The 71487-nt window shown below is 35.2% G+C and overlaps 7 protein-coding genes and 1 pseudogene across 11 annotated transcripts; 6 read left to right on the top strand and 2 right to left on the bottom strand.

Moving 5' to 3' along the window:
• The first annotated feature begins 1641 nt into the window (after positions 1–1641).
• Positions 1642–6061, top strand: LOC107612650 (auxin response factor 4). The gene is made up of 12 exons (XM_016314347.3): positions 1642–2457; positions 2559–2615; positions 2705–2884; positions 3032–3116; positions 3216–3306; positions 3670–3834; positions 3937–4056; positions 4153–4231; positions 4316–4478; positions 4562–5322; positions 5424–5614; positions 5721–6061. Exons 1-12 carry the CDS (start codon positions 2113–2115, stop codon positions 5902–5904), a joined length of 2421 nt encoding a protein of 806 aa, XP_016169833.1. The 5' UTR covers positions 1642–2112; the 3' UTR covers positions 5905–6061.
• A 478-nt stretch (positions 6062–6539) lies between these two features.
• On the bottom strand, positions 6540–15060 carry LOC107612649 (E3 SUMO-protein ligase SIZ1). Of its 5 annotated transcripts, none has more exons than XM_088496161.1 (20): positions 14927–15051; positions 14635–14738; positions 14134–14214; positions 14010–14052; positions 13419–13491; positions 13064–13229; positions 12750–12880; positions 12384–12452; positions 10704–10791; positions 10543–10618; positions 10268–10341; positions 9987–10094; positions 9448–9609; positions 9242–9346; positions 9064–9144; positions 7746–8970; positions 7592–7658; positions 7161–7255; positions 6918–7044; positions 6540–6842 (listed from the first exon to the last, which is right to left on the bottom strand). In XM_088496161.1, exons 2-18 carry the CDS (start codon positions 14656–14658, stop codon positions 7231–7233), a joined length of 2598 nt encoding a protein of 865 aa, XP_088352287.1. In that variant the 5' UTR covers positions 14659–14738; positions 14927–15051; the 3' UTR covers positions 6540–6842; positions 6918–7044; positions 7161–7230. The 5 variants fall into 5 exon arrangements, with proteins under 5 accessions (XP_088352287.1, XP_088352288.1, XP_088352289.1 ...); XM_088496162.1 differs by lacking the exon at positions 7592–7658 and having other exon boundaries at positions 7746–8051; positions 8130–8970; XM_088496163.1 differs by lacking the exon at positions 7592–7658 and having other exon boundaries at positions 6540–6831; positions 7746–8051; positions 8130–8970.
• An 843-nt stretch (positions 15061–15903) lies between these two features.
• Positions 15904–17367, top strand: LOC148547033 (uncharacterized). The gene is made up of 3 exons (XM_088495260.1): positions 15904–16201; positions 16276–16470; positions 16823–17367. The coding sequence occupies exons 1-3, from the start codon at positions 15904–15906 to the stop codon at positions 17365–17367; spliced, it is 1038 nt and encodes a 345-aa protein (XP_088351386.1).
• A 12764-nt stretch (positions 17368–30131) lies between these two features.
• Positions 30132–32209, top strand: LOC148547032 (uncharacterized). The gene is made up of 3 exons (XM_088495259.1): positions 30132–30492; positions 30650–31632; positions 31769–32209. Exons 1-3 carry the CDS (start codon positions 30132–30134, stop codon positions 32207–32209), a joined length of 1785 nt encoding a protein of 594 aa, XP_088351385.1.
• Positions 32210–41939: 9730 nt separating this feature from the next.
• LOC148547031 (uncharacterized) lies at positions 41940–43472 on the top strand. The gene is made up of 3 exons (XM_088496429.1): positions 41940–41985; positions 42091–42329; positions 42420–43472. The coding sequence occupies exon 3, from the start codon at positions 42878–42880 to the stop codon at positions 43232–43234; it is 357 nt and encodes a 118-aa protein (XP_088352555.1). The 5' UTR covers positions 41940–41985; positions 42091–42329; positions 42420–42877; the 3' UTR covers positions 43235–43472.
• Positions 43473–44387: 915 nt separating this feature from the next.
• On the top strand, positions 44388–45000 carry LOC107614291 (5-OH-xanthotoxin synthase pseudogene; annotated as a pseudogene).
• A 1389-nt stretch (positions 45001–46389) lies between these two features.
• LOC107613125 (elongation factor 1-alpha) lies at positions 46390–48764 on the top strand. Its single transcript, XM_088496428.1, has 3 exons — positions 46390–46542; positions 47023–47511; positions 47603–48764. Exons 2-3 carry the CDS (start codon positions 47050–47052, stop codon positions 48485–48487), a joined length of 1347 nt encoding a protein of 448 aa, XP_088352554.1. The 5' UTR covers positions 46390–46542; positions 47023–47049; the 3' UTR covers positions 48488–48764.
• Positions 48765–54212: 5448 nt separating this feature from the next.
• Positions 54213–56550, bottom strand: LOC148547030 (vicilin-like seed storage protein At2g28490). Its single transcript, XM_088495246.1, has 5 exons — positions 56235–56550; positions 55715–55896; positions 55450–55530; positions 54929–55363; positions 54213–54788 (listed from the first exon to the last, which is right to left on the bottom strand). Exons 1-5 carry the CDS (start codon positions 56521–56523, stop codon positions 54336–54338), a joined length of 1440 nt encoding a protein of 479 aa, XP_088351372.1. The 5' UTR covers positions 56524–56550; the 3' UTR covers positions 54213–54335.
• Between the last annotated feature and the right edge of the window lie 14937 nt (positions 56551–71487).

Raw genomic sequence — 71487 nt, 5'->3', positions numbered from 1 at the left:
AATAGATTCTTAAAAAAATTTATTACATTGAGGTTACTGAACTTTATAAGAATAAGACATATAAATTCCTACATTAGTCAGATTCATTATTTTTACTTGAATAAACAAATCATTAAAAGTGTGACGAAATGACCTATATATTTTAATTTTATAAATTTTAATGGCCTCAATGTACTAAATAATTTTTGAAGATGAAAACATCCTATACAAGAAATTTTTAAAGACCTATTTAACATATACTTAATACCATTTTTGTATTAATTTTAAAAAATGCAATTGTGTAGGTGTTTAACTTTGTTAAAGATAGTTGGATTGACATATTTATGAAATATGAAAAAAGGTTAACTACCAAAAATGTCTCAAAATTATTCAAACGCCGACAAAAATGCATTCGAATTTTACTATCAACAAAAAACAGTAAGTATATATTTTTAAAAAATATCTTAGAGATTGAATTTTGATATGATTTTTTATAAGCATAATTTAAAAAATGAGATATTATTATTCTTTAATTCAGAGGCATTTTTGGCGTCGCGCATTGGTGCTCTATTTAAAGATTTGTCGCTGGCCAATAGATCGCTGCATGCACAAAGTGGGATTCGAAGCCTCTGTATATAGTTTTGATATATATGTTAGTTCACTACTATGGCACAAAGTCATTATAATTTGAAGCAAAAGTTTAACCCAGCAAGTTAGGTATATGCTCCACAAAATGAGGATGAAGGGTATATTTTTGGCAAAGAGGGAAAAGAAAAAAGGCACCTACAAGAAAAAGAAAGTTGGAGGCGCGTGAAGTACACGGTGGGAGACATGATGAGTATGAAAATTTGAAAAAATTAAAAGAAAAGTTGAAGTTTGATGAGACGTGAGATATGTAAAAGAAGAGAGAGAAAGTGTGTGTTTGAACTTTGAAGTCTGAGCAAACTGATTGAGATGAAGAATCCTAACTACTAAAACAAGACGCCCACCATTGTTGCTGCCAAACAACACCCACATTTGACGTTACAGTACACGTACATGTACGTATATGTCCAGTATCAAAGTACGTAATAGTAATAATGTAAAACACTTTCATTTTTCCTTCTTCTAAATTACTCTCATACTTTTATAGTAATGCTATTAATTATCTAATAAATTTGTTTAGCTTACATGACTATATAGTATATAGACGTACACTTCTCAATTTCAATTTCATTCAATATTCATTATTATTATTAAATGAAAGGTTTGTACCTTGTAGGCTGTAACTTGCAAAAAAAAAAAGGAAAAAAGGAGGACTTTTTTTCTTTCATGGATATGGTTGGATAATTAGTTATCAGAAGTCACAAGTCACTCATTACCTTAATATCCACGTACAATACCTAATAAATTGTGTTGTGAGTTGAGTTGTCAGATTGCATTTTTTTTCTCTTTTGTGATTCATGAGGCAAGTTTGAAGAAATGCTAGATTTGGTTGTGTGAAATGAAATATGAAACAATAATAATAAGTGAAGGAGAAATAATGAATGAATATGAATAAGAAAGAAAAGGAAAAAGTGGGGGTGGGTTCTGTACTGTCTAGGGCTGTCCCCCCCACCCAACACACAGTGTTTGTTTCTCTCTCCAAAGTCCAAAAGGCACTAATACTATTACTATCTATCCATCACACATTGGCTTTTGTTGTTTGTGAGCTTCCTATGCATTTGTCCATGTCTGCTGCTCCCTCTTCTCACTACCTGCAGATGAGGGGAGGAGGGGTTAGACAATCATACTTTGAATCCCTTGTTATCATTTGATCCTCTTCTTCTTTTTTCTCTATCACTCTGTTTCTGTTCTGTTGTGTTGTGTTCTGTTTACAGTCCCATTCCTCTGCTCCTCCCCTGTTTTGTGGTGCCCCTCCAAAAACATGAATTCCCCCTTTTCTTTTTTCATGATTTGACCTCATTTCCCATTCCCATTTTCACTACACTTCCCTCTTTCTGGGTTTCCCCTTTTTAAAATCCACTTGATTACTTCCCTTCTTTATCTTCTTTTTTTCCTTTTTATATTCTTCTTGCTTTAGTTACTTACTTACTTTCACTTTGAAACCTCACAGAGAAAACCACCCAAAAAAAAAAAAACTTTTTTGTGTTCATGGAAATTGATCTGAACCATGCAGTGACTGAGGTTGAAAAGAATGCAACTTGCAATGGTGGCTGTCACAAAGAACAAGCAACTGCTTCTTGTGTGTGCTGTGTGCCATCATCATCATCATCATCATCCTCATCCTCTGCTGTGTCTTCTTCTTCGTATCTGGAGCTATGGCATGCTTGTGCTGGCCCTCTTACTTCTCTCCCAAAGAAGGGGAATGTGGTTGTCTACTTCCCACAAGGGCACTTAGAGCAAGCTGCATCTTTCTCTCCCTTCACACCATTGGAGATTCCAACACATGATCTTCAACCACAGATCTTCTGTAGAGTTGTCAATGTCCAACTACTTGTGAGTGCCCAATTCAGTGAAAACTGCATACCCTCTTTTCTGTTCATTTGGTTTTGGACTAAATTTTCATTTTTTTTTCCTGTGTATTTCTTTATCAACAGGCCAATAAGGAGAATGATGAGGTTTACACACAGGTCACTTTGCTTCCCCAAGCTGAGGTTGGTTTGCTTTTTGAAATGTTGTTTTTGAATTTTTAAGCTTCATTCAGATTTTTTGTATGAGGCTGCAATTTGGTATGTGAATTCAGTTGGCAGGGATGGGGAAAGAGCTTCTTGAGGAATTGGGAGCTGATGAAGAAGGAAATGGAAGAACACCTACAAAAACAACACCTCACATGTTCTGCAAGACACTCACAGCCTCTGATACAAGCACTCATGGTGGTTTCTCTGTTCCTCGTAGAGCTGCTGAAGATTGTTTTCCTCCTTTGGTGTGTAATATCATGCTCTTCTTAAATATGCACTCATCTTTCTAGATTTCAGTCCGAAAAAAATTGGTATCGGTATATGAACTCGTTCGATAAGCTAACTAAATTAGTATTAAGTTTTAAATTTATGGTGTTTTCTTTTGATTACAGGATTATAAGCAGCAGAGACCCTCTCAAGAGCTTATTGCAAAAGACCTGCATGGTGTGGAGTGGAAATTTCGCCATATTTACAGAGGTATTCTCAAAAAATAGAAAGAAATAAAGAAGTGTGTGTGGCTGGCTTCATATGTTGGGGATAAATTATACAGAAAGTGGATGTGGTGGTTTTTGTCAGGTCAGCCGAGGCGGCATCTACTCACTACCGGATGGAGTATTTTCGTTAGCCAAAAGAATCTTGTGTCCGGTGATGCTGTGCTTTTCCTAAGGTATGTATATGTTGATCTTGGACTTCTTAATTGGCACAAATCTGCATTGGAAACACAGCAAATGTTCTTGAAATTCTTAATGTCATGTTTGTTGCCATATTTAGCAGAAAGTAATTATCAACTGCCAAACTAAAAATATTTGGATGTAGTTAGTATTGTCCTATTTATTGGATTGGTCAAAATATGTTCTTGTCATAGTGGCTCTAAAGTACCAAACTAGCAAAATGAAATCAAAATCTACTATGTAGAACATACTTCATGTGCAGTAGAATCTTGAAGTTATTATGAGTCGGTAAACTTTAAAAGCATGAAAAATGAAGGATAATAATGTACAAATGCCTGTTGATTATATATATTTTGTAGGGGTGAAAATGGAGAATTGAGATTGGGAATCAGAAGAGCTGTTCGACCAAGAAATGGTCTTCCTGAGTCTATTGTTGGTAACCAGAGTTGTTATCCCAATTTCCTTTCTTCTGTGGCTAATGCTATATCAGCAAAAAGCATGTTTCATGTTTTCTACAGTCCAAGGTAATAGATCAGAAAGATGTTTTCTTCTGTTCTTAGTTCTTATCAATATGCAAATCCGGTCTAGGGATTAAATGTTCAGCCATTTAACTTGCTATATTGCAGGGCAAGTCATGCAGATTTTGTTGTATCCTATCAAAAGTATGCCAAAAGCATCAAGAATCCGGTGACCATTGGCACAAGATTCAAAATGAAATTTGAAATGGATGAATCACCTGAAAGAAGGTCAACAGTGGCAATAGCTATGAATATTTTAGCTGCATATCTCTCATGAAAATTTGTATCCTGTGAGGAACATGAATCAATCTTCTTACCTTGCAGGTGTACTAGTGGTATAGTGACTGGAATGAGTGATTTGGATCCATACAGATGGCCTAAATCAAAATGGAGGTGCTTAATGGTACATTTTCAGTTTTGCTTGAACTATGCACCATGTTTTCCCCCCAAACATTTTCTCTAAGTTTACTGCTTTGATATCCAACAGGTCAGATGGGATGAGGATATGGAGACTAATCATCAGGATCGAGTATCTCCATGGGAGATCGATCCTTCGGCTTCTCTCCCTCCATTGAGTATGCAGTGTTCCCCAAGGCTGAAGAAACTGCGGACAGGTCTGCAGGCTGCATCATCCAGTCACCTCATCACTGGTATGACTGTTAATCAAACAAATGATGATATTATATATATGGCCAAGTAGTAATCACCCCCCTAATTTTCATGATGGCGGCAGGAGGCACTGGGTTTATGGACTTGGAGGAGTCTGTAAGATCGCCCAAGGTCTTGCAAGGTCAAGAAAATACAGGTTTTATGTCCCTATATTTTGGACGTGACACAGTAACTAAGCAGCCAGGTTTTGAGATCAGTTCTCCCAATCATCCGAATCTTGCATCGGCCGGAGCAAGAAAGATGACTGCTGCTGAGCTTATGAGGGTTCACCCTCCTACATATGCAGGCTTCGTGGAACCTAATAATAGGTTTCCGAGGGTCTTGCAAGGTCAAGAAATATGTCCACTAAGGTCCCTGACAGGGAAGGTTGATATAAACCTCGGTGCTTGGGGTAATAAACCAAGTAGTGCAAGTTGCACAACTTTCAACCTGCATCAAGCTACCAGACCAAAATTTGATTCTTTAGGATCAGAAGTCCTTCAAACTGCATATTTTCCTTATGGTGATATTCACAAAGCTGGTCATGGTAGCAGCATGTTGTGCTCTAAACCGTCGAGTTTCCAAAGAGATATTGCGCCATTTAACACTCCTCTGACTCAGGCAGGGATAATTAGAAATGAAATTGGAAGGTCTGGCCCTTCAATCATGCATGAGCAGAAGCTGCCGGAGAATGTTTCCGTGGTTTCTTCTTTAGGGGGAAACAGCATGAGGATGCCAGTTCCGGATGAAGAGAATCTCAAGGGGAAGATAAATGGATGTAAACTATTTGGAGTTGCCTTGTCTGGAGAAACTACCACCCAAAACGCTAAAAGGAGCTGCACAAAGGTGAGCGATGATAGGTAGCAACAGAGTTATATTATGATATGCCAACTTTTTCTCTTACTTTGACAAATTTGGCCAACCAATATAACATACACTGAATGAAGGTTCACAAGCAAGGCAGCTTAGTTGGAAGAGCTATCGATCTCTCAAGATTGAGCAGCTACACTGATCTCTTCACTGAACTTGAGAGACTCTTTGGCATGGAAGGCCTACTAAGAGATCCTGATAAGGGATGGAGGATCCTGTACACCGACAGCGAAAATGACATCATGGTTGTCGGGGATGACCCATGGCAGTAAGTACTCCCCTTCCTTAACTAAACATCTGTATATAAAGGAAAATGCTGTTTATGCCACCTTACTCAACTTAACGTGTGTTCCATTTACAACATTCGTGTGCAGTGAGTTCTGCAATGTGGTATCAAAGATTCATATATATACACAAGAGGAAGTGGAGAAGATGACAATTGGGATTATCAGTGATGATACACAGAGCTGTTTGGAACAGGCACCAGTCAATATGGAGGCTTCTAAGTCTTCCTCGGTGGGTCAACCAGATTCTTCCCCAACAGTAGTTAGAGTCTAGTGTCCGTGTTCGGGGTTGCCTTTTTGTGTTTGCCCTCTTCTTTTCCTTTATTTGCAATATAATTGAATGCAATTTTCATCTGTTGATGCAAAGATTGATTACTACAAGATGCGTTAGAGAACTGAATTATGTAATAAGGCCGTTATTTACCGCTGAAGCGTTAACTAAGGTTGACATACTCTGAAATAATAATCTTAGGCTCCGGGTCCAATATAACAACGCAATATGGAGAACAATCTAGGACCTGACCAAGTGCGAACCTAGTACCATTAACCACTGTCCGTGATCCCGGTGATTTAGGATATATTCATTTTTCACAAAACTATTTTATTTTTCCTGGTTTCGTTTCTTATTTCTGGCCTTCAGGCTCAAAGCCATCCAATGAGTACGAAAGAACCTTTTTTTAGTTAGGCCCAAGAATCAAGGTGGAGGCATTGCTTCGTTCATTTTCTTCGGAGAGGAGGCAACAGAATAGCAGTAACTAGCAAGCCAGATTGGTGAGTGAACTTTTGGACTTCAATGCTTGCCTCCCCTGCTCTGGTTCCATGCCACTTTAACTTGCACACTGTTCGATGGCCAAACAATTCAAGTCGGAAGAAACTCAAGAAATATGTTCTTCAAACAGAGACCATCAATTTCAAGGAGAGAGTACCACTTAATCACTTATCTACCAGTTTCCTTTACAAACGGGTAAATCATATATTACAAAATTGGGCATATAGCTGGGGGTGATTGAGATAAACCTACTTCTGAATTCTGATATTTTACTAGAGAATCCGATGGCTATACATTTACAGGTAATTTGCTCTCAGCAGAGCCAAAATTGAAGATAAAATATTCTCAATGCAGAACTCCCCACCATATCAAAATGAACTGCGTCCATCCAGACAATGTAGCATGCCTAGTTGACAACACGAATTATATAGCCTGCGACGGACCTGTCATCATGTGTTGTAAGGACAATTTGAATATCAAATGTCAAGAATTGAGAATCTTTATAGCAACATCTTTACCAAAAATACACCCGGAAGGCAAAACATTGGATGGGCAAATTTGTAGCTAGTAAGTAGATTCCTTCACATTCCCTCATCAACTTCCATTTCCTGAGCACCAATATCGCTGCTCAGCTTTCTTCAGTTTCTAAATGCAAAATATGGTGTTTAGAAGGGCCTCATCTTAATTTATTATTATATACACAATGTCTAATGCCTCTACTCAGAATCTGAATCAATAGAAAGATACAAGTGGGGCCTTACTGAACGTTTTTGGCGGGGAAACGAGAATGGGCTGTCAGATCTTGGCCTACTTGCTTTGTCAGATCTAGCATCATTCATACCAAGAAGCAAAGAACCTGGCATGAGAAGGAACAATGAGTTGAGGAGAACGGGCCAAAACATAAATCTATACTGCATTCAAAATGACCAACTTAGAACAGGCACACAACCCCGATAATGTAGTGTTGAAATACAATTGTGCATGTAATTTTTCATTGATTTGGAGCAAAATAAGGGAGCATAGCAGGAGACAGGAACTAGGGCAGGACACAGTTACATCTATGTAAAAAGCAGAGGAACAAAGTGACGAGGCAAAAGAACCGTCTTATGGAAGAGAATTCCTAGGAATTTCTCTTTTTACTAATAATATATATTTTTACACTGCATAACTTGAAAATGGGCAGGATACTAACCACCACAGGGTGTGTGTATCTATACTTCCTGATCCAGAGGGCAAGTTGAACAAAATGCCTTCCTCAGCTAATGACATAGTGCTATATAATGAAAGAGTTTGCAAGAGAAACCGTGACAAAAAAATATATACAAGATTTAACAAAAGTAACAAACCAGTATCTGTCAATGTGTCTGTTGCACCTCCTCTGGATGTAGCCTGCGATCTGGAATTCAACCCACTGGGGACAGAACCATTACCATTACTTCCACCAGCACCACCTCCAAGCCTAAGAGAGATCCAATCATCAGTGCACACACCATTTGACACATCTGCCTGTTCTCTTGATTCATGCTGCACAGATGATTCCAGTGGTGTTGTTGGAAGAAAAATCTTAAGTGAGGGATCTTCTCCAGCAAATGCCAGAGGATTGTCTACCAAACCACCAACCAAACCACCATTTAAATCAGCATCAGATCGACCTGCAGAGGAATCCTGTATCAAAGAATTGGATTCCAAAGCAGAAGTATCTGAAGCTAACGTATAACCATTTAAATCACCATTCTGCAAGTGGACCAATGCATCCGAGACATCTGCATCTGAACTAAATAACTGGAATCCTGAGCCAGCCTGAGTTCCTGAAGGCAATGACCAGATGGAAGAAGGCATCCCAAAATCATCTTCATTGGGGTTACTGAAGAGCCCTAAGCATGGATTTCCACCAAGATTGTGATCTGTATATGAATCAATAATTCCAGGCTGTGGCATTGAGTAAATATCAGTATCAGCGGCACCAGTGTCGTTATTTTTATACTCAATTGTAGAAGATACCAATATATCATTGTCATCTTCTGAATCAGAGAGAACAATAACTTCTGCATCAGCTGCCAGAGCAGAAGGGTTAGGTACAGTATATCCATAAGCTGAATCAACATTATTGTGAGGCACTGAATCCATCTCAATCCCATTGGTAGGAGAATAATCAATATGCCCACCGACACCCTGATTTACACTAGGATCATCACCTTCCCGACCACTTACAGTGTCACTGCTGCTCATTGGTATAACCACATGATCATGATTTCCAAAATCTTTGTTCAATCCATTGCCAGATGAGGTATTTGTGTCCTCAGGTTTGCTGAATACCCAAACTCCATCATGATTCTTCTTCATGCCAATTCTTAGACCAGTTGGAGTGTCTGAAACATCTTCCTGTTTGAGCTTTAAAGCCTCCATTCCATTGACTTCTCCACTGGTAGAAAGAGCCAGGGATCCATCAGGACAGTGCCATTGAACAAGATTCCCTAACTCCCGGTGTTCACTTTCACTCTTAGCCTTGGCACGCCAATAACCATCAGGCTTCACCTCAATTTCAGTAACATCTTCCCCACAATTTCTCATCTGTACCAGCAAATCAATGTAAATAATTATAAGTTCATCTCATATAAACTTTAGGAAGAGAGAAATAAAGATTAAGGGGGGTAAAAGACCTACCATAGAAGTTATCCGATTAAAATAAGGGTCAATAATGATATCCTCCAATGCATAGTTTTTAAGACATATGGGACATTGCCACTGCAGAAACAATTAATGCTTCATCATACATACTATAAAAAATATACTTCTATGTGGAGGATGTCATACAAATCATGGGCCAATTTGAGGATCTTACCTTCCTTGAGCGTTGATTCATTTCCACAAAAATTTCAAGATCAAAGCAACCCATGTGAGCACAAGGTTTGAATCTTCCTGCAACCCTCATTCTTGAACCACTCATCTATAAAGTTCACATGCATAAAAAAAATGTCAAGATTTGTGAAAATGACCAGCAAAACTTCAAGGATTAATAAAAAACTGTCCAATACTTGAAAGCCTTACTGGACAACGAAGGTTGATGGTAAAAGTATCTGAGACCACTTCCAAATCACTGTCACTGTCAGCATTATCATCTGCATTTCCACCCCCAACACGAGAACATACACGTGCAAGAGCATCTTCAAAACGCTCCCCATCAGACTCCTTGGGAATTGTGTTTAGGATCTAGAAAACGGAGACTCAAATCCTTTAATATAAAGGCACATACAGATAACATTTGGAGAAAGGATATAATTGATCAGAAAGTTAAGACTACGTAAGAAATGTTCTATCAACTATCAGTCTATCTCAATTCCAGTAAGGAATCATACCATTATATGGTAATAGGAAATAGGAAAATAAGCAACCATACGGAGACTCAAATCCTTTAATATAAAGGCACATACAGATAACATTTGGAGAAAGGATATAATTGATCAGAAAGCTAAGACTACGTAAGAAATGTTCTATCAACTATCAGTCTATCTCAATTCCAGTAAGGAATCATACCATTATATGATAATAGGAAATAGGAAAATAAGCAACCATATAATGCAATCTACCTGTTGCAAGCTACGCCTTTTAACAATACGGACCCCTAAACAGAAAATGCGAGCATCACAGCCTGTTAAGGAAATCTTATTAATTCCGTCTTTTGTATATGGCGTGATCTGACAAGGAAGAAATAAGGAAATTCAATGAAACTTGTAAAATTAACACTTCAGAAAACCTTGGACTAAACCTAGCACCCAGGAGGAAAATATCTCCATGTAAAATACAAGACAGAGATTAAATGACTGCAGGAAATTCTGAGAAGTTACAACCATACTGAAAATAAACTTACAATTGGGCCATCATCACGGCCGTTAGCCCCGAGCAGTTGTGAACCAGGTCGGTTAATCACACGAACAGGAACACCTACATGTACCATACTCAAATCAATAAAAACAAAATGCAGATGCAATCAAATTCACCAATTCTTCAAACAATGTTTCTGTTGCACTAAGTAATTATGTACCTCTGATCACACGAGTAGCATGAAAGCTAAAACAATATCAACTTTCTGAACCAATTCAAAAAAACAGACAACAGAGAGAAGATTGTGACTAGAAATCATACCATTGACCTGCAGGTCTGTATATTGTGGCCATTGCATCCTATATGAAACTTTGTCGTTCAGCAGCATGCACCAGGCCTACAAACGACACTTGGCTTATATCAACAAACTAACTTAGGTAAAAGGTTGCCCATTAACTTACTATAACTAAAAAATAACCAACCTGAACATCAAATTCTGGTCTTGATACCAAGTCTTTGTCTGCCCTTGTAAGTTGAAATGTTCTATCCACACTCTGCACTGGGTTGGCTCTGAATAATTCAAAGAGAAATATGGTCAAATCATTCAAGCAACACCAACAATAACCGAGTTTTGTCCCACGAAGTGGGGTCAAGCCCTTCAAGCAGAAATTTTTCAAAGGGTATATTTTCATCTCAGACAAACAAATACAATGCTCAAACAGCCTTATCTATTGCACACAACATAAAAAGGAAATAGCACTAATATTATGATCATTTCTAATAGCCAAGGTTGTCAAACTCGCGAGTCTAAGTAAACTCGTGGAGTTGACCTAGACTCGACTCGCGAGTTAACTCGTAGACTCATACGAGTTCACCTATTATGAAATATATATATATACATACTCAATTCTAACCCTTCAAAATTAATAATATCAATCTTAAAAGCACATAATAAATTAAAATAATAGCATACATTATAACAAATACTTTAAAATACACATTCAAATCCTCTATAATTATTCTTATACAAATACAACATAGAACACACGAAATTAAAAATTCTAAATCTGTAATACTAAATCTTTAGTTGAACATTGAACAATATCAAATAATCAAATTAACTCTAATCAAAATAATTAATTACCAATCAGCCATGAATGGATGAACCATCTGGCCATCTAACATAAACGATAAGCAATAGGCTAAAATTAGAAGCAATAAAATTTAAAAAGCGAAAAGAAAAACTAAATCAAGAAGCAAAAGCTCAAAGAAAGGGCAAAAGGCATACAAAAAAATGGAGGATACAGAAGAAAAGAAGGGGCAAAGTCCCAACAACAACAGCAGATCGAAGACAAGGGTGCAGCAGCAGCACGAAACAACGGCGACAAATAGTCATGGATTTCAAGACGGTGCAAACCAGAGCAGAGATAGGACTGCAGTGAACGGTGATAGCACGATGGAGTTGCGGATAGTGGAGATGTGAAGAAATACAAAGCAGAGGGCAACATAGGTAAAATTCACAAAGACAATGGCGCAAATCAGAGCAGAGGTAGTAGATGCAGTCGAACAACGGCAGCTCGACGAGGAATGGCAACTACGGCAGAACATGGAGAAAGTGAGACTTGAGAGAAACGACGCAGATGAGTGAGTTGTGAGTGAGTTTTCTTTCATTCTTTGGGAGTGTTATCGTAACCCTAATAAAAAAAAAAGTGTTTCTTTGGTTTCAAAATGACGCTTTTTTTAGCCAAAATGAAGAAAGACACAAACTCGCTAACTCGGTCCTAGACTCACGAGTTTGTTCGAGTTTGACCGAGTCTAGCCGAGTTTACTCATGATAGAGTCTATGCTCGAGTCAACTCGATTCCATATCTAAACTGAGTTAACTCGAGAGTTTGACAACAATGATAATAGCACAAAAGATAAATGTTAGTTGTTACAATCCCTTCAAACAGAACAATGTCTTAAATATAAAATATCAATAGAAAGCAACTAAAACTGGAAAGAAAAAATATATGCATGAACTTGTGTTCAAGATCGAAACAGATAATATTTCCCAATCTCTAGGCGGCATAAAGCAATAAGAAATTTATTTCTGTTCAATAGAAACTTGAACAATCAGACAAATTATGTCTATCTTCAGCACATCCACACAAGGCACTCACCCATCAGTTGGAATATGGGTTGTAGTCAACTTCACAGGAAACATAGGGGTGGCCACTGAAACCCAAAACCTGTAATGGGGAAAAAAAAGAGCAGAAAACAGATATTTGAGTGGCTCAGTGCATTTGGAGAAATGGAGTTTATCATTTATTTTCTACATTTTTCTATTCTAGTGAGGGGGTAATCTCCATTGTTATTATCAGTTAAATTGATTCCTATTGTAAACCAACACATGCACTAGAAAATACTAACACACAATTGCTCTTAAAGTAAAAATGTATACGCGGAACTAAATTACGAAGAAAAATACTTTCAAACAACAAATTCCGATCCCAAATAAGCTAAAATATCAAGGAAACAAATCTTACGGATCTGCACGAGTGAGTCGACAGAGTTCACAGTAAAATTTTTGAGGAAGGGGTGGAATTGGTTCCATAGGTTTCTCTGGAATAATAACACAGTTAATGTGCTGCCACACATGGCATCTTGTATCCTCACACTGCAATAAAATAAGAGTAAAGAATATAAATATCTAAGTTGTAATTGCAGAGTTGTGAAAAGTACATTCTATTGACGAAATAATGTGGCTGAGCGTCAATGAAATTGTATGCCATTGCAAGAAAGTGGATAAAGTTTTACACATTAGGAGGAACAAAGAAACATCTTGAACATTACATTACACCTTTATCAGTGGATCAGTTTCCAACGAACTACCACAAAGACACCGAATCTTTGTTTCTTCCTGAAAGATCTCATCAACTTCACCTTTAATTTTAACATTACTGACATCTGGGGAGGAACCCTGTCCCTTTGATGCTAAATCAATGGCCCCAGATACCTGCAATTTTCTGTTCAAAAAGGAAATACAAAACATCAAGAAAGAAAAATAATAAAGCTGGGAACATGAACGGCAGTAGACTTATCCAAAATCAGACCTAAAAATCAAATCACCAAATCATGTCAGAACTGTGATCTACAACTTTTGCTACACTAAGTTTATCTGAAGCATATGAAAAGGCATATATATGAACACTTACCTAAAGGTATCATCCACTAATTTTGCCACCTGTTCTTTCCCAATAGCATTCTTCTTAGCCCAGATTTTGGAAGCTGGAAGGGAACAAGTATCTCAGTTAACAGGAAAATGAATGATTATTTTTATAAAAAAAAAAAGAGAATATCATTACGACAGAGAGAAGTATCGTTAGAACAAGGCTGGGTGACAAGAAATTAAGAAAAAGCTCAATTTCATAAAAGTAAGAAGGAATATTTTTTTAGCAAAAGAGAAAATTCACTGCGGTTTAACAGGATACCCTGTAACTTTAACCGAAGAAAAAAAGGGAAAAAGAAGAGGACAAAGAAGAAGCTACAACTGACCATCAGAAAGAAGGTATCATCAGACAAATAAAACACGAAACCTCCGCAACACATCTACACTCGAGAATTTAGCTAATAACTATATTATGCAGATATAGTCTAAAACTTCCAGCATATAAGCTTCTCACCGGCCAAACAGGGACATTATGAAAATTTAAAAATTAAAGACTTCAAGGTAGAATTAGAAACAAAGGTTGAGACATGTGGTCGTGTGTGCCAGTGTGCATCATAAAGATAGAGTAGGGTCTTACCCTGTTCATCTGAGAGAATAGACAATATCCTATCAATGAGATCCTGCAGAAAATAAAACATCGAAATAATTATATTTTTTATAATTGCCAATGCCAGAATCAGTAATATTTTTTCTTATCTGACCTGCTTCTTTCCCTGCTTTGAAAGTCCCAATTGAGTGAGCACATCTTTGAGCTCTTTTATGCGAAAAGAATTCAATTTTTCCTACAAGAGATGTCACTCAATCATAAAAGTAGAACAGCATTTCAATTTATAGTGTGCAGGTTCACAACAATTGCAATGAAGAATAATTATAACCTATACCAGACATCCCTTTTCTTTCGTCAGAAGTAAGCCAAGTAACCAAAAGACCAAAAAAATCCAATCAATGAAAACAAGCCACACACTAAACTTGGCAGAGGGGCCAAATAAAACAAATTCACCATCCATGCAAATCAGTTCTTTAATAAAACGAAGTTTGCTCCATCTGCATTAAAAACATTTTTTACCACTACAAATTTCAATTCCACAATAACACTACGCAAAAGCAAACTACCACAGTACAATGCTACACTGAAAGAGACTTCAACAAGAAGTATCGTCGAAAAACAACAATGAACACGTAAAATCGTTATCCTAATATACCTTACAACTAGATACCAAGTCCATTTGTTCACGGAATCTTCAGCAACAGTCGGCAAGCAAAAGCCACGTAAGTTAGGCCATACTGGCAGCAGCAGCAACCGATCCTACACAAAATCAAATAAACGAAGCAAAAACAAAGATGAAAGGAGTTCAATTAAGCATGTCAACGTTGAATTGCAGGTGAAAATCAGGTGAAATTGAGCTGAAACGAGGGAATGGAAGCAGAGAGAAGTGATCGCGAAATAGAGAGAAAGGGGAGAACGGAATGACGGTTAGGGTTTTGAGAGCTCACGAAGACTGAGTGCACGTCTCTGTGTAGTGGCGGTACTGTGTCCGTGTCTGTGCTGCTATCGTTTTTTGTGTTTTGGTTGGTATCGTTTTTTGACCCACAGCTCAGTCTTAGTCTCTTTACTATACTCGCAAAATGTGGACCTAATGGCACATCATCCAATCCACTTTATTTTACGAGAACATGTCCGGGTTATGTTTCAATACGCTCGCGTCTACCATGCGGACCTAATCTTCATTTAGAATATTTTTTTCCTAAAATTTGTCAAAATTTTAAAAATGTTCATAAATTTTATTTAATTTTAATTATATTTTCTAAAGTTTTTTATTTGAATCAAATATATTTTTTACCTTACTTTCTAGAAAATTTAGGATCGATTCAATAATAACTAAATTTTAGGATAAATTACTTTAATAAACTAAGTCTATTCGAAAATTACTCAGATCCTCCAAAACGAAAAAGGCTACCTGAATGTCCCAAGTTACATTTTTATATAAATTTAATCTATTAAATTCGATTTATGCAAACTGGTACTAAATCGAATCCATTAGATTCAAATTGCATGCAAATGGACATCGGCTATAAATCGAATCTAATAGCTTCGAATTAAATACACACTAAATCGAAATAATGAGATTTGATTTGTATATGCATGTAAATCAAACCAATTGAGTTCGATTTATAATGAAACTTGGCCAATTTTAGTATTTATTACACTAAGGGGAGTAAATCGAATGCACTTAATTCGATTTATACAATATTGACGTTTATAAATACGAGCTCATCGTGAAATTTTCACCATAGTGAGATTCACAATGGTTAGTGATGAGAGTTTTGTAACTCTTGTGCACTATAGAGGGTTCATTAAGAACAAACACGACCAGGTATTAAGTTTACTAATAAGGAACCGTTGAGTGTTTTTTCTCAAACCTTCGACGAGTTTTGCTGAGTTTAAGGATACTATACTCCGAAAATTAGGTATGCTTGGCGTCAAACGAGTGGAGAAGTCGTTCTATAGAATCCCCATATCCATGTTACGTGATGATGTGAAGTATAATTCATTTGTTATTGGCAGTGAGGAAGACTTGCAAGTTCTGCACCATTGTCGCCGTCAGTTTTTCGAGGTGAGGACTCCGAAACTGTTGGCTAAGCTTGTAGATGTGGTATCTAGTTCTGGAGGTTCGAATCAAAATCCTCAATCCTCAGGACATCCAGCCTGCTCTAGTGTCATGCTTGTTGGTGCCTCGTCGGTTGCACTGGTCATTGCACTTGAGGAAGGTTTGGTAGCTTCTCCTTCCTTTGCATTCAATCTAAACTGCAGTGGTGATGCCGGAGTTGGTGAGACTGGATAGTTGGGGGAGGTAGCATTTGCAACACCCGGTTCTCCTACAACGGTCCCGGTCTTTGGAGAGGTTGCAGTACCCGATGGAGGGTTGAGGATGCACTGCATGATGATGATGATGTGGATCCCGCCACAATAGCGGATGATAGTGACGATGACACACCACGGTCGACTCCAGCTGTGGGTAGGGGAGCATCTAGTTCAGGTACTAATCAGTTCCCCCATAATTCTCAGCTTTGGACTTGAATGCCATGGCACCTCAACGGAATCCGGGAGTACCTGTTGGGTTCGGTGCTAGAGAGACACAAAATACATGAGTTATATATGAATTTCAAGTTGGTCAGCAGTTTCAAGATAAAGAATAAGTCGTGTTAAGCGTGAAGACTTATAGCATTCGTCGTGGGGTTGAGTACAAGGTATTGGAATCTGATAATCGCAAGTACTATGGCAAGTGCAAGGAGTTTGGCAGCGGGTGCGCATGCTCATTTGGGTTAGCCTCCGCCAGCGCAGTGGTATTTGGGAGGTAAAACAATACAATGGTCCTCATATTTGTCTAGACACATTTATATCTAGTTATCACATGAAGCTTGATTATCATGTCATATCGGTCTCCATATTGTCCATGATTAGAGCTGATGTTGTCGTCTCGATCAAGGTACTGCATAATGGCACAGAGGCACACTTCGGGTTCAAACCGACTTTCAAGAGGGTTTGGATGGCTAAACAGAAAGTTGTGGCCCAGATTTACGGAGATTGGGAGGAGTCATACAATGACTTGCCACGATGGGTATTGGGTATTCAAATCACGATGCCAGGTAGTGTTGTGGTGTTAAAGACGAGTCCTGTGTGGGTTGGTGGGCAGGTAGATGACTCTGCAGCTTATTTCTATCGGCTTTTCTGGACATTTTTACCGTGTATTGAGGCATTTCGACATTGCAAGCCATTGGTCAGTGTGGACGGTACCCACCTATATGGGAAATACGGCAGTACACTATTGGTTGCAATTGCACAGGACGGCAACTCGAACATTATTCCTATTGCATTTACACTTGTGGAGGGGGAGAATGCAAAGTCGTGCTCATTCTTTCTATCTCACCTATGACAGCATGTGACCCCTCAACCGCAAATACTTGTCATATCAGATAGGTACAATGTGATAAATCCTGCATTGGAAGCTTCTTACGGTGGCTGGCTTCTGCCTATTGCATATAGGGCTTTTTGCATCTGACACGTGGCTGCAAATTTCGCACTGAGTTTCAAGGGAAAGGATGCACGGATGTGGTTAGTGAATGCTGCTTATGCCAAGACCAAGGTCGAGTTTCACTACTGGTTTGACATTCTTCGTGCCGAAGATCTTGCTTTGTGCGACTGGGCTAATCGGATTGACTATGCATATTGGACTCAGCATCGAGACAAAGGTCGGAGATTTGGGCACATGACTACGAATATATCTGAGTGTGTGAACTCGATACTAAAGGGTGTGAGGAACCTTCCAGTCCGTGCGTTGGTGAAGGCCACTTACGAGAGATTGGCCGAGCTATTCATCTAGAAAGGCAGAGAGGCCGAGGCATAGTTAAGAATCGGGCAACAGTTTTGTCAGCATCTGATTAAGGCAATCGAGGCAAATCTGAAGACCTCAAGGTGTTTCACGTGACTTTGTATGACAGAAACAACTTAGAGTTTACTGTGATAGAGACCACTCCGACAGAGAGTTTTTCACTGGGCACATACAGAGTATTCCTCACTGACCAAACATGTGATTGCGGCTATTTTCAGGTACTTTACTATCCATGTCATCATGCCTTGGCTTGCTGTGCATATGCACGCCTGACCTGGTCCACCTACATACACGAGGTGTATCACCTTAACTCCATGTTTGATGTTTATCACCTGGGGTTCACACTTCTAATTCCGGAGGGGTTTTGGCCGTCGTATGATGATCCAACCGTCATACCTGACCCGGCCAAAAGACGTGCATCTGAGGGGCGCCCCAGGACCACCAGGATCCGGACTACCATGGACGAAGCTGACCCGAACAAGCTCAAGAGATGTGGGCTTTGCAGACAGCCTGACTATACACGTAGGATGTGTCCCCATGGAGGAGTGACACTCGGTTCTGCATCTGCCAATAATGTGTAGGGTTCACTTCATTTATTGTATCATATTATCTTTTACCTGGTATTTATTCACCGCTATATGGTTTCACTTTAACGTTACTGTAGTGTGTTTAGTGTTTAATTTAAAAACTATCACTTCTTGTGTTTTAACGATGTTTAATGTTATTTTACCAGGGATACTTTATGTTAAAGTTGGTTTGTTTGAACAATTTGTTTCACTGCATGTGGACTCGTATTTTACTAAAGATACATTGTATAATGTTGACTAACGAACTCATCTAAAACTAAATACATAACATAACATGTATTACATGTTTTACTAAAGTAATTTTTCATGACATCACATAACATAACAAAATATGGATTACATGTTCTACTAAAGTCCTGTTAGTAATTCTTCACGACATAACATAACTACAAACCGAAATACATAACTAGCCAGCATACATAACTAAAACTGAATACACAACATAGAATTGGAAAGACATGAAATACATAAAACATGATACTAAATAGTCACATATTAATCCTCAGAGCAGATGCGATCCGGTGAAGCACCGTCGAGGACACCTGACCTGCCGAACTCTCTGCGCCAGAGGGACCTCGTCCTCCTCACCGTCGCCACCGTCGCCACCGTCGTCGCTGTCTCCCTCCTGGGGGCAAACTCCGGTGTGCCAGCCTGTGCTATGGATGGACTAGGATGTGATGTACTAGGTGCTGGGAACGCAGAGGGGGTATCCCGCCCAATGCAAATGTGTCGTCCACAGATCTGGAAGAAGACTCATTCAGGTCCACATCAACCCGAGCCTAGGATCCAACTATCGGAGACCTGCGTCTGGCCAACTCATCCTCTTGCATGATCATGCTGATCTCATCAAAGAAATGTGACCCACCAAACTCCGCATCAAGGCCCTCATTGCCCATAAGCTCAGACAGCATCTGACCTGGGCTAATGTACGTCTGATGCTCAGCCAGAGTGCCAGACTGTCGTCACACGTATGAACCCTGACGAAGTAGTCTCTAAATTTGCGACCACAGACATTGCCGCCTGTGTCATGTCCCCCACGCACTCCACCTCCTACATGGCTCCCCTCCTATCTCCCAGGCTGACCATGACCGATATCTCCCCTAAACCCACCATCGCCAAAACCACCACCTCCACCATGGTGTCCCCCTAAACCCCCTAAACCACCACCACCTCCGCTCCTATCATTGTACCCTCCACCACCGGCACCACCTCCTCCACCTCTATGACTATCATCGCTGCCTCCGTCATCGCCGTTACCACTATGTACACTTCACCGTGAGCTTGTCGATACAGTTTGTAGGAGGCAAAACACCCAACAGTTCCTCAAACCATACCCACATTGGCCGCCCCCTAAATATGTTGCGTAAAGTCCGTAAGGCATCCACTGACATACTGACCGTCGATCGGGAGCCCTAACTGGTATACCACACCCTGGAGCGTGATCGTGCACTCCCTAAATGACATGTGAAAAAGTGTGCGTCTTAGGATGCCATCTCTCCACTAATGCGCTAACTAATGGCTCGTCCAGTCGAAAGCATGTCTCGTTCACTCTCGCAAGATAGTATAAACCTGCCATCTGCAAGTAGGAAACGATCCTATCATCTAACGGCACACCGTGTTGCTGTCTCATGCTGCTGATGCAGCGATGGAGCTGCACAAAGATAGAAAAAATCTTATCACAACCATCACAATACAATTTTCAATGCATGAAAAACATGAAAATGATAAACATGGTATGCTCTAACTTCAAAAACTTGTTTATAATATCGCCCAAATTTTAGTAATCGAACCAAACACAAAATCCTAAATAACTCATGAACAAATTCCATTAAAATAAAACCAAAAACAGAAAGCATTTAGTCCCACACGTTTACAGAGAAAATACAAAAAATGATTAAAATACTGAAAAAATCTAACATATCCTAACATCTCTAATCATAACTATCTAACTCAAAAAAAGCACAATTACAACAAATATTTATAATACTTTTTTCAAATAACTCAAGAAATTTATACCCATCACTACTCATTAAAGTCTCGTTGCACATAAGACTAAGAACTTCAAAAGTCTAACATATCTTACATTCTAAAACAACCTTCTTAGGTACTACTTCAACTGATCAAAATCTAACCACCTAATAGCTTACTACTTCTATAGTATTACAATTTTTACATCATATATTTATAAGATATGTTTTATTTATTTAAGTTACTTTGTTGAAACAAATAATTATAATTAATTTATTATATTAATTATTTAATTTAATTAATTTAAATATATATTATTAAATTTAATTTATTGTTACATTAATGTTTAAGTCATTGTTTATCAGAAATTTTTCTTTATTTATTTTTTTATCTTAAATATTTTTATTTTAAATTTTAAATTTTTATTCATTGTTTATATTTCTTTTTTATTTTAATATCAAATCTAATATTTTTATTAATATTTTTTTACAATTTATTATCTAATAGTTATATCTTCACTATCAATTATATAATCATGAATATTTCTTCATTTATTAAAAAAACACATTTTCATTCATTCATTTTTTATTTTACTTATTTCTAATATTTCATAATTTATTTATTATAAAAAATCAGCTAAAAGAAAATTCAATTTTTTTATTAATTGTTCTTTTATTTATTTTATGTTGTTCTTATTTATTCAAATTTTTATATTTTTATTATAAATTTTATTATTTTTATCCTATACAAATTAATCTATCATAACTCTTCATGTTTTGACTATTCTCAATATTTAAATATATTCCTTAGGTGTTTAATCTCATTTCCAATTTGGAGATTGAGTGATGAAAAAACAATGATGAAGATTGTTATGTATCTTCTTCTGGTTTACCTCCCTTTTTGTAAAGATCATGAGTATACGATGGTATTTATGCATAAAAAGTGAGTATAAATTTTATCATATATCTTCTTAGTAATTTTTTATTATCTATTTTGAAATAATAAAAAATAACATAAATTACTTAAGGTCAATAAATCTATCATCGTTGTAACAAGATATTATGTATTTATTTTATTTTTAATAGTTCTAATAGGTGTGTAAACAAAAAAAAAAAATATGAAATCGTTTTTAGGAATAAATACAACTACTTTAACTGAAAAATAGATAGAATATGTTGGTAAGTTTCAACAAATAATAACGTTGATCATATTATTTTTTTAAAGAATGAATATGATACTAAACTATAAAACAGTTATAGATAAATTTTAGGGTTAAATACTTTTTTCGTTCCTAAAGTTTGAGGTGAAAATCAAAATCGTTTCCGACCTTTTTTTCTTATAAAAGTCATTCCCAACATTACAAAACATTATAAATCGTCATTTTCTACTTCAATTATATTTTTTGAACATATTACCCTTAACTATTAATAAAAATAATATAAAAAAAAAAAAAGAAAAACCCTACCCCACCCACTCCCCAGCATCTCTCCCCCCACCCCTCACCCAATGTCCTTCCTCCTACTCTCTGGGTCTCTTCGAACTCCCCCACCCCCACCTAAACCCCATCTCCACCACCATCATCAGTTTCCTATTCCCACTATCATTGTCCTTCACCTCCATTTCATCTCCATTCGTGGTGGATGTGGTCGTTGTTGCCGGCAAGTTGATAAGCGGCGACTTGCTGCAAATGGAAGCTCTTCGACACCAGTTGGGAGGCGACGACGCAGCTACATGGGTGAGAGAGATGAGATGATGTTAATGAGGGAGGGTTATTGAGAATCGATAATGATGGTGTGATGGGGTTTACTTTTTTTTTTTCTGGGAACTGATGATGATGGTGGGGTGAGATTTGAGGAGGGAAAGAGACAAAGAGATGCTGGGAAGTGGGGTTATTTTTTAATACTATTTTTATTAATAGTTAAGGATAATTTGGTCAAAAAATATAATTAAAGTAGAAAAGAACGATTTTATAACGTTTTGTAATGTTGGGGATGATTTTAATAAGAAAAAAAGGTCGAGGACGATTTTAATTTTCACCTCAAACTTTAGAGATGAAAAAAGTACTTAACCCTAAATTTTAACAAAAATTATTCTCTATAGTAATTTTTTTGCTATGATAATAAAGACGATTTAAGGATAAATTTATCTTATATTAGATTGTACTTATTCAAACCGATTTTGATATAAAAATAAAAAAATTTAAAAGTTTTACTCATAGATCATGAAAAAATATTTACAAATTTAATCAATAATGTTATTTAAAGAAAATATTTTAAAAAGATAAGATTCTAATGTAAATATTTTAATTTAATTATATATTATATATTACTAATAATAAATAATTGTTATACTTTGACATTAAATAAAATTAGTACTAATTGATTTTATTATTTTAATATTGAAGATAGTTAAACTTTAAATTTAATTTTTATAAAATTTGTGTAACAAAAATTATTATATATATTTTTATTAAAAAAAATACTTTACATATTTTTTTAGGTTTAATTATTCTATTGGTCCCTATAGTTTCGCAAAATCTTCAATTAGGTATCTATACTTTTTTTTCTTTTAATTGGGTCTCTACACTATTTTTTTTCAATTAGATCCCTCTTGAAATTAATTTTATAGGAACTCAACTAAAAAAATTGGTGTAGGGACTCAAATAAAAAAAATCTAGATACTCAATTAAAAAAAATTAATGCAAGAACTCAATTAAAAAAAGATATAAAAACCTAATTAAAAATCGTGCAAAATTATAAAAACAAACAAAATAATTAAACATTTTATATATTATACTGTGCAAAACACAGGTATATATACTAATTCTTCTAAAACAGATGACATAAGTAAGTATTCCATCATAAAAATATTATACTGTACAAAACATAGGTATATATACTAATTTTTCTAAAACAGATGACATAAGTAAGTATTCCATCATAAAAATAAAGCCACAACATATATTTAGACTTTTTTTAATAAAATTTTTACTTATAAAAGTTAACTTTTAAAATATAACTATTTAAAAATTATAATATATATATTTAATAAATTAAATTAAAAATATTTTAAATAAGCAATAATAAATATATTTGATAAAATAACTTTTTAAAATTAAAAAATAATATAATAAATATTAATATAAAAATTAAGTTTAGATATTAACTAATATATAAAATATTATATATTAGACTTTTTAATTTGATAAATGTAAACTACCTTTAAAAAATTCATCTTTTTTGTTTTTTGATGTCAAAGAATAAGAAAAAAAAAACACACTAAATATTAGGAATGTAGTTCAGTTGTAACAACACTATTAATATTTTTCAAGGCTCATTCCATTTTAGTTATTGTATCCAATTGGATGTTGCATATTTAATCAAGGCATCAACAATTTGGTTGGCATCTTTTTAAATTAGATTCACCTCTGCTCTCTAATTCTGGCTTAAAATTTTTTTTATTTTAGTCACTAAATCATTGTCAGAATTTTACATATGGTTGTTCCTATCATTAATGTTAGATAATCATTAGAGAATTATTAGAGTCAATTTAGATCAGTTAGTATCATTTATATTTATATAGCATATCTGTATATTAATTGTAGGATTCTATACTTTTATTACTTTGATTCTTCTAGCATCTATATATACCATTTGTACATTGTACTTTTAATCACACTCAATAATACACAAATTCCTTCTCCAGTTAGTCTCTTGTTTCTAACAATTAACAATGATAAAAATATCCAAATAATCTGTATCGCAAGTGACCTCTCTGAACCCAACTTTCTATGCTAGAATTAGCCCTCTTTAGATTGCAAAAAGTTCGCTTCGAAGAATAGTAGAAAGTGATAAAGAACCAGCACAACCATGCAATCAAGAGCCATTAGTCACGTAACACACATCCAAAACCAGCAGATTCACCAAATTTACTAACATCATAGTTTATTTTAACCGAAAATTGAGTAGGTGGAGACAAAAAAACAACAAATAAAGAGTAAACACATAATGCATAGATAAAAATTTATGAAGTTCAATTTGAAAAACATGTATAAGAGCTATAACCTTACCCATTCTCTATGAATTAGCTGGATTAAAAACATCATTGTTACAATCCCTCCAAATTTACCAAATAGTCGCCAAAAGAGGGAGTCATTAGAAATCATGTCCTTGTACAACCAGCAATCTGACTGTTAAATGCCAAATTCAAACTATGCCAGATTTCTTTGGCCTTGGGACACTTACGAAGACAATGAAAAATCGTTTCAGGTTCAGTATTACACCAAGAGTACAAATCGGAGCTTCTCAAACTTCTATGAAAACGAAAAACAGCTGTAAGAATTGCATCATGAATACATAGCCAAGTGAGAATTTTATACTTTTCAAGAACTTAGGTCCGCCATAACCAAAACCAATTAGTCTACTCCTCCAACCGAAAATACATTTACAAAGCCACAAATAACCATTTATAGAAGAATAAATATTAAAAAAAGTTGTTGGCCACTTCCAACTAATTCCTTCACCCATAAGGCAATCTGGTATATAAAAAAGAATATTCTATTTAATAAAATCAGATAACAAAATGTAACACTTCTCAAACTTTCACTTAGGTGTTTTAAAAAATATTTCTATCCTTTAATAGTATAAACATAAATAAATAGTCTTTTTGATTTATCAAATATAAAATAAAAAATATCTCTAAAAAATTTTACCAAACAAAATCATAATCTTTTCAAAAATATTCAATCGTCATAACCAAATTCAAAGTCAATTATTTAAAACTGTCCAACCATAATTTTTTTTTTCTTGCTAACCAACTATATCTATCTTTTATGAAATAAAATTTGGATAAATTCGAATTTTAGAACCAGCCAACTTTCTCATCAAATTGTATAACATTATAATAAGGTGGTCACTCTGATAAAGTTATTCAAAATGTCTTTTTTTAAAGACGTTACATGTGGCACATTGTTATTAGACGAAATATTAAATCGGTTAATAAAATATTTTAAATAAACCAAAATAAAATCGGTTGATTATAATTATCAGATCCGATTTGATCCGATTGGTTTACATAATCTGAACCAAATCATATTTAAATTTTTTATCAAAATGACAAATATATCCTTAACTTTTATTTCGCAGACATTTAAATATATAAAAATATAAAATTACAATTAAGTCCTTTTTTTTGGGTAATACAATTAAGTCCTTAAAAAAAAACTCTAAACCCTTGGTAGCCCAAGTCCAAGCCCAAGCCAAGGCAAACCTAATCTCAATGGCTCACCAATTTCTCAATCTAACCCCAAAAAAGCCCTAGCCCCAGCAATCAGCATCTCCTTCGTCTCCTTCGTCTCATCTCTCTGCTCATTATCACGATCTCAAGCTTTCTCCCTCTCTCGTCTCGGGTCTCGCACTCAAGGTTTCCGTCGCTCTCCGTGTCGCCAGTCGTCACCATCTCGCACTCAGTTGCATTCGCACGCCTTCCCTGAGCTCGTCGTCTCCGGCGGCAGAAGCACCCAGACCCGGGACTGGTCGCCGTCGTCGTCGCTCCATGGCTCCTCACCGTCTCGCACTTAGTCATGCGCCTTCTCGCGCTTGTCGTTTCCGGCGGCAGAAGTAGCCGGTCCCGAGGTTGGTCATCATTGTCGTCTTCGTACTTTGAATCTCGCCGTCAGCTTCCTCCCCGCCCTCAGATTCCTTCGCCCAACCAGAAGCTGGTCCCCGATTTGGTGATTTCCAATAAATTCCTCTGGTCCTTTTTTTCAGTTTTGTTGCCCTAATTCATCACTGTATTTGAATTTGTTGCTGAATATATAACTGAACTAGTTTTTATTTTTGCTGAAAATCATCATTGTCGTGAATTTATTAGTATTTATTACCACCGAACCTTGAATAATTTGTTGAGCTAGTTTCTTTGTTGCTTAAAATCATCACTAAGATGAATTTTGTACTGATTATCATCAATGAAGCTTGAATTTGTTACTGTCATGCTCAAATAATTACTTAGCTAAATATTTTTGTTGTTGGAAATGTGAGTTGAATATATTAGTGATTGCACCTTGAATTTGTTGTTGTCTTGCTAAATAATCACTTAGTGCATGAAAATGAATGTTAAAGGGAGATCGTTGCCAGAAATTAATATTTCTCCTTTTTTCGATGATTTACTATGTAATATCATGCTTAGTTATGCTTAGAGCAGGACAGATCTGTATGGTTATTCATTTTTTTCGATGATTTGCTATTTGTTACATGTCTTTGGTTGCTACAAACATGAGCTAAATACATATGATTCATTGGTTAAAACATTTTCTTATTTTTTCTAAGCTTCCTCTAGTCTTTAAGGCGATTGTTTACACTTTTTTAGTCTATATTTTATCCCATTGATGCTCGTCTCCCCTGGTGTTTGTTGTTTGCTTTTGACATGTGTTCTAAGACTGAGTTTTGACCTTCATCTTAAACAGAGATCCTGCAAATGTCTATTAGTTTTTAACTTGGTTGCTTATAATTTTTAGCATGATATACCTCTCAAATCTATAAGCTGCTGTTCTGTTGCACAAGGTTTGTTGTAGTTCTTTTTGTACAACTTTTCGTAGGACTTAATAGTCTTTTCTTGGTCATGTAGGACTAATACTATAATGGTCTAAGGATCTGTAGGTAGTTCTTATCAAATTCCTTATATATAATAACGTAAACTATGGTCAGTTAGATGAAAATCAAGACTTAGAACTATTTAAGTAGCTATATAGTATAGTCACTTCAAACTAATTGTTCATTGATCTGAATGTAGAATCCAATTGTTAACAATTTCTGCCTTTACCAAGTTTGAATTAATTTATGGTACCTATATGCTTGTTGAACTATCGACATCTCCAATTTTCCAGGGCCATTATGTCTGTAATAACTTACAACGGCCAGTTCAAGGAATACAACTTAAGCATTGATGCCCACAATGATCTAACTTGGTCTCTGGGACGTGAATTCAATCTTTTGACAGTGACTCTGGACAAGGCTGTCATTTCATGAGTGGCAAATAGTGGATGCATGTTAGCATGATATAGTTAGAAAAACTTGAACTACCCTTGCCGCCCTTTTTCTATCCAAGGAAACAGTCTACATCTGCTGACTTGACTGTCATAACATATATGGAGGAATTATCGGTGTAAATTTGTTCTATTTTTCCTCCCCAAAAATGTATATTCTCATTTTTCTGAGATACAACTCGGTCGCAGCTGATGATATGTTGTATTTATGGAGTATAAAATTATCTATAATAAAGAATTTTACTGACCTCAATTAACGAAATATGGGGATTTAACGAAATATGGCGAAAGTGCCTCCATTCAATCCGAGTATAGTTATTTGGTTACATCTCGTGGTTAATGTTGTTAGCCTCTTGTCTAAAGCTCTAGTGTAAAGCTTTGAATCTTTTAATTTGTTAAATCATGTAAAGGGAATTCAATTCAGTCAGTTATAAGATTTCAAGTGTGATTAAACAAAAAGGTGTACGGTGTATTGACGTTTCCTCAAGAATCGCGTTTAGAAAAAAAAAGGAGCGCTTACAAAATTAGAGACTGTTTTATTTTACACGAAAGTAAAAGTATAAAACTCAAGATTAAAATACAACTAGTTCTCATAATAACTGAAAATTACAGAGCGATCGCATCAGTTTTAAATATTCTAGTAGTCATTTATTTTTAAAGGAAATTTATTGATACAATTACCAACTACACAGGGAAATTTTTATTTTAATGTAAGTATAAAGTTTTTTAAGATTAAAAAAAATTATTGATTAATGCAATAATAAAGAATTAAAAATAAAATCATATCATATCTAACACATTAGGAAACAAAATATCGGTACAACTATATCACAATTGTCTTCTATTCCTGCTAGAATGAAAACCACTTTAAGTGGCCCCGAATTTTTTATGGCATGACTATAACGTTTCATCACGATGAATGAAATGGCCATACACAGCTTCAGTATATTTCTTACTTACCCTTTAAGATAATTCAAATATATACATTTATTATTTATTATATATTGTCCAAAATATTGTATAACTATGTTTCAATTTTATTATATATCTGACAAAAACTTCCAAGAAACACCTTCACCTAAAAACCTTCAATTTTCTAAATATAAATTCTCTGAGCAACAAAAGGCCAATTCGTAAGTTTAAAAATATGAATTTTTAGAGTACAAGTTAATTTTTCTGGCCGTTCTTTTATATTATTGCTTTGTTAATGTGTGCCTTGAATTGTGGTGAAGGAATGATTGTGGTATTTGGGTCGCTGAATGGATGATCCTCAACCACTATTGGGGCGTCAATAAGCCATGGATAGGAAAATCGTCTATGAATTTTATAATGTTTAGTTTGTTGGGTTTATTTAATTAAATAATATCATTGTAACTGTCTGTTAGGTTGTCAATGATTACTCAAGGATGCGATTGGCTGTAGATTTGGTGTACAAATGGCACAATCCGAAACGAAATATGATAAAAGAGCTTGCTGTTGCTGACTGGAATAAAAAGATGCAGCAGTCTGTCCTTCAAACTTAGAATTTTAAGACGCTTCTAGTTAAAAATTTATTAATCGTAATCGTGTATTTTAAGAACACATTTATTTAGTTAAGTTATGGATTGATTAGGCCATTTTAAATTTGTTTGAAGTACACTTTATCTTTATATTTAAGTCTATAATGATTTATATATTACTGTTTTTGGACTATTTAGATATATATTGTTCTTTTTTATTTATAATAATTTATACATAATTTTTCTAGCAATGGTTTCATTATTATTGAACCTAACCTAAATTTTAAGTTCGGTAGTATACTCTATAATTTAGATATATATTATTGAATGGATGAGAATTCCTTTAACCTTCCATGATGCAGTCGCAGTGGTTATGGTAACAACAATTACTATGTTAAAAATCTGAAGTGCATATGGTAAATATTGTGGTGCCAGGTACTTTTGCATTTTAGTAATAAGGAATGGTTAGGGTGAGTTAGGTAATTCTGTTATGGCCATTATAGATTATTTGCATTATAGTGTTCCTATTCAATTTTCTGTGTTACAGCATAGTACTATATACTTATCCTGGCTCATTTTTTTAGTTATTGTAAAAAACCTGGTGTAATGCCTCAATATTGGAAGTGAGGGTGTTTTGCAAAATTATTGGCGGCGGGACAATTCGCACTCTGCGAATTGTCAGGAGCAGAATCTGCCTGCCACAGCCATGAGGACAATACGCAAAGAGCGGATTGTAATTTTATAATATTTAAGGGACAATACACAGTCTGCATATTGTGTTTTTTAATATTAAAGGGACAATACACAGACTGCGAATTGCAAAAACACAAATTGCGTATTGTTAATCCACAAATTGCGTATTGTATTTTCGTAAATAAAAAATTATAATTGAAGTACTATAAAAGGAGGAACGGTGTTAGGTTGATTGAGTGTGAGAGTGTTTTATTTTTTTGAGAATGTAAGAGTATAAAAATGGAGAGAGGTATTAGTTTGAAAATGTATTATAATAGTCAAATCTTTCCCCAAACATCTGAGGGTGTGAGTTTTGTTTGTGAGAATCCACGTGATATTGTTATTCCTTTTGCAATAACATACGAGGAATTTAAGAGTATACTTTGTCAATGTGGTGATAATCAAGTATTAAAGAGAGTCGTTAATATTTTTTATAGACAGCCTGTTTTAGTGTTCGGTGGTTTCGTTCAGTTTCAAATGATGAATGTGGTTGACGAAGGAAGTATGCAAGGAATGTTTTCGATCTACCAACAAACACGGGCACAAGTGTCTATTCTCGAATTGTATGTTGAGTTTGAAGAATTAGTTGAGGTTGATTTACCGGAGGCTAACATCGACTGGACTGTTTATAACAGTGAAAGCAAAGAGGAATTTGAGGGCACCTACCAAATTGTTGGTCCAACTGAAGAAGTGGGTGAAGATGATATAATAGTTGAGTCTAACGTAGCAGATGTGGCAAATGCACTGGCGAGCCAATATCCATCTAGAGAGCCTTCTTTCATGCATGCCTTGGATGTAGACGCTATGAATGCACCAGAATTTCCTGAATATATCAATTCAAGTAAGCAGTTATTATTATTATTATTATTATTATTATTATTATTATTATTATTATTATTATTATTATTATTATTATTATTATTATTATTGTTATTATTATTATTATTATTGAATTGTAAAGCAATAGTTAGAATTATTTGTTGTTGTTATTGCTGTAGATCTTGTTGTTGTTTCGGACGGTGAATTTGTTGTTGGCATGGAATTCAGTTCTAGAGAGACTGTTATTGCAGCAATTAAAGATTATACCATTCGCAGGGGAGTGGATTACCGGGTGTGTGAATCTGAGCCAACGACTTTTTATGCTAAGTGTGTACAATACGGAACAAGTTGCGATTGGCTTATTAGAGCTAGTCTTATTAAGAGAAAGTTTTGTTGGGTTGTAAGGCGATACAATGGTAGTCACACATGCACTAGAACTAGAATTTCTCAAGATCATGCCAAGCTAAATTCAGACATGATTGCAGAGGTGATAAAGCCATTGGTTGAAGCTGATCCATCTTTGAAAGTGAAATCAATAATTGCTGAAGTGCAGTCAAAATTCAATTATACGACGAGTTACCGCAAAGCATGGCTCGCGAAGCAAAAGGCAATTTCAAACCTTTTTGGTGGTTGGGAAGCTTCTTATGAAGCTTTGCCGTCGTGGTTTGAAGCAATGGTACAAAAAGATCCATCAGCAGCAGTCGAGATTGAAACTGCACCAGCATACCAAGGGGATGAGGTAGTCCATGATGTAAGGATACTGACGCGGGTATTTTGGAGCTTTTATCCTTGCATCAGAGCATTTAGGAGCTGCAAGCCAATCGTACAGGTGGATGGGACACATCTGTACGGGAAATATAAAGGAGCTCTATTAGTTGCAGTTTCTCAGGATGGCAATGGCAATATTGTGCCTCTTGCATTTGCCGTTGTTGAGGGTGAGACTTCTGATGCATGGCACTTCTTTCTTACTCATTTACGCACACATGTGGTGACTCGAGATGGTGTTGGGCTTATCTCTGATCGTCACAACTCTATTACCTCAGCAATAGCTCGTAGTAATGGATCATGGGAACCTCCAAGAGCTATCCGAATGTTTTGTGTTAGGCACATAGCATCCAACTTTTTGAGGAATTTCAAGGCACCGTATTTACAGAAGCTGATAGTCAATATGGGTACGTAGATTATTGTGAAACTAAGGCGTATTTGTTTTTACAAGGCATATAGCATCCATTTTATTGATTTTGTTTTGTTGGTTATTTACAGGCTATTGTAGGACTGTGCATGAATTTAATGTGTAGTATGCAAGATTGCGTGAACGTGGTGAGGCTTACACGCGATGGCTTGATCGAATCCCACGACAGCAATTTGCTTTGGCATTTGATAATGGATACCGTTGGGGTCATATGACCACAAACCTAGTGGAGTGCATCAACGGAGTACTAAAGGGAGCTCGAAATCTTCCTATCACGTCACTTGTGAAGGGAACTTTTTATAGGCTAAATGAGTTGTTCACTAGGAAGAGGGTTGAGGCTGAGGTTCGAAGGAATGCAGGACATGTATTTTCTGAATATGCTAGCAACAAACTGCAATCAAATCAGCAAGCAGCAGGAAACATCCAGGTTAACCTATTTGACAGGCAAAATGAGATCTTTGAGGTACGTGAGATGCCCATTGGTATCGAGTATGCGGTGAATCTCCGTCAACGATATTGTGATTGTGGTGAGTTTCAGACAGATTGAATCCCATGTCGCCATGTCTTTGCGTGTTGTGCGAACCAACGACTTGATTGACAACAATACGTTCATGAGGTCTATAGGATGGATGAGATAAGAAAGGTGTATAGAGCACGGTTTAAGCCATTAGGAAATCCAGCAACATGGCCGGTGTATCAAGGACCAAGACACATACCTAATCCGCACTTAAAGCGGTTTCCAAAGGGCGTCCCAAAATAACCCGCTTATTGAATGAAATGGATATGCGTGATATGCGTGGTCCTAGGCGTTGCAGGCTTTGTGGAGGCGAAGGCCACAATCGAAGTAGATGCCCCCATCGTGCAGGGCCTAGTGCTGGTGGATCTGCACCTATGTCTTAGTGCATTTGGTTTTTCCTTCATTAGGAATTGGATTTAAATACTACATCAATTGTATTAAATACTACTTTATGAAATTCCTGTGTGTTCGAATTTGATGTGAATTTATAAAATTCATAACAATTACAATTGCGGTCTTAAATTAAAAGATAAATAACAATTATTTGCTAAATGTCTTTTTCACAAATTTAGTACATTTCTTAACCGCCTTCTTGATTGTGGAAGGGGTATATCTACTTGCACTTCTACGTGTTGGCTCAATCCTCAGATTATACCCTTTACCATGAATATCTGAAGTATCCGCCATATCCGCACCTACCGCACCACCTATATGACATAAAAAATCACAATAATAAATATATCACAATAATAAATATATCACAAGAAAACACTAATATATCCCAATAACGAATACAAAAATATATCACAATCATACACTAATATACCATAGTAATGAATACAATAGTATATTATTACCTGCATCGTCATCACCATCGCTGTCACTATCACTATCATCCTCGCCAACATTATCATCCTCAGCCATGGGTGCCTGCACCTGAGGAAAAAAATATCAAATATCTGTAACATATTTAAAATATATTTAAATTAAAAAATATTTTAAATCAAACTTAAATATATATTTAAATACATATTAAATTAACAATTAAAAATATTTTCAATTTTAAATATATATTATGACTATAAATATATTCAAATTCAAAGTTAGATATATAGTTAAATTCGAAACATGTTTAATTTATATCTAAATTTAAATTATTAATATATATTTACTCAATTTTAAATAAATACCGAAAACCAACCAAAATGTAATTAACGACATTTTTTGGACTGTATTTTATTTCAAAAAATATATAATTTTAAATTATAAATATGTATTTTCATACTTTTAAATTTTATTCAAATTTAAATTTAAATATTTAATTAAAACCAAAATATATTTAAAGTCAGATTTTAAGGTAGATTTAAATATAGATTTAAATTTCAAATATATTCAAATTCAAATTTAAATTTATAATCAAAACCAACGTAAACTTAAAGTCAAATTTAAATTTAATTTTATAAACAAAGCTAAAATATAGTAACGTCAAATTTACTTATATACATAAATTCAAAATATATTTAAATTCAAATATTAATATAAAATTAAAACTGAAACATATTTAAATATTTATTTAAATTTAAACTTTCTAACATATAAATTAAATTCACAATTATATTTTATTTTCTGATTTAAATAGACTAACTAAAATATTATATTTAAATTTAAAATATATTTAATTAATATTAATTACTAATTAACATCATCATCATTCATCTAAATATATAATAAAAGTATAATTTCTATTTATATATTTTTTTAACTACTGATAAATAAATACTATTTAATTTAAATAATAACTATATATATTATTATCACATTATCTCTATTTCAAATAAAAAAAACACACAGTTAATCTACTAATTATATTAATAATATTTAAATAACTTACTTGTTAAAACTTGAAGAAACAACAAATTTGGCAAATGAAGACCAAGTCTCTGCAGGAGGAAGCATGGACGGATAGAACTGAAGAAGTATTAAAGAGTAGAAGGAAAGGAACGTTTGAAACTGTGGTTGTCTCTTAAAATGTTTGCGAATTGGGGAAGCTTGTGTACATTGACGAGAGAGAGACAGTCAAACATCACCTTATTCACGGGCTTGCAGTTCTTTGACGCGTGTCGACCATGCACGCAATACGGGTTTTGCGTATTGTAGGGGAATACGCACTTTGCGTATTGTGCTTCCCAAAGAACGCGCCCCCAGACCCTTGTTAAACACCATTTTCTCTAATATTCTTGTAAATCTCACTCTCTCCATCAATAATGAAATAAAAAATCCACTTATCCTTTGTGTTTGTGAGAAATCTTTTGAGTGCAAACTGAAACAGAATTTTGTGGCTGTGGCAGCCTACAATAAATCCAATTTCCCCAGCTGCTACCAGCAGTGCTGCACTTTTAGAAAGGGCCCCATCTGTGGTAGTTATGGATGGACTACACCATTTTTCTTGCAGTTCGTCTTTTGAAATTTATTTATTTATTTCTGTAGATCCTTGAAGCTACCTGAGAATGTACGAGTAACCAAGGTATGTTCTTTACCTTAGGCATACAATATTGGAAGTTTAGTGAAACTTAGTTGTTTTATAAATCATTTTAATACCTGGATATATTTTCCTTTTTTATAAAAGAAATTTTAGTATGAAGAGAAGAAAGGAAAAATAAAAGAAAAATAAACCTCACATGCAATTTTCTGGATAAGTGCTACTTTTCTCAATTGAATTTTATTTCATTTCCTTTTCCGTTCCAATTTTACTTCTGTAATTATATTTTTTTATATTACTGTTTCCCTTTCATCACTACTTATTTCAAAATCAATTTCAATTTTAGTTACCAGTTTTTTGCATAACCCATTTAATTTTGTTTGATCCCAATTATACAATTATTAATAAAATAGTAAAAAATTCCAATTTTGGCTTCAATCATTCATACAATTCATCTTTTTATGAATACCCATGTGCCCATATTGGTGATCTTCACTCAATGTGATTATTTTTGACAAAAAAATCAAACACAGCAACCAAACACAAAAAAGACGAACAGAAATTTTTTTTGAAAACTCACCAAATTAGGACCAGGTTGTGCGAAGGAAGCCGAGGAGTTAGCTGAAGGCGAGGAGGAAGTCGGGGACCTGCTGCTTCTGTGTCGGCGTCGACGGGCACAATGACGGCGCGCGAGACTGACTGCGAGGCAGTGACAAGACATGGAGCGGCGACGACGTCCAGGTCGGGAAGTTCCGGCTACTGCCGCCAGTGATGACGACGGCAAGGAAGGCACGCGAGATCGGAGGAGACTGACGACGAGCTTCTCGGATGATGCTGATAGAAAGAGAAATCTGGGCTCGCGTCAATGAGATATGAGAGATGAGAGAGCTTCTGTGAAAGTATGAGGTTGAGGGAGGAGAAGGGATTGTGAAACGACGTAGTTTGATGGATGGAAGAAAAGGACAAAAAAAGAAAAAAACTAAACCGGTTTATTTAAACCAGCTGAGTCAAACTGGATTTAAAGCATTTGGTTTAAAAATAAATTTTATTAACCGATTTTATAATTGACCAATCACAAAGTGACACCTCAGCAACTGTAAAAAAAATTGTTTTGGGCATCTTGACGTGAGTCTCCCCTTTATAATAATGTATGTCTTAAATTTTGATCTAGTACATATATTATTATAAAATTTAGATTTTTAAATTTTAAATTTTTATTTTAAAAAATAAAGTATGATCTTTTATTTTTAAATAATTTCTCTTAATCCTACTTATAAAATAAATAATAAAAAATTATACTTTATTTTTTAAAATAAAATTTAAAATTTAAAAAATACAAATTTATTATTATAATATTATGTATATTACTATTATTATAGCAGCTTTTTCTTTTTCCTACTCTTGGTTAGATAAAAGTGTAACAAAAGCTCTCTTGAAAAAAAAAAAGATATTTTATATCTATTATTATAGAATTCCCGCAACAAATATTAATTTCTATTGCTAAGAGTAATACTCTGGTATCTACTAAAATTATCATCAGAAAGTAGAAAAAAATCGACAAATTTTAGTCACAAACTTCTCTAAATGATTATTTTAACACAAAACAACAAATAGTAGTGTACTGTCTCCTGTTAGTTGATAATTTGATATGGTACTGTTATGTATCACTTTGACATTTTACTCATTTATGCTTATTCAAGTAATATATTACATCGTTTAGATAGCATTTGAAAGAGAGATAGAAGTTTATAAATTAAGGGTTCGATTGGAAAATTTCAAAAGTTATTTTTTTTAGCTTTTAACTTATAAAAAATTATATTAATAGTATTTGGTATAATTTTTTAGGTAAATTTTTAATTTTTCAAAAAGTTATTTAAGAGTTTTTGAAGAAGTTAAAAAATGTGACTTCTCCTATTTTCAAAAGCTATTTTATAATTCTTATTTAATGCACAACTTTAAAACAAGGACTCCTATAATAATTTTTCAAACACAAAATAACTTATTTAGAAGTTGTTATTAATAAAAGTCCTTATATTTTAAGCTTATTTTTCAAAAAAACTTATTTAAGAAGTTTAGCCAAACTGATCCTAAGACTGAAAGATAGAAATTAGGAAATAAAGACCGAAATAAGTCTCAATATTATATTTGGTATAAAATAGAAAACGGAGATTAAAATAAAAATGAAGCCCACATTTGATTTGCATAAAAAATAATTAGAATTAATTAAAAATAAAAAAAATAGACACTGAAATTTTAGTATCAATTTTTGGATAAAAAACATAATATTAAATTTTAATCTCTCAATTTTTATTCCAATACCTCAAAATAAACACTACCTTAGTATCTAAGCACTGATAAACCCGCTTAGGAAGAAAAGACAATATCATTATGTTTTTTAATCAGAATTTACTATTTTTAGTGAGCTTGGATTGCATTATTAGTATATGGGCGGAGTTGTACGCTATACCTAACTCCATGTTTTTTCTTTTTCTCATGGGTAGACCTAGAGACTCGATTCAATCAGGTCATTTTTAAACTGTTAGAGAATCATTAGCATTAATTAGGATCAATTAGTATCGACTACATTTATGTAGTATATCTGTATATTAATTATAGGATTCTATGCCTTTATTACTCTGATTCATTTAGCACCTATAAATACCTCTTGTATATTGTACTTTTGACAACTCAATAAGACACCTTTCAGATTACTCTCTCAGTCTCTTGTTTCTAACATGGTATCCAGAGCTTAGGTCATTTTTTTTTTCCATGAATATTAGTTTATAGTCCTTTGTTTTTCCTCTTCCGTCAGTGTTCTTTGGTCTCTCTTTTGCTCCCTTTTCAGACGCTTTGGTTCGTCACCGCCCTTACCACCGCCTTCGTCTCGTCGTTGCGAGTTCAACGAGTCCAGCCTCGTCACCGGAAACCACCGCACGCGCCGCCACGCTCCGTCTGAAGTTCGCCGTCCGATTGTCTCCGAGCAGTACTTTGTGCTCCGTTTTCAACCCCTTCCTGCCGTTTCGGTTCGTCACCGCCACTACCGCCGCCTTCAACTCGTTGCAACGTTTTCAACGCCACCGGAATCACCTCCAGACTCCGCCGGACGCGCCGCCACGCGCCACCTGAAGTTGGCTGTCCGGTTGCAGGCGTTCTCTTCCAGAAGCATCCGTCGCCGTTGGATCAGCGCTCCAGATCAACGGCTCATCCAAGCCCCACGTGGCAACCAGACGCGAGACGGCCCGCGTCCGACCCGCGATACCGACCCGACCCGGCCATCCAACCTGCGCGCCACCTCGCGCCCTGTCAGCTGCTGACGTGTCTTGCGTCTCCAATCCCCGTGTGCCACGTGTCATTGCTTGATGATGTGGCTGCTGACGTGGAATCTGACGTGGCGCTGACGTGGCAGACAAGTGGGACCCTCCCTAAGGTTTTTTGGTGAGCTCTTTCCGATTTTGCCATCCGTTTCCTCATTTTCTGCTCCGAAATTGCAGTTTTTCTCTCCTATCCTTGTTCTCTATGACTACTTTTATGGCAAAGTCAGATGTTTTTGCTGCCACAGACAGAAAGGGGGCATTCTGTCGCAACTGTAACCGTTTCGGGCACCCGTTCTCCAGCTGTCCCTCTGTTGAATGTCGCACATGCCACCAGAAAGGGCATATTAGCTACCATTGTTCACAGTTGTTCTGCCGTTATTGCAAGCTCTCGGGACATTTGCTTACTACCTGTCCTACTCGTCCACCACGTTCTGCGCCTGCTTCTGCTGTTGCTGCTACTACTGAACCTACCACTGTCTCTCTATCTGATATTGCATCTCTTCTACAGCGTCTTCTATCTGTTTCTGGTAATACCCCTGCTGCTTTATCGAGCCCTCCAGGTACTTCTAAATGGTACTTTGACTCGGGTTGCTTTAACCACATGTCTCCGTTGCGTAATATTTTCTCGTCCATGTCTGCAACTACAAATGGACCTTCTGTCAATACTGCAAATGGCTCCCTCTTGCATGCAACACACAAGGGTTCTATCTCTCAGTCATCTCTTAATCTTCCTGATACTTACTACATTCCCAAATTAAACTTCAATCTTATTTCTGTTGGTCAACTTGTTGATCTGGGTTTTGACGTCACCTTTTCTGTTTCTGGTTGTCGTGTACAGGATCCTCGGACGGGACAGATCATCGGGACTGGACGTAAGGTCGGAAGGTTGTTTGAACTCGAAAGTCTTCATATTCCTCCTGTACCAAATCTCTGTGCTGCTTCTTCTCCCTCTACCCTTCACTTATGGCATCAACGTCTTGCCCACACCTCCTTAGGAAAACTGCGTCCTCTTGTATCTCAGGGTGTTTTAGGTCAGGTTCCGAATGAATCTTTTGACTGCATTTCTTGCCAAACTGCCAAACAACCTGCTTTATCTTTTCACAATAATTCATCTCTTGCTTGCTCTCCTTTTGATCTCATTCACTCTGATGTTTGGGGCCCCGCTCCCACTGCCTCTATGGGCGGAGCTCGATACTTTGTCGTTTTCATTGATGATTATTCCCGTTTTACTTGGGTTTATTTGATGACTAATCGCCATGAGTTACCTCAGATCTATATCAACTTTGCTACTATGATTAAAACTCAGTTTTCCAAGGCCATTAAGGTTTTCCGACGTGATAATGCTATGGAATACCGTGATTCCAAACTCTTAGCCTTTCTTGCAGAACAGGGTACTCTGTCTGAGTTTTCTTGTCCTGGTACGTCTCAACAAAATGGTAGAGCTGAACGCAAACACCGTCACATTCTTGACTCCGTCCGTGCAATGCTCCTTTCCTCTTCGTGTCCTGAGCGTACTTGGGGTGAAGCTGTTCTTACTGCTGTTCATGTTATCAATAGACTCCCTTCTTCTGTTCTTGGTAATGTTACTCCCTTTGAGCGTCTTTATCATACCCCCCCAGATTACAGTTCTTTTCGAGTTTTCGGTTGTGTATGTTTTGTTCTTCTTCAGCCTCATGAACATAGTAAACTTGAACCTCGGGCTCGTATATGTTGTTTTCTTGGTTATGGTACTGAACACAAGGGTTATCGTTGTTGGGATCCTCTTTCTAAACGTATTCGTATATCTCGTCATGTTGTCTTTTGGGAGCACCACATGTTTTCTCGGTTCTCATCCTTTGAGTCGATTCCCACTACTCAGTCACCTTTGTTTACTAACCCCAATGTTGATCTTTTTCCTAGTGATGATTCTACGGGTTCTACCTCGAGTGACCCTCCACAGCATCCTGTTCCTCCGCCTTCTCCATCTCCCGATGATTCCAGACCGGACGATGATCCTGATCCTACCGTCATGCCTCCTCCTCCCGCTCGTTCTTCTAGGGTAAGAAATCCACCTCCTCATCTTCTTGATTACCATTGCTTTTCTACTATTCTTCATCAACATGAACCTAAGACATTCAGAGAAGCCTCCTCAAACCCAAATTGGCAACAAGCAATGCAAGAAGAATTACAGGCACTTGAAAAAGCACACACTTGGGATCTGGTTGATCCTCCTTCTGATCAGGAAGTTGTGGGCAGTAGATGGGTATACAAGATCAAGACTCGCTCTGATGGCTCTATTGACCGTTATAAGGCCCGCTTGGTTGCTCAAGGTTGTACGCAAGAGTATGGTATTGATTATGAAGAGACTTTTGCCCCTGTCGCTCGCCTTACGTCTGTTCGAGCTCTTCTTGCCATTGCCGCGGTTAAAAAATGGTCTCTCAGTCAGATGGATGTGAAGAATGCATTTCTTAATGGGGATCTGAAAAAGAACATAAACAATAAACCCGAATTAATTCCTCCTATTTACGATATGTTTGTTTAGATGGAAAATATGGGGAATATAATATAAACGAAAAGAAATAGAAGGGAAATGTATACTTTTACTTGTTTGATTTTGAAAGAAAATGTAAAAGAAAAAGTACAACCATATTAAAAAGTGAAAGGAACTCACCAAAAACTTTTTTCCCCAACTAAGGCAAAAAAAGAACAAAAAAAAAAACTCATTCCATTCCATCATTTCAAACCCTACCATTCTCTTTTTATAAAAGACTCTTCTTCAACCTAATTTTATTATTATTATTATTATTATTATTATTATTATTATTATTATTATTATTATTCCTAACTTGTTATATTATAAATATAATTTAATTTTGTTGTTATTATTTAACGACATTTATAAATATTTACATAATAATTATATACATAATAACATTATTATATAATATAAAGAGTAATATTATCATTATATAATTTAATTTATTTATTTATTTTCATTTTTTTAAATAAACAACATAAATTATTTATCTTTCAATATTTTTTTATCCTATTTTTCTTCTATCCAAACACACCAATAAAAATTAAATTTCATTTCTATTTATTTTTTTTCTATTTCTTTTCACTCAATTTCTCTCCTTATTTCTTTTCACTACCAAACAAAGCGTTAGAGAGCATAATCGCGTTACCCACCCTCCTATGGCTACTCTTCTGCACGCGCTTCTGGATTGCGAGGATGGGAGGATCCGTGTTTAAAGGTGTTTCGATATAATTCAACTTAATCGAAGTTGTTTAAAATATGGTAGCCAAGTATATGAGGAGGAGAGCGACAATCAAAGTTTTGAGTGAGTAGGCATTAGGCAATTGTGAAAAATAGGAGGCTGAGCTCTCGAGGATTGGGAATAGGAATTTGCAACCGACTAAAAGCCCACTATTATAGATGCATTTCGGCTATATACATACACAATGCACATTGTGGTTTTTGTTTTTATTATTTTTTTGTGTGTGTTTTAATTGGGATACTGAAAAAATTGGGTCATAATCTATAATCTAATCTAAAGGGCAGCAAAGAGTACACAGGGTTTAGAGGATTGTTGCACTCAAATTATTATTATTATTGTTATTATTATGAAAGAATAAGATAGGATAAGATAAAAAATTAAAACTGATGTAGATATCAGTTTAACTTATTAAACAGTTATATTTGAATCACTAATTTTTAAAAATTTTAAGGATAAAAATCAGTTATCTTGTTTATCAATTCAATTAACGAGTAAATTTTTTACAATTAATATTAATTAATTTTTTAAAATTTTAAATCATAAATTTTAGGCCATAGATTCCTTACTCCCACTTTTATGTGGGAGTATAATTAACCTACAGTAAAATAATTACAAATTGTACCCCGTTTTTTTTTTTTTGAAAAATTTACTAACTAAATTTTGACCTCTTAAATTATTGGTTTTTAATTTTGACCCATTTCCCTTCTTTGGTACGAGAAACTGAGAGATTACTGATTTTTGGAGAGCATCAACCAGGTTGAAGCCTTTCTTTCCTTCCCTAACTCTGCCCTCACTCTCCACTCTCCTTAGAGTTCTTAAAAAACCCTAATTTTGCCATCCCCGTTCTTTTTCTTATTTCAGATTCAGGGGCATTTCAGAGAAGAGAAGCAGTTAGGGTTTTCAGACAACTGCAATCCCTGCCATTCTCATACCCTTCCTCTGCTGCAAATTTCCGCCACCTACTTCCGCCGACGCGCCACGCCTCCGCTGCCGCCGCACCCTGCCTCCGCCTCGCCCTGCTTCCGCCGCCGCGCCACGCCTCCCACGCTCAATAAGACAAGAGGTTTCTGCGGCCCTAAATCGCTCATCTGGTTCATCAGGTATACATCTTGATTTCATATTCCGAATCTTAAATGTGTTGTATATTAGGTATGTTTTCATATTTCGTTCAAAAACTATATCTTGCGCAGCTTTGGATGGCTATTGAAAAATTCGACAAAATCAATCTCTGGAAAGGGTTGCAGAGCCTCAAAGTCCCCTGTGAATTCAACCTTCATAAAAAGATGCTTCACCTCACTTGCCAATTTCAGCATTTTACATATTGCATCCCAGCACCACTGGACTCCTCGCATCGACAGGAACTCCAGAACATTGAGGTTTCCGAAATCTATCATGTATACCCTCCCTGGAAACAATTAACATGAGATGAAAGAAATATAAGAACAAGAAAACACAGCCAGTAAGAAAAAACTATATGTACAAGAATCACTTAATATGGAAAATTACCCGAACTGTTGGAAATTGAAAGCTTCTTCAAATGCCCGGTTTCAGGGACCCTGATCCAACTACAGCCTTGTACCTCAAGGGATTCAATTTTCGGAGAGATAAGAGAAAGTGAACAGTTTCCCAGACCATAAAAATCGTCCTCATGAAGCTGTTTGAGATTGAGTCATACAAGGCATGGGCAGCTGCAGAACTTGAGCAACAGAAAGAGGTTGAAGAGGCTGAGGTTTCCATGCAGGAAGCTCAGGACTACCTTGATTCTATCACGGAAAGTGCCATGGACGAGTTCCGGCGCTTCGAAGAGGAGCTTGAGAGCATGTCAAAGGCTGAAATGGAGAGCCTAGTTAACACTGCTGAGGGTGCAAGAAAGATGGGAAATTTGATGGAGAAAGCTGCCTCCATTGCTTCCAAGAAGTATATTGAGGCTGCACTCAATTCATCCACTGCTTCCATGAAATCTGCTTGGAAGGGAATCTCTTCTGGCAAGGTCCATCCTTCTTAAAACATGACAATAACAAAATAACCCTCCTATTGAAATGTATTTAGTTAAAATCTGTAATAAGATACTTCTGTTTTAGCCTTTTGTTTTGTTATCTTCTGTTCTTATATTGCTGCTATAGAAATTGGATCAGAATTGATGTACCAAATTTGATAGGCTGAGAATTCATGATTCAGCCACCAGTGAGAATGCAAACAGATTTAATGTTCATGACACATTGAAAATCCAATACTTTCATGGATGAATCTGATATAACAGTTAGTAGTTAGGTTTATGAAGCTTAATCTCCAAGATTTGTCAGTAATGTATTTATCCCTATTTATCCCTCGATTCTTCTTAAGAGATATATTATTACTTCTTTGGTTTAATTGAATTTAGTGTCATCGAAGGGCATATGCATATCAAAAGAAATAACCATCCAATTAAAAATAACAAACATAATTATCTGCATATCTATTAAATTAAATATATAATATATTCATTATTCACATTGTTTAGTATTCTCATTGTCTATTTATACTTTTTTCATAAAAAAAATTCATGAAGCGGCACCTCTGATCTGAGGAGACAAGAAAGCGTGCGTATTTTTTGGTACATTGTATAAGCTGAGATAATAGATTAATAATGAATTCCAACATATATGTATTGTTGTGGATCTAGTACAGATTCAACAAAACGTAACTTGTCAAAATGAGTATGAATCCACTTGTCGAATGTAAGAGTAGAGTCACACAAAAGTTGCATACTCTTCAATTGCTACACATACACCAGCCTTCATATATAAATTGTAACAACTCTTTCGACTTGGAATTGTCTTCTTATTCAGAGCATTTGGTCTTATATCATCTCTTGCTAGTACATTAATTTAATATAAAGTTTTAATTCTCTGCTGATTTACCAGAATATACAACATAAAAAATATATACTGCACTTCCGTTTGGACTATGAATTTTCTTCGGCTGCTTCATATCATATCAAATATCATAACTACAAAAAAGAAAAAAAATAACGACTCTCAACTATTAATTTTACAAGGTTTAACTCTATATATATAGTAAGAAATTTAATTTTCTTAGCAGCAAAGTGTATCTGATCGTTCTCTATAACTAATTAGTCACCCTTAGCTTGCATTGGCTTCTTCAATTTCTTCCACTCAATGTTTTCATTTCTGTATTATCTGCTTCTTCTTGCAATTCCTCTAATGGCAGTAGTGATATTTCATCACTTAAAGAAACAACAACACAAAAGAACCACTACCACCAGGTCCTAAACCACTTCCCATAATCGGAAACCTCCACCAACTCGACAGCTCCAACCTCAATCTCCAACTATGGAACCTCTCAAAGATCTACGGCTCCATATTCTCCCTTCAAATAGGGTTCAAACCAGCCATAGTTATCTCCTCACCGAAACTCGCAAAGGAGGTTCTCAAAGACCATGATCTTGACGTTTCAAGCAGACCTCCGTCGCTCGGAACCACTAGACTCTCTTACAACGGTTTCGATTTGATTTTCTCTCCATGCAGCGAGTACTGGAGAGAAATCAGGAAGATCTGCGTCGTTCATTTCTTCAGCTCCAAGCGAATCTCTGGATTCTACCACATCAGAAAATCTGAAGTGGAAAGAATGTTAGGCAAGATATCAGAGCACGTGAGTTCTTCGAAAACCACGGATCTGAGTGAGATATTGATGTCCGTGTCGAGTTCTATAGTGTGCAGGATTGCGTTCGGAAGAAGATATGAAGTTTATATGGCAAGAAACCATTCATAGAAGATGAAGATATTGAAAAGCTTGTTTATCTGAAAGCAGTGATCAAAGAAACATTAAGATATTATGCACCTGCACCATTGGTACCAAGAGAATTCAACAAAAATAGCAGAATAGCAGGGTATGAAATTGAAGCCAAGACGATAGTATACGTAAATGTGTTTGCCATCCATAGAGACCCTGAAACTTGGAAGGATCCAGAAGGGTTTAGTTTGATTACATTTTAAAATGAATTGATTTCTCAAACCAAACCAAAATTCCAAACCAATTTGAGTATAAATAGTTTATTGAGTTCATCCACCATGCCTAAGCTACTGCTATCTTAGATTTTGTCCCCCCTTAGAAATTCCAATTAACTCAGCTTACTAATCAAGTCTCATTCAACAAAGATTAATCACTTACAGGTTACAGCAGTAATAGCAGTAAAGTATAATAATGTTTTAGCAACAAGGACCATTCAACAGCATTATAATAAAACGTTAAATGAATAATATAAAATAATGGTGAGGTCAATTTTACATTGTCACGCATAACGGTTCTCTTTCTCCAATAATTACCCGTTTATGCAGCTAGAAAAGCAAGCATCCAAAAGACACCCTTCACTGCCATTGGCCACAACACATACACAGAAGTTGATGGCACTTCACGTGCCTCCACAACTTTCTTTTCTTTTCTGTTCATAAAAGTTTGAGTTGATCTACATCTACTACACTAGATTAGATAGTGCTGCTCTATTTAGTATTTACCATAGAGGTAGTGACCAGATACATATACAAATAAAATTATTTTCAGTGAAAATACTGAATAGATTTCTAAGTTTTCATTGCAAGCATAATTAAATTTCTTGACTATTGAAAAAAAAATAATGATTAACTAACCTCCAAGTGTGGCGGCGGCGTCTTGCGAAGCGGCGGCAGCGAACGAGAGAGACTGCGGAGGGAGAGGAAGAGAGAATGGCTACACCGCTACGATGATTGAAGGAGGAAAACAAAACCCTAGCAGACCAAATGTCTCACTCTCACCATTACTTTGAATATGAAATTAAAGAAAAAAGAACAATGTGTAAAAAAGAGTAATTAGAGGGTCAATATCTAATTACTGATTTTTTTAAAAACAAAAAAATGGGGTTCTTTTTGTAATTATTTTAGTGTTGGCTAATGATACTCCCACATAAAAGTGGGAGTAAGGAATCCATAGCCTATATCTTCTAAAAGATAACATTAAAAAATAATTTTACAATAAAAAATTAACTAAGGGCGGTGAGCTAAATTCCGATTGTTCCAGCGTTAGCGCCGCCAGTGTCCCAAAAGGACCCACAAATTTAAACGTGGTGCCCACGCAAACCTAGCGCCGCCACTCCGAAAAATTAGCAAAAAGCAACACAGGGGAGTTAACGAGGGTATTATGGTCCATCAAATTTTTTAAAACAAACCCTACACTGTCTCTCATACTATAAGTATCACTCCTACCCTAATTCCTCGTTTTCACACATTCGCGATCACACCCATTCTCTGATTCTCATCCTCCAATCCTCTTCTTTCACTGGTTAGGGTTCTTCTTCCGATCTCTGTTTCTCTTCGTTATTTCTTGTTTATTGATCCGATTCAGCTTTCTATTCTGGAAAGCAGGGTCTTGTATGTTACGCTTTCATGGATTGTCTCTCAATTCTTTTCGTTTGATTATTGATATGTTCTTCATCATCAATACCGTTGTCTCTGAATTTCGCATAATGATCTTTCATTCCTTAAAATTGTGTTAGATCTTTTAATCACTGTATCTATTTACCTTTTTCTTCTGTTTTTGAATGTTTTAGCTGCAGATACGTTTTGATCTCTTTTATCTACCTAGAATCGTCACAATTATGAGAATTATTACTATATATCTCTAGTTTTCTTGTGGTTTATGTCTTGTTCTGGTGTGGATGGTTAATTTATTGATATGCCTTGTTTGATCATTGATGTGTGGTTTGTTGTATGTCTCTGGAGTTGACTCTTTCTGTTTTTCGTGTTTGCGGGTGTTGTGCAGTGTTTTGTTGAGTTTTTTCTGTAGAGAATGGGAAAAGAGAAGAGTCACATCAACATCGTCGTTATCGGCCATGTCGACTCCGGCAAGTCGACCACCACCGGCCACCTCATCTACAAGCTTGGAGGGATCGACAAGCGTGTGATTGAGAGGTTCGAGAAGGAGGCTGCTGAGATGAACAAGCGTTCATTCAAGTACGCCTGGGTTCTCGACAAGCTCAAGGCAGAGCGTGAGCGTGGTATTACCATTGACATCGCCCTGTGGAAGTTTGAGACCACTAAGTACTACTGCACTGTGATCGATGCACCTGGTCATCGTGATTTCATCAAGAACATGATCACTGGTACCAGCCAGGCTGACTGTGCTGTTCTGATCATCGATTCCACCACTGGTGGTTTTGAGGCTGGTATCTCCAAGGATGGCCAGACCCGTGAGCATGCTCTTCTTGCTTTCACCCTTGGTGTTAGGCAGATGATCTGCTGTTGCAACAAGGTATAATCCACTTTTGCTAAATATTTTCAGCCATCTTTTGATTTTGATGATGTTCTTGTCGTTCTAATTTATTTGTGGATGTGTTTTACAGATGGATGCAACGACCCCAAAATACTCCAAGGCTAGGTATGATGAAATTGTGAAGGAGGTTTCATCCTATTTGAAGAAGGTTGGTTACAACCCTGACAAGATCGCATTTGTACCAATATCTGGTTTTGAGGGAGACAACATGATTGAGAGGTCCACCAACCTTGATTGGTATAAGGGACCCACCCTGCTTGAGGCTCTGGACCAGATCAATGAGCCAAAGAGACCTTCTGACAAGCCTCTCAGGCTGCCCCTTCAGGATGTCTACAAGATTGGCGGTATTGGAACTGTTCCAGTTGGTCGTGTAGAGACTGGTATCCTCAAGCCTGGTATGGTCGTGACCTTTGCCCCCACTGGACTCCAGACTGAGGTTAAGTCTGTGGAGATGCACCATGAGTCTCTCCCTGAGGCTCTCCCTGGTGACAATGTTGGTTTCAATGTTAAGAATGTTTCTGTGAAGGAGTTGAAGCGTGGCTTTGTTGCTTCTAACTCAAAGGATGATCCTGCTAAGGAGGCTGGAAGCTTCACCTCTCAAGTTATCATCATGAACCATCCTGGCCAGATTGGCCAAGGTTATGCTCCAGTCCTTGACTGCCACACCTCACACATTGCTGTCAAGTTTGCTGAGCTCCAGACCAAGATTGATAGGCGTTCTGGCAAAGAGCTCGAGAAGGAGCCCAAGTTTCTTAAGAATGGTGATGCTGGTATGGTGAAGATGATTCCCACAAAGCCAATGGTTGTTGAGACTTTTGCTGAGTACCCTCCACTTGGAAGGTTTGCTGTGAGGGACATGCGTCAAACTGTTGCTGTTGGTGTGATCAAGAGCGTTGAGAAGAAGGATGCTTCAGCTAAGATCACTAAATCTGCTGCGAAGAAAGCTGGCAAATGAACCGTGCGGGTTCAGCATGCTTTTACATCTATGATAATGAATAAATGTTTCGTCAGCTATGTCTCTGGCGGAACTACCTTAAGTATCTTGTTTAGTGTTTGGTGTCGTAGGTTGTTGCTACCTCTGTACAGTACTCAGTCTCAGAATTGGGTGCTTGATAGACGGTGGCGATGCTAGTATTTGATTTCTCGGTCGTGTTCAGTTTTAAACTTCGATGATTTGGTTTTCTGGTTAAACTTTCTTTTTTCGTTTATAGATCTATCTTTTATTATTTTTATTTTGCCTCTTATCTTTATTTCCACTGGTCATATACTCAGATATAACTATATAATTTGTCGTCAGCATGATCTTCATTGCGTTAAAATGTCCAATTCTTGGCAGGTTTTTGAACAAAATTTTGATAATAGCAATGCTCTTCCTCTGGAAGAGTTAAGTGTTTTCATTCAATTGAATCAACTTGTGCTGGTGGAATTAAAGAGTTCCACCTATCTTGGAAATCTGAGTATTACTATAACTTCAACTGTTTACGTGTTAAGCATAGCTTGACAATAGAATGTTTGTTTTATGCTATTCTTCGACATTCGGAGCTGATAAAAAAACCACACAGATTGATTGATAAGAGCCTAAGAGGAAACAATTGGTGAAAATAAATAAGTCTGGCTGGCTTTTCATTTTTGTTTAGGGTTATTTTAGAATTAATTGTTTTAGAAAATATTTTTTATTTTTAACTTCTGAAAATTATTTCCATTTTCTGATTTTCATGTTGTAGAAAATGTGATTGCTTTGTTAAAATGAATTGTATTTTCAAACAGAAGAAACATTGAAGATATGTTTGATTAATCTATTTTGAAATTGTGTTTTTGTCATCACAATAAAAAAATATATTTATTATTTGATAATTAAATTATAAATATATTTAATTCACAAGTTATTTAATCAACTAAAAATAATTTTATAAACTAGGTAGATTGCAGCATAGTTTAAACAAAGAAACTCGATTAAGTTTTAAAAGATAAATTTTGTTGCTCGAATAAACTTTGATATTTATATACGATAATATTTTTATTTAGATAAATTCATTAAAATTGAAATAAAAAAGATAATAATAATAATAATAATAATAATAATAATAATAATAATGTTAAAATTATAAAATGATATTATTATTTAAATGAATGAATTATAATTAACATTGATATTTTTATAGCATAAGAAATAACATCCACAAAAGAGTTTTTGGGAAAAAAAAAAGTTTCACAACAAAAGGTAGATAAGAAAGAATAATTCTCTACATAAAAGCATTTTTTTCAAGCCGTTCTTCATGTTCTTCTTCCTCTCTTCCTCCTCCTCCTCTTCCTCTTCTTTCTAAATAATATCCACAAAAACTTTTTTGGGGGAAAAAAAAGTTTCACAACAAAAGATAGATAGGAAAGAATAATTCTCCACATACAAGCGTTTTTTTCAAGCCGTTCTTCACGTTCTTCTTGCTGCACGTTCTTCTTCCTCTTCTCCTCTTCCTCCTCTTCCTCTTCTTCTTTTTCTTCTTCTCTTTTATTATCGTCGTTACCAACACTACCACTTCCTCCGTCTTTTTTCATTGAAATTTCTTCTAGTTAATTTTTTCGTTAGTAGTTTATGATTCTGTAGGTGAATAATATTTTATCGTTGATGATTTGAATTGAATATAATGTAAAATTTTAGCATTGAAAAAAATATTTCTTTGTATTTGCAATAAATTTAGGTGTAATATTTTTTTGGTGACAATTTAGGTGTAATATAAAGATATTTGTGTGTATTTTAAGAAACTTTGGGTGTATTTTATTCTAATAAGTTTTGGTTAATTCAAAATTATTTCTTTTCCTCATCTTCTACCACTTCTTTTTTTTTTTTCATCATCATCACTATCTTATTCTTCTTTTTTGTTTATTCATCTTTTTCTTTTTATTTTACCTTCTCAAGTTTCTTCTTTTACTCTATTAACAAGAATAAAAACAAAAAAATCAAACAAAGAAAAAGAAAAAACACATAATGCTGTAAAATTACTTGGAAGATGATGAATTTATATTCATTTAACTAAAAGAAAGAAAGAAATAAGGAAAAAAAAAAAGAAAAAATGCAGCATTAGAGGAAACATTTTTCTATACTCAGCAAATTTGGGTGTAACACGAAAACATTTGGATGTAACACGAAGATATTTGAGTATATTTTTTAGAATTTTGGGTGTATTTTTATTTTGATAAGTTACGCATAATTCAAAATTCTTCCTCTTCCTCCTCCTCATCTTCTACTGATTCTTCTTCCCGTGTTCTTATTTCGTTTTCTTATAATTCTTCTTGGGAGAAAAAATCAAACAAAGAAGAAAAAAATATATAATGTTGCAAAATCAATAGAAAGAAAAAGAAAAAAAAAATATAGCAACAACAACAGTAATAAAAAAACGATGAAGATAAAACACGCGAAGAAAAAAAAGAGAAGAAACGCACAGAAAAAGAGAAGAAGAAGGAAGAGGAGGCGGAGCAGGGACGGACGTACATATATAATTGTGGGGGCAACCGCCCCCACTACAATTTGAAATTTTTTTGAGTAGTATATGATAATAATATTTATTTGCCCCACTAAATTATTGAATTTGACCCCACAATAATTTTTTATTCAATTTTTGGTACTTCATAGTCAATTTAAAAATTTTATATTAGATGTCATTGGAATGATCAATTCTCAATTTAAATGAAATTTGTGTTTTTTTTTAGAAATCGACTCGAAAGATTATTTTTTATCTTTTTTTATATTAGTTTTAATTTTTTTTCATAACAATTGCATTAATTGAAAGAACTTTCTCAACTATGAATCTCAATAAATATTGGCTTCTAATTGTATGAGAAGTAAATTTTTAAATAAGTATTTACTTATATATATGTAAGAATAATACTACACATCCAAATCTTTTTATGAACTAAGTCTAACCAAGTTAAACAACAATACTTGAAATAATGTTAGTGATAACTGATTTTTGTTATCTTAGACTAACTTGGGTGGACTTGGTTAACAAAAGAACATAAATATGTAGCATTATCTTATATAAAAAGATAGATATTTCGATTGTAGTGTTAAGAAAAAGATTACTTAATTTTTTTATAATACGAAACCTAAATAATAAAATTCTAAATTATATGTTATTATTTAAATTATTATTTTAGTGTTTTAATTTGTAAATTAGATATTTTAAAAATTAACCATATTATATGTATATAGAAAATAACCACTTGTATATATATATTAAAATAAAAAATATATATTAAAAATAAATTAAATAATACATATATTTATATATAAATACATAACGATTAATAAATAATTTGATAACTGATTTTTATATATACATAATATTTTTATTATAAAAATTATTTTATTTATATATTTTGTCCCCACTACCAAAATTTTTTGGATCCGTCACCGAGGAGGAGGAACGCGAAGTACGTATGAAAATTGATAGAAACAATAGAACACTACTTTATTCAAAGACATTCAGACAAAATTCTCTTGTGGCACACGTTCGAACCCGCATCTAAAACAACATTTTTCACGTTTGTGTGTATTTAAAAAAAAAAAAATTCAATAAAAGCATTTTCAATAATATACAACCAAACATGTATTGAAGTTTAATCTGACCTAATGAAGCAGCTTTTGCAGAACCTAATGAAGCAGCTTTCACAGTTAAATCTGACCGATGTGAGACTTGTCATCATCAGCGCTTATTATTTTTCATGTGTGAAAGAGGTGTATAATAAGAAGTGTGAGGAGATGTGTGTTTTATATTGGTATGGAATGTATAAATTTGAGGCACTAATTTGTTTGTATTATTTTTTTTTAAACAAACAATCACAAATTGGACGTTCGATTTGTGATTTCGAAAATAAAAAAAATTTTAATGTTAAAATCGGATCGTCTGATTTTTATTTTAAAAAACAAAAAAAAAATAAAAAATACAAAACACATCCTTCGATTTGTAATTTATTTTTTTTCTCCAAACAAATCGGACTGTTCGATTTGAATAAAACACCGTATAAAAAACACTTAATCTTTCAATATCAATGTATTACATATATTTAATCAATATAAAAAAAATTTAGCCTCATCATCACCACCTTTGACATTCACAAAATCTTGATTTGCATGCACATGTTCCTCTCTCAACACTAGTGATGTTTGCATCCTCTTCATGGCCTTCCTCCTGCGTTCATGATCCTCCCATCCTACACCACCAACAATAATGAATTGTGGGGGGTTTAGTTACTCATGAGAAAGAGGGAGGGGTGAATTATCCCTGAAAGACACACAGGAACACCATGGTTTAGCATTGACTGCATTGCTTTTTTTTTTTTTCCTGCTTTTGGTTTGGTTTGGTTTCTTTAGTCACGGGTCTCTTTCGTCCTATCCACCAGCTATTTCGATCTTCCAAGCAAAATGCTGTTTCAGGGCAGATTTTTCAATGTATTATGCAGTAATTTTGCTTCTGTTTTTACTTGTTTGTCTCTTTCAATGATTGCCTTTCTTATTCTACTTGATCTTATCTCTTCATCTGATTCATTCAATAAGCATTAGATTACTCATGATTTTTGTTTGTTTATCTATCGAACAAGATGAAATAAAATAATAAAAACTTTATAAAATTACCGAGCTAAGTCTTACTGACATCTTACTATTGCATGGAACAGTTAGATTCTCCAAACAGGGAATGGCGGCTGTTTTTGATGGATATAACAAGTGGCAAGCAACCTCAGCATGTGACATCACACCTATGACCTCATCAAATTTCACACTTGTTTGAATTATTTGAATTAGGACCACATAACAATCAAGATAGAACAATATCATTGGACCAAATAATTTTATTTGAATTATTTGCATATATATATTCTTACTACATGTGCTTTAAAAGAGTTACATACACAGAACAGACAGAAGATAATGCAGAAAAAGAATATTTAAAAGGTGGTGTGTGGATTTGTGGTTAGGATAATTAGTAACAGGGTAATGAGAGATTCCTAGCTGGCTATAAGTGTAGATAAACAAATAAATAATTGGAAAATTCATGGTCTATATATTATTTATGAGGTTTGTTTCATGGCCTACATAGAATCCAAGAAACATTGGTAGTGGAGAATGAAGAGGGATGCTCATACTTGATAGCATTGAAAGGTTTGCTACGCAGGAGAGATGGCGCTATCACTTGCATCCATCCTACCATCCATTGGCATGGGTAGGAGCAAGGTCTGCCAGCGTCATCTCTTGTGCGTAGCATACCTTTGCATATGCAAACTAAGGTACTCATTTCTACAAATTTGCATTCCAATGTGGTAATCCAAGGTACGTGCTCTTGTCTGGTTTCAGATTTTCCCTTGTTAATCCCATTATATCTTATGTTTTGCTTGCCTTAATTATCTGTGATTTTATGAAGTACTTGAATGTTCTGTTTTCATTTTTTTACTTTTTAGTTTGGATTGATCAAACAGGTTAACAGATTTTTCCACTAGTATGTTTGATGGGGTGATAATACAATCAACCACTCATCTTCCAAGATCCAAACATGATGAGTCAAAAGTTTGCTTGAAAATATAGTAGGAAACTCAGAAGATAGATTTTAGAGTTGCAATAACGTGACATTCATAGTGAACAATGATCATTATACTTCTAAAAGGAGGAACAAGACACACCATAGCGAATTCAACAAAACTAGTTGATTTTATTCACTCTTAAAGAACAAAATAGTGAACAATCATCTCAACAAAAAAGTGGATAACAAAAAGAAAAACAAAGCCGCATAGGATCTAATCACCTCATAAATAATTTACCATCCCAAAACCATGGCATTCCTTATAAGCTTTGGAATGGTGTCAACCTCAACCACTTCCTTGTTATGATCTTGATGATGTGGATATGGAAGTATGACATCCTCATGCTGTGCATCAACCATGTGGCGCATGGTTTCCTCGCTCACACCAAAGGCAGCAGCGAGCTCAGGACCCATCATGGACCTCATGAGTGACGTGGCTCCCACAAGAAACTGTGGCCTGTTCTTACTTGCAGAGGTGGTGAAGCCAAAGAACTCCAATGGTTGGTCCTTTGATGCTATTTGGCAGAAAGGGAAGTACCTTGGGATGAAGAACACATCCCCTTCTTTGATCTCTGCATCCATTGCATTGGTTCCGTTTGGAAACACTATCTGGATTCTTCCACTCCCTCTCAACACTATGCCATACTCTGTTGCCATTGGATTCATGTGCGGCGTCATCATCGCTCCCTGCATTGTACCACACACTTTAGGAGAACTGGTTTCATGACATAGTATCAGAGCTTCTATGATCAAACTAGTACCTGACTCACGCAAATGCGTGATTAGTACTAACAACAAAAATTTAAGTCTATATTTATTTTGCATACCGCTGAGAGATTAACATGATAAATGCCAACACCAGACATTTTGAGTGGAGAATAATCTGAGCCATCAACAGCAACACTCCAACCATGGCTGTTGATGAAATCTGGTGCTCTGTCATAGAGGTTGCAAATATGAGGGGGCTTCTTACCCATACCCTTGTTGGGGTTCCATGCTTTCTTTATCTCATCACAAACAACTGATTCTAAGAGCTTCCTCCATGACCATACTCTTTGCTTCTCCTCTTCTTGTCCATCATTATCTTCATCATCAAAATCTTCTTCTTGCTGGTCTAGCACCATTCCCTTCAGGTGTTGCAATTTGTCCTCATCCTTCAATTGAAGGAACTTGCTCCACAAACCTGTGTCTTGCTGATCCAGATTCACAATTGGACCCTCATGTTGCCTTGTGAACATTTTCCTAACTTCTTCTGCTGATACCTGTGTATGTTTATTCATATAACAAGACATAATTAGTTGCATGATCCATGCTGACATAAAATCAAGTTGCTTCTTAGCTATCTTACATTAAAGGCAGCTTCAAGGATATCTGTTCCGAAGCCGGAAAGTACTGAAGCTGGATTTGCTCCTCCTCCAAGATAGAAGGACTGCATACATACATACATACATACATACATACTAATCAAAGTATAATACAATTATACAAAGTAAAATCAAGATTCTGGCATGTATACAATTCTAAATTCTTATATACCTCATATCTAGGCATACAATGAAATGGTTTATATCTAAATACTATATAATATAGATTATTGTGAAATGCATGTGTACCTGGAAAGTACCAGCTCCCACTGCCCCTGAGGGATCAATGCTGCAGATAATGTGAAGTTTCTGACCTTCACCAATATTCACCAAATAGAATGCTGAACCAGCTGGGATTCTATACACATCCCCCATCTTCAATGTTCTTTCTTTAAGCTTACCTCTATACATGAATCCCAGCTTTGCTTCCCCTGAAATCATTTCCATTTTTCATTCAACTTCATGCATCTTTTCTCTGTATTCTCTATGTACTATTTTAATCAGTATGTGAGTGTTTTTCGTTTTTAGATTTTTTGAGTGTTTATATAAGTATTTATAAAGACTTTGGTACTATATTGAGAATCAAGAGAAAATGTAAAATTGTAAATCAAAGAATTCTATCACAACTAGTATTAATCCTAAAGTATATGTACTATGATTATCTCTAATAACAATCTTTAACCTCTCATTAGTTTATAGTTTCTTGCATATTATACAATAACTACATTTGATGACAGAACAAACCATCAAAGAAAAAGATTGATGATACCTTCATGGAGGAAAATGATGAAGCTTGAGTCAATATACTGAGGAACGAAGAGTGACCTTGGCTCCATGGAGATGAATCCAATATGCAAGCGCCTCTCCATAAGCTTAGCATCACCATAGCTTTCAAGAACTCTCATCTCACCAGCATCTGTCTTAACCACACTCTTGGAGTTCTTCATCAAGAACATCGTTTCTACATCATCATGATTCCTCCATAACCCCATTGTCAAGGTTACACCATGACACATCAGAACAAGGATAAAAAACAAAAGGCTGTTTCTGTTTCCCATGTTTAATTTGTTCTTGTTAATTACTGTCTCTATTGTCTGAAGGTGATTTATCACTTATATATATGAAGTGGAAGAGAATTCAGGTGACACGTGTCAGCCATGTAGAGTTACAAGGGAATTTTGCCATGTATAGCAAGTAAAGTTATCACAGATCAGAGTTGAAAACACATTAGATCAAGGACAAAGTCTATGCTTGAAAGTTTCCACTCTTAACATCATTGGTTGGAAGGTTTTCAGTTTATCCATGAAAAATTAGTCCATTATGATATTCATTCAGATATAGTAATTTGCATAACCTAACCTTATATAGGGTTAATGCATGGATGATTATACCAAAAGAAATCATATACCTCATACATTGCATTATGATTCACATATATAAACAGTGGATGAAATGGGCTATACAGAGACTCAACTTTGGTAGCCCAAGAGTTAGCACACTTTCAAGGCCTTATTTCTATGGGCCAAACCAAAAAAACACGATGAACGATTATTTACATGGTAAGCCTTTTTTAGGGCCCAAAATGGTTATTATATTCAACTAACTGATTTGGTAACTAACTTTTAGTATATATATAGTATATAGTATTTTTGTTTAATTTTATTAAATATACAAAAAAAAATCAATCACTATATATAAAAATATTGACATCTCATTTTTTTTTGTTTTACTACTATATACAAGTTTAATTATTCTATTACTTAAGGTTTAAGTATTCTAGTACTTAAGTACATAATATATAACTGGTTTGTTAGTTGATTAGTATACATGTAGTATATATTTTTATATCAAAAGCTTTGAATGTTTTTAGTCTAACTAAATTTTTTTTAGTCAATATAAAGTGATTTTTACATTCATATATCAAAGTTCTATGATATTTGTTATTCATTTTGATATGCTACTTTAAATTAAACATGTTACGGATTCAGTCCTCAGATTCTCACTCGGAACAATCTACCGACCCAACTTTTGGATTGGGTCGCTTCCTTCTTTCAGAAGGTTCAAAATTGACCCACTCAATTCCATCACTAACAATTAAATTTGAATATCTTTTTTATCTTGATCAAACAAGATAAAATAAGATAAGCTACCTCCACCTATATAAAAGGGACCTCAGGCTTTCAGGTAGGTCATTTTACTATTCATACCTTATACCTCTTAGATCTATTTTGACTTTAGTATCAGAATGTCTTTGCAGGTACCACTCCCATTACTCCCGTCAGAAAATCCAACATCCGCCTCGACCTGCAAGTTTTCGATCCACCTCACAATCCGTACCAAAGACATCTTGTACAAAACATATATAAGAGCCTGCTATAGGACCTCTCCCACCATGTTGTTTCTTCTTTTTCCCTACCGCTCCCATTATATTAGAATAATTGGCATTTGGCTACGGTTTTATTTTATTTCTTCTAAGTCAAGTCATGCCGTTTTATTTTGTTGCTAAGTAGATTTTCCACCATCACGGTTCTATTTAAGGGTGGCAGACAGGTTGAAACCTGTGTAATTCGTTAAAAAATGCGGGTTGAGCTAGAAATTTGAAACCGTCGAACATAAAAAGCCTGTTTAAGTCGTGGGTTTTGATGGGATTCAGCAGGGCAGGGTGGGACGGACTTTTTCGGCGGGCCAAATGTTTTTTTTGTTAAGACTGTTTTTTTTATAAATTTTTATGACGTTATTGATCTACAAAAGGATGAAGATGATAGTTGAAGATGTTTTAAGTTATATTTCGGATTATGTTTTATGTTTGATTGATTATAAACTTGAAATGTTTAATTATATGTTTTGAACAATGTTTATTTTTCTTTGAACAATATTGGTTTTATTATTTTGTTTCAAAAAACTTGGTTTATGATTATGTTTATTACATATTTATAATTATAAAAACTTTAATACTTGTGAATTTAGAAATTATAATTTTTTTATGTCTTTAGAAATTATAAATTTATTGAAATGGTTATAAAATTATATATATTATTTAATATTTAATAATTTATAAAAAAAAGAGTTGACAGACTTGGCTTGCTAGCCTGCAGCGTTAGGCAGGATGGAGAAGGAATCTAAGACCACCTCATTAGACGAAACGGGACGGACCAACCCGCCAAATAACGAGGCGGATAGACTTCTTTACCTGTCACTCTTAATTCCATTTGCTAAAAAGAAAAAGAAAAAAAATAAACAATCAAACTCTACATAATATTAATCTTATTCATTAAGATTTTGGAGCTGACTTGCTCGGAGGGTATTACATGCTGTTAGAATATAATTAGGATCAATTAGAATTATTTAGTATATCTGAATATTTAATATAGAATATTATGTCTTTATTATTACAATTCTCTTAGCCCCTATAAATACCCTTCTATATTGTATCATTCTACACAACCTGAATAGACAACTAGAATACACTCAATAATACACAAATTCTTTCTCCAGTTTAGTCTCTTGTTTCTAACATGGTATCAGAGAGGATAGGTTGTTTTCCTTGTGGTGAAATCACCGTAGCTTTTGCACTTTTTTTTTCTATGCCATTTTTCTTTACCTTTTGTCACTTCTTTGATGCTTTTTCACCTCACCGACTAGCCTATTCTCTCCGTCTTGTGTCTTTTCGAGTCGAATGATCAAACACCAATGTCATCTGCTATTTTTCTATTCTCATGAAAAAATCATATAGTTTTTGGTCTCTTTCGACGGTTCATCTGCGTTCTCTCGTAGCAGTTCCATTTGTGTTCTCTCGTGGCAGTTCCATTTGTGTTCTCTCGTGGCAGTTCCATTTGTGTTCTCTCGTGGCAGTTCCGTCCGTATTTCTTTCTGGCAGTTCCGTCTGCACTTCCTTCAGATAGCGGCAGTTCCGTTTGCGCTTCCTTCAGACAAGCGGCAGTTCCGTCTGCGCTTCCTTCAGACTAGCGGCAGTTCCATCTGCGCTTCCTTCCGGCAGTTTCGTCTGCACCCGTTTTATCAATTTATGCAGTTTTTTCTATTTATTTTGTTGTTTTAAATATGTTTCAAACTCAAGTTGTTACTTGAGTTTGAGGGAGGATGTTAGAATATAATTAGGATTAATTAGAATTATTTAGTATATCTGAATATTTAATATAGAATATTATGTCTTTATTATTACAATTCTCTTAGCCCCTATAAATACTCTTCTATATTGTATCATTCTACATAACTTGAATAGACAACTAGAATACACTCAATAATACACAAATTCTTTCTCCAGTTTAGTCTCTTGTTTCTAACGCATGCAATGCAAGTCGGTCATGCAGAAACTATTAAACTAATGGCAGTCTATATAGTTGTTGAAAGTATAGTGTGAATGGCTGAATGCGCTTCTTGTCCGCCAAAAAAAAAAAAAAAAAAAAAAATACAAGTTGTGTTATTTAACTTGACCTACATCTTTTATATTATTCCATATTATTCTAGAGTGTTTAGTAATGTGACTATATAATATCAATAGTACTAGGAGAAGGTTAACATATTTTGTGATTTATAATTATTAATATTTTTAATAGTATAAAATTATATTTAATAATATAAAATTATATTTTTTTAATAATTAAATAATGATTAAATTTTAATAAAAATATTGATTCATGAGATTTTTTCTTATTGTCTTGTGTTCTGGGAACATGGATTGAGGAAATTCATTACTAGTTGTAGTTTGGACTATTTGGCCTCTCGTATAAAATCGATTAACCAAAGTTTGAATATTCGTCTCCAATCCATAGCTTTCTCATTTATTAGTTACTGAATTCAATAATGGAACACCCTTCTACAATAAATGTTGACATAAACCTCTTACTACTAAGTACTAACTAGTACTTTATTTCATACGAACAATTTTTTCTTGAGAAATTTAATCTTTTTTTTTTTTAATGGATTACCCATTGACAAAGTTTTCTATCGCTTTTCTAGAAACACTTTAGTAAAGAGATCGTGCTTTTTCGTGTAGATTGAATTCTAATTCAGATTAGAAAAAAGGGTCATTACATGTATATATATATATATATATATATATATATATATATAAGTCTTTCATCTTATATTGACATACATTCATAATAATTAATAAAATTAAATAACTGTTAAATAAAATGATAAGTCCATGTTTTTTGGATTGTATAAACTTTTAGTCACACTCACCATAAAATTAGCAGCAACATTTCTTTCCTCTCTCCTTGAATATATATAGCTTGTTAGGTAAATGTAGTTAACATGCCTTGGCATCATACTACGTTGGCGCTTTCAACTCAATAACATATCGTTAAATTCTTCTACTATTCATTTCTTCAACTTTAATTTAATTTCTAGTTAATTTTCAATCTAATATCCAATTAATGAGTCGCTAGTCATTATTCATTGCCTAGCTTTCTTCGTCTACTTCAATTTTTGTATTCTTCTGCAATCAAATTCTACAAGTCTTTCCAAGTATATATTATATGCCTCACTTAGGAGATAAAGGGAGGGAAAAATAAATTACAACTCTCATATATTGGTTGTTTAAATACCTCTTCTTTCTTATTATACATTTTGACTTTTTTCTGTGATAAAACTTTTTTTTAAATAAATGAATAATTTTTTCTGTGATAAATTTATTTTTTCTAAAAACTTAAATGAATAGAATAAAATACATAAATAATTATATTTTTACGTGTTCTTTCAAGTAAGAATTTGTTTTAAATTTACGTAAACATTTTGCATAGATTTTTTTTGTTTGTCTTATGTTAAAATTATTTCTTTTAAAAATCAACAAGAACGAACGATCTCTAAACCCCTTAGTTATAAAATTTTTGATATCATATTATAAAATTATTTCTCTTAAAAATTTAAACGGATAAGAAGACATATTTCTATTTTTACTCGTTCTCAATTAAGAACTTTTGTCTGCAATTCTATATACATACATAATGTAGTAGTGAATGATCGTTAGTCAACACGATTATGATGGTGTTTGATTTGGTGTGAGCTTCACTACTTTATAGAACCACTCACCATGCATGCATATGAAAAAGGATATATGAAATGACTGCGTTTTTAATAAATGCAAAGAATTTAGTTAGTGTGGTATATCATTATAGCAACATAATAATCTACCGCCAAAACTAATTCCGCTTTAATTTGAGCAATTATCAATTATATTGCATGGTGGAAAATTGGATGTAAACATGCTAACTACCAAAGCGAAAAAGAACCAAATATAAAGAAATCTAAAGAGAAGCAATCGAATAAAAAAGGTTTCATTTGGTGATATTGACATCACGAGAGATTGCCTTCCGTCAAGTTAAAAAATTCAGAAACTGCGTCTTCATTCCCACTTTCACTACCAACTCGATCTTGTATATCAATATCAATATCATAATTACATATTAGATTTTTGATGCTAGACACCCTTTGTTTTAACATTAATATACTTTGATAATGATTAAATGCATAAGATATTAAAAAATTAATTTGTTAGTTTAGATATAATTATATATAGAATTTTAAATACATGTCCATAAATTTTATTAATTTTTATATTGTTATTCATGCACCACAGCATATTTTTGGTAACTAAGCACAAAAGAAACACACATGAAAAAAAATTAAAAGGAAAGAGACATATTTTTTATTAAAAACTCAACCAAATTTTATTGGGGCAACAACCGCTTCATATAATAAGAAATATTGCAACGTACGACAGTTTTTGCCATATAATTTGCCGTTGCATTTGTAGTCCGTTGGATTAAAGCTAAATCCACAGTTTAAGATCTGTTACACAGTTTTTGGATCTTGACGGTGAGATTAAGATGAACACCCAAAGAATTCTGAACAATAGCATGATACGCATCGATGTAATCTGTCTCACAAATGACCTCTTTAAACTCACAATTCCAAACCAAACAAACCAAAAAGCTCACTTCTAACAACATTGACCTCAAAAAAACATCTGAGCAACCCTTAATCCAATTACTTAAATGATCCCTAAGAATGCATCCAAAACCAGCCACATGCCGAGAAACCAAAATACTGACATCACAATTCAACATAATCGCCGAATTAGGAGGAGCAATCCAAAAAAAGGAAGGAGAATTTGGGTTTGCGTTCCCACAAAAACAGACATGGCACCAAAATCCTTATCTGCATTAGAAGAATTACCTTGAAAGTACTTCAGGCATTTTCATCATTGAAAATATCATTGTTGCGATCACGCCAAATCCACCAAATAGCCGTGGAGAACAAGCACTCGCTAACATGAAGGTTACGCTTGACCCAACTATGAAAATCTCTACCAATGTCATCTATGTTTCATCCAATCACCAAGGTATGCCAAACAGCTTGGGCTTTAATGCAATATCTGAAGCAATGCAAGACGTCTTCTTCCACCAGGTTGCACCGAGGGTAGATCGCAAAGACAACTAAGCATCTGCGGTAAATGGAATCGACTGGTTGGCACGACATGCTGAATCCCGAGCCATAGGAGTAGTTTAATCTTTTCCGGAATGCGCATTCGCCAAAGTCAGAGTAAATTAATAGCAGGATCCCAAAACATCTTATGGCTCAGCAACCAATCATATTCGCACCTAGCCGAATAAACCTTGGGATAGAACTACTCCAGAACCAACCAGAATCAAGATCTCCATACAAACATGGTCGAATAGAAGCCAACCTGATTTTAAAGTCATTATTAATGGGAGTGAACAATACTCTCCAATTTCAGTGATCGTGGAACCAAACATTCTCCACCCTCAAAGTTGTGTCCGTGATATGAACAAAAGGAACAAAAGCAGCAAGACACCCATTCAGGTACCACTTTCCAAACCAAAAGGATTGAGAAAGGCTACCGGTGTTCTAAGAAAACTCCTCTTGCATCTTGACCTTAGCTTTCATGATATCATGCCAAATACCTGAGGCACCAATAAAACTCCTACTCTCCATAAGAACATCCGGCTCATATTTAGCCTTCAAGACCCGAATCCAGAGCTTATTAGGACTATGAAGATATTGTCATAGAAGCTTGCCCATTAAAGCGAGATTTACATATTTTGTATCTTTAACACCCAAGTCACTAAACTTGCGAGGAGTAATAACTGTCTCCTACATGACTAGGTTAAGGCACCGCTCATCAACTTGCCCCTTCCATAAGAAAGATCTCATGATAGCATTAGCTTTTGCACAAACAGAAGAGGGAAAAAGAGAGATTTGTATACAATAAATAGGTAAAACAGAAGCAACAGATTTAATCAAACATAGTCTACCAACTCTGTTAAGAAGCCTACCTTTTCAGTTTGCCAATCTGAACTTAATACGGGATAAAGTTTTCACAAAAAAGGCTCTAAAAGAATGCGAGTGCCCAATGTTAACACCCAAATATTTTCCTAAATCGTTCGTCAACTGAATCTGAAAAGCTCCCACAGCACCTCCCTTCGACTATTGGATACATTCCTAGAGGAAAGAGTTTTTGACTTCTCAAGATTAACCTTCATACCCGAAGCTTTGTAAAAAAATCCATAGTTCTCATGACATTCCGAACTTGAGGCATGGTCACCTTACAAAACAGGAACAAGTCATCAGCGAACATAAGGTGTGACAACCGCAGTCCACCTCGAGAGATAGCTACATTCTCCTAGTTTTCAGAACTGACTTGGACTTCAATGAAAGTAGCTAGCCTTTCAATGCAAATGATGAAGAGATAGGGTGACATAGGATCCCCTTGTCTAAGCCCCCTCTTAGGCTGGAAACCCCTCCAATTTTGCACCATTCCACAAGATGGATAAGTTGGATCCTTGAATGCAATTCATAATCAGATTAATAGTGTACTGGGAAAGCCAAAAATACTCAGACTCTGCAAGAAAAGTCTAATCCACTCTGTCATATGCCTTTTCTAAATCAATTTTAAAAGCAATGGCTCCCATTTTTGGCTTAGTCTTCTTGAAAGAATGTAGCATCTCTTGAGCAACAATAATGTTATCCAAAGCACTCCTACCATAAATAAAGCCCCCCTTGAGTAGGGGTTACTATCTCATCAAGAAAGGGTCGTAACCTGTTAACCAAGATTTTCGTGATGATCTTATAGATGAAGTTACAGAGGATAATAGGCTGAAAATCCTTGAAAGCACCAAGGTTTTCGTACTTGGGAATAAGAACTATAAGAGTTTCAACCAAGGATGGACTCAAGGGACCACTAAGAAAGGTTTGTTGCACAACTTGCCAACGTTTAAATCATTTAGGATAAGTCCTATTTGTGTCCATAACGTTTAAATCGTCCTATTTGTATCTCTAATATTTATAAAAGTAATTCAATGTTATCCTGCCGCTAATTATACTAACAGATCAGATTGTATTTTTCAATTATTCTCACTTTGATGTATTCATTCTCAATTAGGTCTCACTTGGATGTGTTTGATTTTAATATTTTACTCACTATTTGTGTTTAGGTTCAATTATGTCCCTAAAAAAGTGAATTATGTAAATATTGTAGGAATTAGTTTTAACTTTTGATGAGCTATTTTTCGGAGTAGATCATCAGTTCTGTCCCAGATATTTGTATTCTAATTTCAAAAAAAAATTTTTAAAACTTCAACTAAAGCTCATGAGGTGTAATTAATGGCAGGATAACATTAAATCACTTTTATAAACGTTAAGGATATAAATAGGACGATTTAAATATTAAAGATACAAATAAAACTTACTCCAAACATTAAAGACAAAAATAATATTTTACTCTAATTTTAATATACTCTATGCATATAGTATACCTTTCTATACTGGGATGGATCTATCTATTGATTTTGCTGGCACTGAAATCATACATATATTTAGAGGAATCATAATTTGTTAATAATTTGTATAGTCAGGACCGTGTTAAGTTTTTTTTTTTTTTAAAGTTAGAGAACCAAACAATTTTTTAATAAAGTGCTTGTTTGGGCGCCATTATTTTAATAAAAAAAGATATTTTTTCAATAAAAAAAGATTTTTTTTTTTTTAGTGTATTTGGCAAATTTTTAATAGTAAAAGTAAAAGCACTAGAAAAATAAAAAAAAAGATGTTTTTCATCTAATAAATAAATAAAAAAGTACTTTTATATCGTTATACCCAAACATAATTGATAGATAAAAAGATCTTTTTGCATGAGATACCCAAACATAAAATTACTTTTACTTTTTCATAAGATCTTTTAAAAAAAAGATAACTCAAAAAAAAATATTTTCTTAGAAGCTCACCCAAACAAACTCTAAGTCTACTTAAGCCATTATGCGCACACTTTTTATTTTATACGTACAGTATATTCTTCTTTTCTTTTTCATATCTGTATTGTTGTTGCTGTTCCTTTTTCTTCTATCTTTTGTTGTCATTGTTATCTACTATCTTCTTTTTATTTGATTTTTTCTCTTTTGACTTTTTTCTCTTTCTTTCTGCCAAAATATATTAGGATCAATTAGCTTTTATTATAATTATTTAATATTTCTAAATATTTATTATAAAATATTACGTTTTTATTATTACGACTCTCTTAATACCTATAAATACCCATTTATATCGTATCATTTCAGACAACTTGAATACACTCAATAATACACAAATCTTTTTTCCAGTTTAGTCTCTTGTTTCTAACACCGATTAGCTCATTAATCCACTACTTACTTTTTCTTTTGTGCCATTTTTTTCTTCTTTTTTGTCAATGCTTTGATACTTTTTCACCTCACCGATTAGCTCATTAATCCACTATTTACTTATTTTCATGAAGAAACCATATATTTTTTGTCACCTTCTAATAGTTTGCCATCTCTTTACACTTTGTCATTTTTTCAACAGTTTTCCGGCAGTTCACCATCTTTTCAGCAGTTTTTCGGCAGTTGGCCACTCTTGCGACAGTTTCATCTGTGTAACCTTCCGACAGTTCCATTTGCGTTCTCTTCTGTCAGTTCTGTCTGCGTTTCCTTCCGGCAGTTCCATCTTTGCTTCCTTCAGGCAACGACAGTTCCATCTGTGCTTCCTTCGGACAGCGGCAGTTCTGTCTGCGCTTCCTTTCGGTAGTTTCGTCTGCACCCGTTCTATCGGTTTATGCATTTTTTTCCGTTATTTTAAATAAGTTTCAATCTAAAGTTGTCACTTGAGTTTGAGGGGGGATGTCAGAATATATTAGGATCAATTAGCATTCATTAGAATTATTTAGTATATCTGAATATTTATTATAGAATATTATGTCTTTATTATTACGAGTCTCTTAACACCTATAAATACCATTTTTATATTGTATCATTCCAGACAACTTGAATACACTCAATAATACACAAATCATTTCTCCACTTTAGTCTCTTGTTTCTAACACTTTGATCATCATCATCATCATCATCATCATCATCATCATCATCATCATCATCATCATCATCATCATCATCATCATCATCATCATCATCATCATCATCATCATCATCATCATCATCATCATCATCATCATCATCATCATCATCATCATCATCATCATCATCATCATCATCATCATCATCTTCTTCTTCTTCTTAATTAGTTAAATATTACATAACTAATTTAATGATAACAAAAGTATATCATTTAAGAAGACCTAGCGTAGGGGCAACGACATAGGAGGGCGAGAGTGCAATCGAGGGCATAGTTATAAGAATCGGACCGGACTGGCCGGTTCGACCAAAAAATTAATAAACCGATAGTCTAGCCAGTTCGATTAGGAATTTGGACCGGACCTGCAATTGAACCGGTCAACGGTGGTCAAACCTGTTGAAAATCGGCCGATTCGCACTCCAGACTTCATCAGACCCGCGTGGGTCCACGATGCACCCGCGCGCCGCCGAACCATGACAGGAGCTCCCGTCCAATATACTCCAAAAATGAGTAAATGAGTGAAGCAATGATTCGAACACGGAGCAGCCAGCATACACGGCTCTCCTCTTGCCACTGCGCCAGCTTGAACCGGTGAACCGATAGTCTGGATGATTCGATTAGGAATTTGGACCGGACCTGCAATTAAACCGGTCAACGATGGTCAAATCCATTGAAAACCGGCCAATTCGCACTCCAGACTCCACCAGACCCGCGCGGGTCCACGATGCACCCTCGCGCCGCCAAACCATCCTCTCCTCTTGCCACTGCGCCAGCTTGAACCGATGAACTGGTGGTCTGGCCGGATTGCTTAAGAATTTGGACCGGACCTATAATTGAACCGGTCAACGGTGGTCAAACCTGTTGAAAACCGGCCGGTTCGCACTCTAGACTCCACCAGACCCGCACGGGTCTACGATATACTCCAAAAATGAGTAAATGAGTGAAGCAAGGATTTGAACACAGAGCAGCCAACATACACGCCTCTCCTCTTGCCTCTGCGCCAGCTTGCTTCTCATTACTATAGGTGACAAAAATTAAATATATAATAAACTATGAATGAATTTTTATTTTTTTAAATCCTTTTAAGCATGGATTGACATAGATACCAAACAAGTAACAACACATAGTATACAAATATATTGATATATTGATATTGATTGTGTTATTTTTTATTTTTTTGCTTGTTCATTTAAATTGAAAAAAGTATTTGTACTAGTAGCTAATTTATTATCTCTTTTTGCACTATGAATTATATCTAAGAATTGATATTTGATTGTTATTAATATATTTTTTAAAATATATATTTAACTTTTAATTTTATTTCTATAATTTTATATTTTTATTTAATTATGACCAGTCAACTGGGTAAATCAATGACTCACTGGTTGAACCAGTAACCCAGTGACTCATTCGTATGACCGTGTTAATTATCGGTTCGGTTATGATAACTATGATTGAGGTTCTTGAAGACTTTGACGACGATGCGGCGGATAGGACGCTCGTTAAGGGGTTGGGCAGTGGTGGCACAGATGACGAAGCAGAAGTTGTCATAGAGGAGTTGGACCTTCAAAATTAGGAGTTTTTTTTAAGTTATTATACATATATTTGGAGGAATAATAATTTGTTAATAATTTGTATAGTCAACACTGTGTTAAGTTTTTTTTAAAAGAGTTAGACAACCAAGCAATTTTTTAATTAAGTATACTTAAGTCATTATGTGCACACTTTTTTTTATACGTCGAGTTGAAACTCATTTTGCTCCCTGAAATTTGGACCCGGCCTCAATTTCGACCTCCAAATTTTTAGTTACCCAATTAATACCCCAAATATTGGATCGTGCCTCACGTTTGACCCTGTAGTTATCTCCGTTAACGGAGAGCTGATGTGGCACGTTAAGTTAACACGGTGTGCATCTACGTGGCACGCAGCTTGCCGAAATGATGAGTTCATGAAGCCAAGCCGCAAGGAGTTCGGCACGATCACATTCTCATGGGGCTTCAGTGAGTAACCTTACTCGTGGGAGATTGGGGAAGATTCCTGATTGGTGTGGTTGTGGAATGCGTCCAGTTCTGTGATGGTCTGAGACAAATGCCAATCCTGAGAGACCTTTTATGGGTGTCCAAATTATAATGTAAGTTCTCAATGTCTTCTTCTTCAATGTGTTGCAACTGGTACTTTTGTTTGATGAGTATGCTTAAATTTTTTTCTTTTTGTTGGTTGATGTAGAATTGACAGAGTTTTGGGAGAATGTGGTGTAGTTTCTTTATGTGGGCAGACGCTGAAGGAGAACAGAGCTTAATGGGCAAAGCACAACCTACAAGCAATGATGATAGTTAGAAGATGAATTTAGCATGGAGAATTACTTCAATGGAAGTTGAAATCAGGTGTTTGAAACTATGGATTAGTATTTTAAGTTTGGTTATTTGTTTAGCTGTGTTTGTGACTGTTATGTATAGTGTAAGTATGATTAAAAGCTGTATATGTTGAGGGTGAATGAAAGCATTGTATTCAGCAATTATGAAAAAGAAGCACGTGTTAGCTCATCTGGTACGTGTATAATGTTGCATCAATGAAGAAGTGTGGTTAAGTATTAAACATACTGGTACCATTCATAAGTTTGAAATAAAGTGTCTACATTTAGGGTCCAAAAAAGGGTATTCATAGTCAATATCCAAAGGCATTGCAAGCTAGTAACTGAACAGATAACCAGAAAGTCATGAATAAAATACATTCAGAAAGTCTTCAACAAAATAGCCAAGTATATGAACACATATAATCATGTTCCAGTGAGACAGAATAAACATAATTAAGAAAATAACTACCCTAACTATAATAATCTATGACTGCTAAATATCATTCATTTCTTCCTAGGAGGTTTGAATGCTGGCTTCACTCCTGGTGTAAGGATAAATTCGATGACTTCAGCCATCCTTGAAGTTGTTCCAGAACTTTCTCCCTGCAATGGATCTACAATTGCTTATCCTGGGACTGGAGATGCTTTCCTCTTAGATTGTAATTTGTTGGGCCTCGTTGTAGGAGTAACTTATAGTTGCATGAGTAGAATACAAGTCCAAGTTAGTTTAAATACACAATTAAACTGAACAAATATTTAACATAAACCTTAAACACATAAATAATAGGACAACACGGATGGTTACTTGTTCTTGTTCTTGTTCTCCAGAATCTGGTAGTGAAAAAGGTATCGGTGATAGCATAATCTCTAAAGGAGCATTAGCATTTGGTGGGGCCTCAGAAGTAGCAACATCAGTGGTTGGAGTAGGGTCATTCTCTCCTTCTCTGTCTTGTGCAGACTGACCCTCTTTAGCATCACTTGCATTAGAACCCTTTTCTTTCTCCTTAGCTATTAAAGCTGCTGCAGCAGCAACAAGGGCGACTGCAATGTCATCATCCACATCAGATTCTTCATCCGAATTAGGTGGGGTCTTTATTTCCTCAGATTACCATGAATCATTTCCATTGGAATCATCGTGGTATGCATCAAAGGCATCATATGGTGGCTGGACCTCATTGACTTTTCCTATCACTTGCCCCAGGTCACTTGCTCATAACAATTCTGAACTATCAGCTCATCCTCTTCACACAAGTCTTCAAGACATATCTTATGTTTTTCCTTATTTTTCTTCATTTTCAACTCCCTGGTTCTTGCTACAGCCATCTCGGAATCAGAATCATCATCACTTGAATTCTCAAAAGCCTCGGGTCCAGGTCTAAAGAGCTCATCTTTCGCACTCTCATACGAGTCACTACTGTCACTGCTTAATGTCACTGTAGGGACCTCACCGACAACCTTCTTCCCTATGGGTGCATTTCTTTAAGCTAATCGTGTCACTCTTTTTGGTGATGGTATTGTTACCTTCTTGATAGCACCTTTTCTTGGGGTAGACTTTGAATTCTTTTTTACACTTGTAGTGGACTTCTTTATAGTGGTGGTTGGAATAAACATCTCAGGTTTATTGATTTTGGGTTTAGAAAAATATGGTCTGGAAAGAGGCATTAATATAAGCTGGGATGGAGGTGTGGAGGTGGTGGACTGGGGTGTAAGATCTGAGATGGGCTGGGCTGCAGGTGAAGAGTTAGTTTGGGCTACAGGCTTTGACTTGGGCTGGGCTAGAGGTACAGAGGTGGGCTGGGCTGGATGATCTTAGGTGGGCTGGGCTTCAAGTTCAGAGTTGGGCATAATTGAAGGTGCAAAGTTTGGTTCAGGGGATGTGAAAGTATTTTGTCCATGAGGTGTATTTGGGATACATGAAGATGGATTCAAGGTGTTGTCAGAAACAGGAGTTTTTGGATTGGGGGTCATTGGGATCAGTTGTGGAACCTCATCACCTTCAGGTTCAGTACTTCCATGCTCAAGGTACACATGCACTACACCTTCATTATTCTTCGCGTGAAAGCATATCCCCAACAACTCCTTGTTATGTGAGAGTGCTCTCAATCCAGTCTTCAAGGGCCTCCCAGGAACTAGCCACCAGCACTACTTCAAATTGTCATATCCAAGAATCTTGTAGTAATTTCTTATTGGAAACACGTCCATTGTATCTTCCTCTAGCCCAAACAACTGTTCAATTTGGTCTTTGACATACACTACTTCTCCATCT

Source organism: Arachis ipaensis, chromosome B8, assembly GCF_059453495.1.
Source record: "Arachis ipaensis isolate K30076 ecotype BB chromosome B8, ASM5945349v1, whole genome shotgun sequence".
NCBI classification, from domain to species: Eukaryota; Viridiplantae; Streptophyta; class Magnoliopsida; order Fabales; family Fabaceae; genus Arachis; species Arachis ipaensis.
Note: the sequence above shows the minus strand (reverse complement) of the source record. Positions and strands in the feature narration are given on the sequence as shown.

Coding starts and splice junctions, on each gene's coding strand:
- LOC107612650 (XM_016314347.3), top strand. CDS start 2,113: ATGGAAATTGATCTGAACCATGCAGTGACTGAGGTTGAAAAGAATGCA. Junction 2,458..2,558: donor TTGTCAATGTCCAACTACTT/GTGAGTGCCCAA, acceptor CTTTATCAACAG/GCCAATAAGGAGAATGATGA. Junction 4,057..4,152: donor GATGAATCACCTGAAAGAAG/GTCAACAGTGGC, acceptor CTTACCTTGCAG/GTGTACTAGTGGTATAGTGA.
- LOC107612649 (XM_016314343.3), bottom strand. CDS start 14,658: ATGGACTTGGTATCTAGTTGTAAG. Junction 13,230..13,418: donor TTAGTGGATGATACCTTTAG/GTAAGTGTTCAT, acceptor CTTTTTGAACAG/AAAATTGCAGGTATCTGGGG. Junction 12,453..12,749: donor CGACTCACTCGTGCAGATCC/GTAAGATTTGTT, acceptor TCCCCATTACAG/GTTTTGGGTTTCAGTGGCCA.
- LOC148547033 (XM_088495260.1), top strand. CDS start 15,904: ATGCTTGGCGTCAAACGAGTGGAGAAGTCGTTCTATAGAATCCCCATA. Junction 16,202..16,275: donor GGTCATTGCACTTGAGGAAG/GTTTGGTAGCTT, acceptor GAGACTGGATAG/TTGGGGGAGGTAGCATTTGC. Junction 16,471..16,822: donor TAGGGGAGCATCTAGTTCAG/GTACTAATCAGT, acceptor ATATTTGTCTAG/ACACATTTATATCTAGTTAT.
- LOC148547032 (XM_088495259.1), top strand. CDS start 30,132: ATGAATGTGGTTGACGAAGGAAGTATGCAAGGAATGTTTTCGATCTAC. Junction 30,493..30,649: donor TCCTGAATATATCAATTCAA/GTAAGCAGTTAT, acceptor TTATTGCTGTAG/ATCTTGTTGTTGTTTCGGAC. Junction 31,633..31,768: donor CGTATTTACAGAAGCTGATA/GTCAATATGGGT, acceptor TTTAATGTGTAG/TATGCAAGATTGCGTGAACG.
- LOC148547031 (XM_088496429.1), top strand. CDS start 42,878: ATGAAGCTGTTTGAGATTGAGTCATACAAGGCATGGGCAGCTGCAGAA.
- LOC107613125 (XM_088496428.1), top strand. CDS start 47,050: ATGGGAAAAGAGAAGAGTCACATCAACATCGTCGTTATCGGCCATGTC. Junction 47,512..47,602: donor TGATCTGCTGTTGCAACAAG/GTATAATCCACT, acceptor TGTGTTTTACAG/ATGGATGCAACGACCCCAAA.
- LOC148547030 (XM_088495246.1), bottom strand. CDS start 56,523: ATGGGAAACAGAAACAGCCTTTTGTTTTTTATCCTTGTTCTGATGTGT. Junction 55,897..56,234: donor CATCATTTTCCTCCATGAAG/GTATCATCAATC, acceptor AAATGATTTCAG/GGGAAGCAAAGCTGGGATTC. Junction 54,789..54,928: donor ATCATGTTAATCTCTCAGCG/GTATGCAAAATA, acceptor GGTACAATGCAG/GGAGCGATGATGACGCCGCA.